Here is a 72089-nt window from a genome sequence, read left to right on the forward strand (position 1 = left end):
ATGATGCTCCAAACAACTGAGCTACTCAGCCAGAGCGAGGTCTTTTCTTAATATTATGACAGGAACCCCTATTAGGAAGTTAAATGAACTGCCACTGACCATGGTGCTACGATGCATTCTAAGAACACTGGGTGGTCATGACTGGGTCAGGGGGTACTTCCTAAGCAGCCGTGGAACACAGAACTGACCCCTAGTCCCAACTTGGTGCTAGGCGTGTGCTGCAGCACAGCTCTCTGAGAGCCAGGTGCACCTAGCTCTCAGAGTGTCCTGGAAGGGACCCATGGCATAGACCTTGGAGAGCCCTTCCAGGTCCTGGAATCTAGTCTCCATAAGATGTTTTCTTCAACAAGATACCTTTATACTAATAATTTGCATTTGACACCTAGACAAATTTCTCAAGTGAAAAATCTGCATAAAACTCTTTGATTTTTCATCCTTAGTTCTAAAAAGTGACTTCTAAAAGATCACAGTTAATATTTCCATCAAAATGTCACTTAAAAACTCTACTTCTCCAGCCCCTTGTGTATTTTCTGCCAATCATCTACTTTGAAATGTCTACGAGACACGGAGAAATACCTAAAGCAATCAGCTATCTTTCCTGTGACCCAGGTACAGTTTTACACAAAGATCAGTGTTCAGTCAGTTAAAGCAAACTGCATAAACTTGAACATCAGAGAAACAAATTCCCTATGACCCATTTCCTCTGGGACACCAGGTTTCATTCCTCCTCAGTTTCCTCTAAATGTGGGCCTGTTCGAAGGCCCTCGTTTTTGAAGATTATGGCTCACCCACAGTGGAAACTGTGTGACATATTTAGGTTGTGTTTTCTTCATGGCCATATGGCTCATTTGCCAAATTTAGCTATCGTTATTTACTCAGTTTGATTTTATATCTCTTTAAGACATACATATTTAATATTTAAAATATTGCATTTCAAATTCCATCAGCCAATGTTTCTCAAATGCCCATTTCAAAAGAAACACAATAGAAGACAAATTCTCTCTGGTAAAATATCATATGTGCTGTTAAGGAAGGCAGAGCACACTCAGATGAATAAGGAATTCAGTTTTTGGAAGCAATAAATTGACAAATGCAAAGGAATAATTTTCAAAAATGAAAAATGCCCTGGCTGGTGCAGCCCAGTGGATTGAGCACCGGCCTGCGAACCACACAATCTCGGTTCGATTCCCAGTCAGGGCACATGCCTGGGTTGCAGGCCAGTTCCCAGCAGGGGACTCACAAGAGGCAACCATACATTGATATTTCTCTCCTTCTCTCCTTCCCTTCCTCTCTAAAGATAAATAAATAAAAATCTTAAAAATGTTTAAAAAAATGAAAAATGTTCAAGGGACACTAGAAAATTGAACAAAAAGACTTCTGGGAGGCGCCAAAACTTATTTGTGGTTTTGATAAGGACAATTTTGGATTAAAGAAGAGTTGTGAGGGGATATGCTAGACAAAGGGGAAAACTGACCTTTGTTCAGAGAAAGAAAAACAGACTTGAATGCAGATAGTTGGAGAACCATTAACACAACTAGCTCATTTTTTAAAATACTACTAAGATTTAAGATAACAGAAAAATGTATTTAAAAATTTTATTATATCTATCCCTACTAGAAGTAAACTCCTTTCTTCTAGTTTACTGAAAATCAAACCTACCTTTCCTTAATATAGGTTAGTCCCAAAATGTTCTAATATTGATTGTTTAAAAAATCCAGCCCCCTAAATTTTACTTGCTAAATAATTTTTCACCTAATTCATTTATATAATTTTTGCCTTTCTTTTTAAAAATGATACTACATAATTGTATGCCAGGCAAAATTTGGATATGAACTGACTCCCTCTCCATCATCTACTGTCGTTTGGGTTTTTGTTTTTTTTTTTCCTCTTAAGTGGAACAAACTTTCTTCTGAAGAATTTTACTGCAGGCCCACTTGCCGTTTATGGTCATGTTAGAGATAAAACCTCATCATCTCACGTCAGCACTAACATTTCCTAAGTGCCGTGAGGTCAGGGCTGAGGAATGGAAACTGGCATCTCAGCGTGCACTCTGAAACGGGGCCAGCGGGGGTGGGGGTGGGGGGCATCTTTTACTGCTTGTCATTGAGAAATGGATGCAGTAAAGCAGCGGAATATTTCAATGATGTAGAAGAGCAAAGGTGACTTCCTGTTTTGTTTTAGGGGTTGTTTCCTTCTCCTCTCAACGAGGGCTGTGTTTTCTGACATTCTGTAATCCTTCTGCTCAGTGGTTTCCCACTGAAAGGGCAGGGTGCGAGGGCCTCCGCAGGTCATGCCATTTACAATTGGACCTGAAAGCGGGGGAGGGAGAGGTGGCTCATTAGCGGCAGGAATCAGACCAGGAGGGGATCTGTTTTCTATTTTCTTCTCTGGACTGAACTCATTTGGATGGAAAGGGTTTTATTGGCATCATCATCATCGTTATTATGTGTGGTGTACTTTTCCTACGCGTTTCTCTCAAGCGTTAGGTGAAAATGTCGGTGAGGAGAGTCAAATAATAAGTGCCATTTTATTTCAGTGAGTAAAATCAAGAAAAAAACGTCCAAGTACTTTAAAGCAGTTGGCTTTCCTTCTTAAGCTTCAAAAGCAAAACTCAAAAGTTCTGTCTGCAGGGCAAAGAAAAAAAATTAAAAGAAAAACCATTTCCTTGCTTTTGGTCTTCTGGTGGCCTATTTGCAATTATGTACAGCATTTCTTCTTCCTTTTTTTTTTTAAGTGAAAGGCAATTTCCCTCCATTAAGTTACTCAAAATGCAGACTTCTGCAGTTAGGAGCTCTGGGTGAAGGCCTCACCATTGCCACAAGGGTCCACGTTTTCTGCAACTTGGACGTTTAAAGTGGCTTGGTTCAAGTCTCTTCCTCCCCCTTCCCCCTTGTCTGATTCTGCAGAGCTCGGGTGATCATGGAGATAAAGCTGTAGTTTGCTCTCCCAGGGAGAGAGGGGCTGCGGGGGTTCCTAAGTGGGGAAAAGGGGAGAATCCTCCGTGGAAAACTTGGGAGGGCCCTTGAGTAAGGGGTTGGAGGCTCTTCCCCGGAGCCTGCCGGAGCGGCTCCGCACTGTGGGGGTGGGGAGGGGCGCAGGTCTCAAGTCCACCGAGCTGTCTTGGGTTATCGCGTCCTCAACCACTTCTCAAGGATTCCCTCCCCTCCGACTCCAACCAGAGACCACCTCTCCCCAGATCCCTTACTTCCTGGGAAGGGGGTCAAGCATTGCAGGGCTCGGTCTGCACCGGGGGTGGGAGCTGCCTCTCCGGCCGGGAGGTAGGAAAGTGAAGACCCGTGAGTCCCTGGCGCAGACCTCCCGCCCGCCCCTCCGGCCAACCGGGTCGCTGCAGCCGCCGCAGCCACCGCGGCTACCAGCAAAAACGGGATCTTTGGGCTCAGCTCTTACTGCACCTCTTCCCCCATTAGGAGACTTTCCCTCTGGTTTCCTTTCCTTCCTTTCCTTCCTCTCCCCCTATATTCCCTCCGCTCCGTCCTCACTTTGGGGAATTTCATGCTTCTTTTCGCACCTTCTTGTAATCCTGGGGATGTGACGCCCCAGAACCACAACTACCTCACTTGAATTCCACTTTTGTTTTGATTTCTCCCTCGCTTCCTCCTGTTCCCCTCTCATCCAATTCATCTGCGAAGTCTGATGTTTCCGCCAGAGGGGACGAGAAATAAATAGATGATGCTGCCCCAGAAGGTTTAGATCTCGGGACAGGGCAGTCGGAGCGGCAGGAGCAGCAGGGGCGGCGGCTGGGGCTCGCGGAGCTCGTGGGACCCCATTGGGGGAATTTGATCCTCGGAAGCCGTGAGAGTGCCGGGGGAGGAGAAGCTCCCAGATCATTGTGTCCAGCTCCAGTGGGGAGGAGGAGACGGCGGCGCGGGCCTCTCGGCGTGCTTGGCACCGCTGCACCCTGCCCCATCCTGCCGGGATCATGGTCTGCGGCAGCCCGGGAGGGATGCTGCTGCTGCAGCGGGCCGGGCTGCTCGCCCTGGCTGCCGTCTGTCTGCTCCGCGTGCCCGGAGCCCGGGCTGCAGCCTGTGAGCCCGTCCGCATCCCCCTGTGCAAGTCCCTGCCCTGGAACATGACCAAGATGCCCAACCACCTGCACCACAGCACCCAGGCCAACGCAATCCTGGCCATCGAGCAGTTCGAAGGTCTGCTGGGCACCCACTGCAGCCCCGACCTGCTCTTCTTCCTCTGTGCCATGTACGCGCCCATCTGCACCATTGACTTCCAGCACGAACCCATCAAGCCCTGCAAGTCTGTGTGCGAGAGGGCCCGGCAGGGCTGTGAGCCCATCCTCATCAAGTACCGCCACTCGTGGCCCGAGAGCCTGGCCTGCGAGGAGCTGCCGGTGTACGACCGCGGCGTGTGCATCTCTCCCGAAGCCATCGTCACCGCAGATGGAGCGGGTGAGTGACCCTGCCCGGCCTCTCCCCCGTTTCACCGCTTGCTTACTTCTTGGAGTCCTTCCCACAAACCTTTATTCTCTAAGCCTGTCATTTCAGATCGCTTCTCTGAATCTTTCCTTTTTTTTTTTTTTCCTCTTTCGCCTCATCAGTCTTCCCATGGGATGCACTCTCTTCCGATAGGTGATGTGTTTCTCTAAAAGTTTATTTCACTCCCGTCACACTTCTGCTCAACACTGACCCTTCACTTTGCACTCTTTGCATGGGGAAGTGCGGTGATGCTCTTTTCTTACTTTGTTTGTTTACAATCACTGAGCTTTTTGTCTGACCCTCTTGCTTTCTCGATCATCCGTTTTCCATATCTGTAAAGTTTTAGATGCTTGTCAAGACTGTATGGTGAAAACACCATTTTCTTCTAGTCATTAAAAATGCCAAGATAATTTCAGTAACCTTACTGTGACCCACAGATGTTAGTGGTATGTGTTTGCTAAAAATCCAATTTGAGCAATTACCTTCACCTTAAATTTCCCTCTCCTTTCAATGAGATAAATTGTTCTTCCATTCCAGACTGAAACAGCTGTGAGACATTGCTATGCACTGCTAATTAGCTTCTGTGACTTGCTCCAGCCACAGAGCTGGCAGAGTGAAATTGCTGGGTGCATTTCACATTCCCACATGCCTTCAAGTCATTTTGTAAATGACATATGGATGAAAGGAGTTATATTTAAGGCATGTTATCATCACACACTCATGTAATGTTATTTTAATCTCACCTCTTATCCCACTCTTATACTCTGCAAATAATTTGTGTTTAGTACCTTATTTCATGCTCTTTCTCTATGTGTACTTCAATCTCACATCCACACATTCGTTTCAGTCTTTCCCTACCATAAAACTTTATTACAATTCTACGTTTAATGGAACTCACCACAAGTTGTTTTCTTGCTAGTGTTTGGTCTCATTATGACAGTCCTAACTCTTAAGACCCCAGCGAAACCTGGTTCATTATGGTTCATTTAATTCTAACTCAGTATCATACCTAGCAACTGATCCAAACTCAAATTTCACCCTTAATATACTTTAGAAATAAACCAGGTCTTTTATGATTGGTCTTCTTTTATACCCTTCCCAGATCAGCTCTGTTCTTGAATGTGAGGACTTGACTGCCTCTGTCTCTGTTCATTTCTTGAGCATTTCAGTGTGCTCAGCCTGAGGTCATGTCCTCAGCCCATATCTAGCTCATAGTTCTTGGTTGTCAGGGAACTGATTTGAAAAATTGCTTTTAGTACATATTACTCACTTAATATAAAGAGGGGGAGGGGAGTACTTGTGCAAGTAGCTGCAAAAGTAAAACTGAACAGAAACATTTCAAGAGCTTTCTGTTGGTCACCTCACCTCACTTTGAATATTCATACTGTCATCTTGATTTTAATCAAGAACCCGAGAACTGGTCAAATGAAATAATCAGAAAGAAATGAACTTGTTATTAATCTTTGAACTGAAAGAACGCTCTTGGGACTTTGAACTCACTAGTGTCACAGGCTGTGCAGACTCGGGAAGAGATGAGTTGCTGCCCTGGGGTGCCAGGTACTTAGAATCAGTTAAATGCTGGCGTTCATCTCAGGCCAGGGTCTAGGAATGAGGTGCTTATGGTCCACACTGAAATGCATTCCTCCCCTTAAAGGGAAAGACTTGCTCCGAAACCTCTCATAATTGGCCCCCAAATGAGAGAGGTTTGGCAAGGCTAATGGCTCTCAAAAGCCATAGTCAATATGGATGGGAAGCAGTTGCCTTAAGTGTCCCTGAGTTACCTATCATTGTGGACCAAACACAGAACAATTGCCTCATTGAAGCACTCAAATAAATAGGACATGCATGGAAACAATTTGTCAGTCCATGGGACCTGATTTCTGAGTTTCTTTAAAATGCCATAATATCTGCTTTGCTGACAGCATCCTTGCTAGTAGGATAAGCAGGGGTAAGAGGCAGTTGGAACCACATTTTAGTCATGTTTTTCCTTCCCCCCCTGCCTTTAACTTCAGTGCGAATCGGACTGTTGTAGCAGGAGGGAGCTGAAGAGGTTTTGGGGATGGGGAATGGAGGGGTGGATTCTAGCCTAAAGGGTCCCCTTGGCTTCCAAGGCCAGCTTTCTGAAAATTACATTCCCTGTCCTGGGTCAAACTCTCAGGCACCTGGAATTGCTTAGAAACTACTACATGTGGCCAGTTTAATTTACGATGCAAATATACTCCTTGGTTCAGTGGACTATGATAGTTCATGAGGCTGGGTTTTCCCCACCCCCTTCCTCCAGGTATGAACAGAGTCCCTATGTCTTCTGACTAGAATCCAGCTGACTTTGAAAATAAGGTCTTCCTGAATAAAACGAGACCACCTTTCACATTACTTCAATGCCAAGAAGATTTTTAAAAATCCCATCATTCATGTGGGGCTGTTTCCTTCTAGAGCAGTATGACTCCACAAACAAGTTTAGTACATTTTACAAAGCAAGTCTCACTGCAATAGAGTATTGCTTCAAACTGCTTTTTGCTTTTGAAATACTAAGAGCATGTCATATATTTATAAAGATCACATCCTGACCACTGCTAATAAATTCACATGTAATTTATTGTTTTTCCACATTTTACATTTACCATATGGTTATGGCTAGATGCAGGACTGTTTTGTCTGAGAATTTTATCAGTCCAACTTAGTCATTCAGCCAGTGAATTAAGACTCTTAGGCAAATCTTTATATAGTATGGTGAGTAAAGAGTATGGGCAGACCAATGGTTGACTCCTGATTCTATTTTATGTCAACTGTTACCATAGAGAAAGTATATAACTTTTCTGATTCAGAGTTTTCTGACCACTACCATGGGGGTAATACTGTCTACATCTGATGGGCATGGCGAAGGTGAAATTAAATAGCATGTATATTACCTGGTTCTTGGCCCTTAACAAACTGCTGTTGCTGCTGTAGCAGTTTTAGTATGATTATCATCATTACAGCAAATGGCCATCTTTTTCGTTCATGTGTTTTGCTTTTTTTTTAATGGCACATTGGTCATTGTAGATAGAACTTTAGTCAATTCAGCCCTAGAAAACAAGCGGCACAGCAGGACCTAACTGGAAAAGCAGGTCTTCTTCTGAAACACAAGTTTAATATTTCTTTCTATACCATTCGACCTGGACCTCGGGCTCTCGAACAGATTCCTTTGGGAGGAACAGGAAAAAGGAATGAGTCTGATGGATGTCTGCTGGTTACAAATAGTTTATCTCAGAAACTTAGAAATCGTGTATTTAAGAAAATTTATGGTATGATATTTAACAGCTGTTTATACAACACCCATGGCTTCCCATGCCAAGGGCTCTATAATCGCTCCTCAGTCACTGCTGGTCTCCGTGGCAGCGTTAACTTGTCACCCCAGCTCTTACTCAACACGTCTCTGCAGGCCCCGTCTCGCCTGGCAGAGCTGGGCCAACTTTCACATGCATGGGCCGCTGTTTAATCACTTCTCCACTCGCTCAGGAACAGGCAGCCTTTTCTTCAGCCCTGGTCTACAAATATTTGAGGGGCCAAACGCTAAGAAGGAAGACTTATTTGGTGTGATAGGAGGAAAATGGAATGGAAAGGAGAAATGGAAATTTTAGATTAAAACTGGAGAGAAAACATGATTTTAAGGATCCTTCATCATGTAAAATATTGAGAGGTGCCCTGGATGGAAAAGGGAAGAATATCTCAGAGTGTTATTTAATTTACAGCTAATCCAATGATCAATGGCCACCAAACCTTATCTTAATAATTCATTTTTTTATCTTGTTCCCAACAGACTTCCAAATAGTTGTTGCTATAAATAGCAAAACTGACTGTTATATTTGGCTGTTTTCTTCCTACTAGATGGATAACAAGAGGATATCATGAGCCACCATATAAACATTTAGAGTAATTAAGAAGTGGCTGTTTTTCTCTATTTGAAGAAAATCACAGCTCAAGAGTTATAGATCCTTAGTTGGAATTCCAGATTTGCCATTAATGTTGTACTTTGAGCAAATCATTTGACACTGACATTGAGGATTGTGAAGAACAAAAGAAATACTCATGCAAAGTGATTGATAAACAGTAAAGCACAATAAAATGTTTATCAATGGCATGATAGGGGAGAGGACATATCATCCTCAGGATAGGTATCATTAGCAGCAACAGAGTAAGAACTAATAACACTTCACATGTTCTAGGTGCTGTTTCAAGTGCATTTGCATATTAATTAATTTATCATAATAACTACATGGTGGGTACTACTATTTCCATTTTGCAGAAATGAAAGCTGAAGCAAACAGAGAAGTTAAGTGACTTGTCCAAGTTCATAAAGCTAAGGAAAAGAAGATTCAAACCAGAACCCATGCTACATTATACTTGTTCTCTTATGAAGAAAGAGGTGATTCCTCACTTTAGAGAGAATCTGTCTTTTGATCATCAGATTGAAGTTAATGGGGTGTTTTTTAAAAATTAAAAAAATGTTTAGATTTTATTTATTTATTTTTAGGAAGAGGGGAAATGAGGGAGAAAGAGAGAGAGAGAAACACTGATGTGTGAGAAATACTGGTTGCCTCTCGCATGCCCCCAACTAGGGATCTGGTCCACAACCCAGGCATGTGCCCTGACTGGGAATTGAACCAGCGCCCTTTTGTTTGCAGGCTGGCACTCAATCCACTGAACCACACCAGTCAGGGTTAATGGGGTATTTTTATCATTGTATTTTGAAAGCCCATTTATATAGAGATGTTCCTTGATTTATGATTGGGTTATAATCTGATATACCTATAGTAAGTTGAAAATATTATAAGTCGACAATGCACTTAATGCATTTAACATAGTGACCATCATCACCTAGGCTAGCCTACTTTAAACGCATTCCGGGCACACTGTCCAAAAAGCACTGGCCACGGAGTGCGCTGCAGAGTATCAGTTGTTCACCCTCATGATTCCCAACTGGGTGCTGTGGCTCAGTGCTGCCCAGCATCACAGGAGAGGAACGTCCTGCATATTGCTAACCTGGAAAAAGACCAGAACTCAAAATTCGTACTTTAGTTTGTACTGCACAAGGGATTTCAAGAGATAAGATATAACTATCTCTTTTGAGTTATCAGAGAACATACTTTCCATGTTTTCCCATCTATCCCTCAGCCCTTCAATCTCAGCAGGCTCCAGAGTAAATTCATCATTCCTTTACCCTCACAGGCTGATTCTTCTCTAGTATTTTCTATATTGCTATGGGCACTACCACACTTCTACTCCAGGCCTGGGAGTCAGCCTAGATTCTACCCTCTTCTTCATCCCTTCCACTCAATAGTGCTAGTGAATCTACTCTTAACCCAATTTTTACCCTCCTTCTTTACTGCTACTTTCTTAGTTTGGAACTCACCGTTTGTCACAAGGAGTCTGGCCATAAGATGATAGTCGACTCACTTCCAGTGTTGCCCCTCTGTAACCCAACCAGGTGATCTTTCTGAAATGCAAATCCATTGCTAAAAATTCTTATCTGTCTCTATCCTTCATGGTCTCATCCCTTCTTAGCTCTCTAGCCTCATTTTGCTCAGCACACACCACTATTTTAGCCACACTGGAATGCTTGCAGGACCCTTGGTGAGCACGCACTGGGGTTTCTGACCCCCGTGCCTTTGCACATGCTGTATTCTCTACCTGGAGAAACCTTCCTGCCTTCCTCAGCTTCTTGAAAGACTCTGCTGGAAAGCTGTATGTCCCCGGCTAGAAATACCTGGGGCAGGAAACCAACTGATGATATATGCTGTTCCAGCTGAGGATGATTTTGTTAGAGTGTCTAAGTTTAACTTTCTGCAAACATTTTTGAGTTATTTATAATCAGGAAGTTTGCTTTTTTCTCTTTTGTAATTATAATTATTGACTTCTCAGCACTTAAAACTATAGAAACATTTTGCTGTAAATAATCATGAAAGAAGAAAATCACTTTCCTTGATTCAGCTATATCAAAGTCGTTTTCTTTTCCAAGAGAAGAATGTTGTTTTTCCTTTTTATTTCAACCTTTTAACACTGAACAATTATTTAAGATGTGGATTAATGTGATTTTTTTCATTTACAGAGAGATTATTTAAATCACATGCATATCATCACATAATTATTGGACTTAGTCAAGAATGGAAAAACCATTGGCACATTACTTTAATACCTGGATACATTTATTATGAATGATGTCCTTGAATAGAATAAAAGTCATTAAATTCATAGTATATGACTGAGTTGAACCAAATGTTTTAGAATCAAGTATTTGTTGCCTACTTATTTACTTATTTGGTGGTTTCCTTGGATATTGCTTTTTAGTTTTTTATTTTTATTTTTTAAAGGGTCTCTTTAAAGAAGATTTTATTTACTTATTTTTAGACAGGCAGGAAGGGAGGGAGAAAGAGAGGGAGAGAAACATTAATGTGTGGTTTCCTCTCATGCGCCCCACTACTGGAGACCTGGCCTGCAGCCCAGGCATGTGCCCTGCCTGGGAATCAAACCAGTAACTCTTTGGTTCATAGGCCCATGCTCAATCCACTGAGCTATACCAGCCAGGTCAGATATAGGTTTTTAAATACCAGCTAATGATTATTAAGCCTGGGAAAATAACTCATTAATTGTAATTTTGTGTGCCGTTGTCCTAAATTTGTATTAACCCCTCCTTGCTTAATTTATTCATGATAGGACCTATGAAGTAAAAGGACAGAGAGCCCTCACTGGGTGGCTCAGTGGATTGAGTGCCAGCCTGTGAAGCAAAGGATTGCTGGTTCAGTTCCCAGTCAGGGCACATGCCTGGGTTGTGGGCCATGTCCCCAGTTGGGGGCACATGAGAGGCAACCACACATTGCTGTTTCTCTTCCTCTCTTTCTCCCTCCCTTCCCCTCTCTCTAGAACTAAATAAATATTTTTTTAAAAAAAAGAAAAAGAAAAGTACTGAATTGAAGTGTCAATAAGCGTATAGAGGCACGTACAGCATCTCTCGGCATGGGGCTTTGTTGACTCACTCAGTGCTATTCATTAGAGGCTGCTTTCTTAATTAGATCGCAGAAATTTATATTATTACCACTTATCGTTACCATTTTCTGTAATTATGGGATTGTGAAGAGTAAATGCCAATTTCCAACTACTACATCTATTTGCACTGGTTTGAGTAATCCTTGGATGGAAGACTTCCTTTTTGCTCAAGAAGTGTTTAATCTATAGTTAGCAAAGAGCACAAGAATGCTTTCTGAATGGTTTTTCCTTAGGTGCTAAGCATTTAAATGTATTCCATTAAAGTGTGATACATCTATTTATTGAGGAGGTGTGTTTGGTTTTTTTAGGCATCGCAAGATGAGTGTTGGGCGAATGCCTAACGTGTTTAGTATGTTCATAATTCACAAACTTTATAAAATCCTGAAATTTTATCCACAGTTGATGAGGGTTCACTAAGACATATTATCTTTCAATCACAGGAAAGAATAAGTCTTGTCTTTATTTGACCTGTAGATGATAGAGTGCCGGCCTCTCGACACAAATAAGAATCTACTTTCTTGAGACATTTGCATTCTCATGTAAATAATACCTGTGAATTAGACTTTTATGTGAGAATTCTTAAAGTAACAATGAATTTGTCGCGATTCTTTGTTCTATCACCTTCTAGATTTTCCTATGGATTCTAGTAATGGAAACTGTAGAGGAGCCAGCAGTGGTGAGTACGTTACTGTCTTCCTGGTTTTCATTTGTAGTCAAATTAACCTTTGATATAACCTAGAAATTCAAGTCTTATTTGGGGACATTTGTGTCCTACATTTTAAAGTAAGCGTATGAAAATGATTTTTACTCAATTTTATTTTAAAATTTAAGATTTAATAAAATTGACCTTTGGTCATTAAAAATCCTATGAATTTTATGAATTCTATGAATTTTAGTGGATGTACAGACTTGTGTAAGCACTGTTACAGTCAGGATACAGGACAATTCCTTCACTCGATAGAAACTTCCTCAAGCTATCTGTTGATAACTACAAGCTTCTCTCACCGTGGTGATCAGCCATCTATTCTCCATTGCTATGGTTTTGTCTTTTTTGAGATTGTCATATAAATGAAATGATACAACATGTGCTCTTCTCTTTGGTATTGGCTTTTTTCTTAAACTCATTACATGCCTTTGAAATTCATCCAAGTTGTTGCATGTATCAATAGTCCATTCATTTTAATTGCTGAATATTTTATTTCTTAGATGTGTCACCATTTGTTTATCCATTCATGACTTTAAGGATATTTAGGTTGTTTCTAGCGTTTGTCAATTATAAATAGAAGTATGATAAACATTGGTGTCCAGATTTTTGTATGAAAATAAGTTTTCATTTCCTTAGAGTAAATATATAGGGATAGGATTACTGGGTTATATGGTGAGGGTATGTTTAGTTTTATAAAAAACTGCCAAACTATTTCCAAAATAGCTGGTCACTTTTACACTAGCCATGTGTAAGAGTTTTAGTTGCTCCGCATCCCTGTAGACACTTGGTATTGTCAATTTTTAAAAAGTTTTAGACATTTTTAATAGGTGTGTAGAGACGGCTCATCATGGTTTTTCTTTCTGTTTCCCTAATGGGTAATGATGTTGAACATCTTTTCATGGGCTTATTTGCTATTCGTGTATATCCTCTTGGAGAAGTGTGTGTTCAAGTCTTTTGCCCATTTTAAATTGGGTCATTTTCTTTCTATTGAGTTTTGCGTATTCTTCATATAGTCTGAATATATGACAACTTTTTGGGTGTTACTGTTCTTCAGTTTTCAGTTTCATTGATTTTTGTTCTTTAGTATTTTATTCTGCTTGCTTTGGATTTATTTTGTGGCTTCTTTTCCTCTTTGAGATAAAAGATTAGATTACGATTTGAGACTCTTCTTTTGTAAAATAATAATTTGATGCTATAAGTACCCCTCAGAGATGGCTTTAGTTGCATCCCACAAATTTGGATGTTTTACTTTTAGTTTTCTTCACAAATATTTTTTTGTTTCCCTTGATACTACCTCTTTGACTCATGCATTATTTAGGATTGTGCTGTTAACCCAGCTACTGTTTGGAGATTTTTGCTTGCTTATATTATCGATTTTTATTCTAGTTCCATAACAATCGGAACATATGTTGTATAATTCAGTTCTTTTGAATGTGTTAAGATTTAATCTGTGACCTGCACAATGATCTATCTTGGTGAGTGTTTTATGTGCACTGTGGTAAAATGTTTTCTGTAGTTGTTATATGGAATGTTCTTTATATGTCCGTTAGATTAGTTGATTGATACTGTTGTCTAGGTCTTTATATTCTTGCCCCCTTCTGTTTACTAGATCTATTGATTACTGAGAGAATGTTTAGTCGCCAAATACTGTGAAAATTTTTAATTTCTTTTTTTAGTTCTGTTGTTTTTGTTTCATGTATCTTGAAACTCTATAATTTTGGTGCTACACATTTAATAGTTTTATGCCTTATTGGTGAATTGACCCAGCATGACGTAATGTCCCTTTTTATCTCTTGTAACTTTCTCTGCTATAAAAGTTACTGTCTTTGATGTTCATATAGTCATCTCAGTGTTCGCAGGTATATCTTTTTCTATCCTTTTACTTTTAACCTATGTATTGTTACATTTAGAATAAATTTCTCATAGACGTCATACAGGTGGGTTTTTTGTTGGTGTTGCCTTTTTATCCATTTTTCAAATCTTTGTCTTTCGATTAGTGTGTTTTGACCATTTGTATCTAATGTAATTATTTGTATGTTTGTATTTAGACCTGCGATTTTATTGTTTTGTGTTTGTTTCCATTCTTTCTCATTCCTGTTTCCTACTTCTTGCTTTCTTTTGGATTATTTGCTCTCTCTCTCTCTCGACTGTGATACATATTCCCATGAGATAATATTATATATATTTTTCAACCATTAATGCTTCTTTCAAATATTAAATGTGTTTTAAACAATTCAGGAGGAGAAGAATAGCCTACTGTATTTACACGTGTGTTTATCATTTCTGTTGTTCTTTGTTCTTTCCTGATGTTCCTGGCCTTCCTTCTGGTCCCATTTCCCTTCTGTCTGAAGAACTTCCTTTAGCACTTCTTTTAGAGCAGTTCTAGTGGCAAAAAATTTTTGTTTTCCTTCTGAAAATGCCTTTATTTCACCTTTATTCTGAGAGATATTCTCACTGGATGTAGAATTCTGTGTTGGCAGTTCAGTCAATGTTTAAAAAAATGTTACTCCTCTCCTAGCTTCGGTGCTGCCCGTGGGAAATTGGTGGTCAATCCAATCAACGTTCCCCCTGTATATGACGCCTTTGAAATTCATCCAAGGATTCTTTTACTTTAGTTTTTAGCAATTTGATTTTGATATGTCTGGATATTGATTTCTTTTCTTTATCCTGTTTAGGATTAACTGAGCTTCTAGAACCTATAAATTTATACTTTTGTCAAATTTGGGAAGCTTTCAGCAACTGTTTCTTCACATGTTTATTCTTGCACCACTCCATCTTCTGTTTCTATAATGATACAGGTGTTAGAGGTTTTGGTATTGTCCCACAGGTCTCAGAGGCTCTGCGCATCCCCCACCCCATCTTTTCTTTTTCTTTAGATCAGACAACTTCTGTCGGTCTGCCTTCAAAGTCTTTGAGTCTTTTCTTGATTATCTCCATTCTGCTATTGAGCCCATACAGAGAATTTTTAATTTCAGTTATTGTAATTTTTGAAATTAAAATTTCCACTAGGTTATTTGTTATATCTTGTATTTATTTGTTAAAGCTTTCTATATTTCCATTCATCTCAAGGGTGTTCACCACAACTTTTTGGAGAATATTTATAAAAGTTGCCTTAAAGCTATTGTTGGATAACTTCAACATTTGTGTCATTTAATTGTTTTTCCTCAAACAAATTGAGATTTCCTGGTTCTTCATATGAAAAGTAATTTTTATTTCATTCTGGACATTTTAAATATTAGGTTCTAAGAATTTGGGTCTTATTTAAAGAACAAATGCTTTTGTTTTAGCAGGAGTTGATTTAGTTGGGTTTACGCTGATTAGTCTTCTGTGAATCATGATTTCAATATCAGTTCCATTTCCAAAGCCTCTTCAGTGTCTCTCAGATCTATCCAATGTGTACACTACTCAGTGGCCAGTGTGAAATCAAAGCAGTGATCTATCCCACAGTTTAATTTTCAAAGTCTGTAGTGTAGTGTTTAGTGCCAGGTTCACACACAACCAGGGATGAGCTCAGCAGTTCATAAACAATTAAATGGGATTTTGCCCAAGCTTCTCTTTCTTTGTGATCTCCTGAGTACTTTTCAGTCTCTTATGGTCCTTTGGCCAGAAAGCTGAGGTCCAAGCTCATCCCACTTCCTGTTACTCCTCCTACATCTGAGACCAAAGGGTGGGAGGACAAAGCCATGTGGGCTTGCCCCAATCTCCATCAATAAGGAAGGTTCCCTATGTCAATATTTTAGCATTTTCAGGGCCTCCCTTCTGAAGTGTTGCTGCCACCAGTGTCCCAGGATTGCATGGGGAATAGGGTACAAAACGATGGAGTGTTAGAAGATCCCTTTCCTACTTCTTGAGTCAGATTCAGAGGGGTTCTCCAGAGCACTCCCGGCATCGTGCCCACTTCCTGGTTATGGGTGGTGTTGGCACTTAGCTGGGAAATACCAGAGGGGTCAAAATGTTGAGCCCATTACCAATTTGATAGCACTGATCTTCTTCCCCAGTCTTCCTGCTACTTTTTACTTTTCAGAGTCCTTAAGTAGGGGCTGTATGCATCCTGTTTAGGTTTTATAACTGTATTCAGTGGGAAAGACATGATGAAGTCTACTCCACATTATAAAATAAACTTGCACATGAAGTGTGACATATGCACAGAGAGATCGCAAATCATGAAAGCATGCAGCTCAGTGACTTTTCACCAAGTCCCTCTAAACACTCTTATGTAACTGCACACAGATCGATGCAGACCATTACTGGTACCCAGAGCCTCCCGGTGCCTGTTCCATCATTCCGTCCATGCTTCTTCCCAAAGACAACTACCAGCAGGAATTCTAACAGCATGTACTAATTTTGCCCAATTCTGAACTTTTATGAATGGCATCCTACAGTATACATGTATTTTTGTGTGTGAATGTGTGTGTGTGGCTTCCTTTGCTCTTTATTGTGCTGTGTGTAGCAGTACTTTTAAACTTTCATAGTGTTCTATCATATGAATATATGGCATTTTTTTCATTCTAATGTTCCTAGATATTTGGGTTGTTTCTAGTTTCATTTCTATGAGCAGTGTGGCATTTGTTTCTTTAAGAACATTGTAATTACAATTAGTTATTATATAATACTTCTATTCACTTTCCTCTAGTAATTAATTTGTCCTGATTTAAGTCTGTAGGTCCTGCCTTGCAGGATGAAAGCAGAAAATGAAATAAGATTTATAAAATTCATAAACATTAGAAATTAAAATTAATTTACCGAGTTTGTAAATGAGTTTGAAACATCTATTTTCATTAGGTTGGAACAGTTTTCACTGTTGGTTTCCACCAACTCTTACTGGAGTGGTACGTGTGTGAGCTGAAGCAATGTCTGCCGAAGGCACCCCAAAAAACACTTATCTTTTCAAATTTCCCTAGTGCTGAGCAATAGCTCCATTTTAAGGATCACTCTGACTATTACATTTGGTCAAAATAAAGCAAGAAACTCATTTGTGTACTATTAGTAAATTTGGTAAATCAAAGTTTCTAGCCAAGGGCATGTATGTGCTATCAATTTGCTCCGAGTTTATGGCTAGAATGATTTAGCACATCAGCGTGTGAAACAGAGAAGATGTCAGCAACACTATAAATAACACACAAAGTAGTTCGATGTATAAGACTGCTTAGAGTGAGTATAGTGTTCTTGGGTTCAGTGTTTACTGCTCTTCTGATATAAATGTTTTCCTGTTCTCTAGTATAATGGGAGTGATGGAAAACAAACTAAAAAGCAAAACCAAGCTTATCCTGCTTGTGAAAATATAGTCACACGTTCTGAAAAAAAATATAATGTTCACAGTCAAAATTCTATAGTTTGGAGTAATATAACAGCTGAGGCTGATTATGGTAAAACAGGAAATGAGAAAGACATAAAAACATTTTAACTCATGTAACCCCTCTTTCAAAAGTGTCAAGCTGTTTCTGTCTGGAATTTGGAAAAGAGATTCTTTCACTCCAGTTAATTTATCCTGTGCCTCAAAGCTTAACAATTTACTTTTTTTGGAAATAATAATTTTGTCTGTGCAGTTTCCAACTTGTGAGCATGTGTGACTGTTGTAACCCACTATCATAATAAGGAATGCATCCTCTCTAGTTTCTGTAACTTGGAATATGGAGAAAAACAATTTTCATTCTGTTCCACTGAGTCACTGGGGCTGTCAAAACAACACAGAAAATTAAAGCAGGTAATCAAATGGTGCAATGAAAAGATATAATTGTATTAAAATAATCCCGGAAAAGAATCCCCATGGTTTTCTACTATGTGATGGCAACCAATTTATGAGCTTTTATACTTGAAAAACACAAATTTTTCCAGAGAGGAAATATAGTTGGTAAATTGTAACACTAATTAATTATATGACCAGATTACATCATTGAATTGACCTCTAGGTTCCCTTGTGCTGTACAGGTGGGCAAGAGTAGGTCTACAGTTGTGAGAACTCGGCAGAGTTTATCCTTGTATTATTATTTACTAATCGTCATATCATCTATGCAATCAACTATAAATTTATCCTTGCCCACTCCTGTATTTTCAAATTAGAGAAGCATCAGCAGTGTCCCCTAGTGTAAGTTGAGCACTTTCCCAGTGTTTTCACTCCTGTCTTCTCAACCCTATTTCAAACGTACTTCAGAGAATCTCCTCTGGGCAGCCTAGTGGCAGCTGCGGAGCATCTACCGAGTCTGCCCCAGCCACCCCCTCTGGTGCGATGGCCTGTGCCTACCCAGCTTGGGTAGCAAAACTCATTCTCTCTTTCCTTCCCCAAACTTTTTTCCTGCCCCTTGGACTTCCTACTAATTTTGGGAAGGAATCCAGGTCACTTTTCCTCTGTGGTAGAAATGTATACTGACTATAGAGGCTGAAATGACTTGGGAAAACATCTATCCTTTACTGCAGAGAAAATTATAATAGATAAAAAATAGTTTTTATAATTGTACAGTGGCATATATATAACTATATTTATATATATATATATATTTGTTATGCAGTATTTGATACTTTTGACCAATTCTTATTCATGAGCATTCTCCTCTCTGAGCTATTACCCACATTGTCCCGGTTCTCCTCCTGGCTGTGGTCATCCCCCAAGTTTCTGTGCTTGGCCTCTGCTCCCCACTCCTAAACAGTGCTTTCTTCCCATTGGAGTTCATCCAGCTACAGAGGCCAAATCATGACAGTCAGAGGCCACCCCGTGACTCTTGTTCTGATCACTATCTCAGGTGGAAGACCACGCTTCTCCTCCATAAGCACTTAAACCTCGGTAGCTGATTGGTACTCCAAACGACACATATTTAACTAAAAAGTTATCTTTTCATTACACATTTTCTCCTTGCAACTTCCTTTTCTGAGTGCGTGACACCATTATTTTCCTAGGTCCCCAGCACTGCAACTTCATCCACCTTACTATTCATCAATAATTTAATGACCACCTCCTCATTCCAGGCATCGTTTATGCCAAGCACGCGGGACGGAAGAGTGAGCAGTGGATGGCACTTCCCTTCTCTTCCCCCTGTTTTCCATGTGCTTGGGATTGAGGAGAAACATCGTATTCTAAAAGACTGTGAACGCCACTTTATCTTTTTGTCAATTGGCATCTGTACAGTACACCACAAAACATCACACTTCAGATTTCACAAGTGAAAATGGGCAAATTGCGTTTACTTTTTATATTTTGTATATCTCGAGTGACTTTTGGATCCAGGCATTTTGTGCCAGGCAGTTTTACTTAATATTTTCCAAAGACATGAATCCTAAAGGAGCAAAGTAAATTTTCTTTTTCTTATTAATGTAATTTTCCTTTTCTTATTAATAGTCCTCTTGATCTTAAGCAATTCCCCTTTACAAAATATAAATGACTATGAGTCGAGACCTTTATTACAATATCTGAGATTTGTTTTTAGCTAAATTGAACAAATGTTAGTTTTGCTTTTTAAAACCTTTTTATACTATCCAGTTTCACCAACCAACGTCATTGTATTTCCACATACTGCTCTAATTTAAAGTAAGATCTGATTTGATATTCTTTGCCCAGGTCTATGTTTAGGGAATAAATAATATTATTTAAACACATAATGAACAGCTGGCAAGTTGTGACACACTTCAATTTATGGAAAAAATGAAAGTAATATCCTATATGTATTTTATATTAATGATACTTTACTGAGGTATAATTTACTTATGGTAAAATGCATTAAATTTGGACAAATGAATATATCCGTATAACTATCACCCAGATCTAGATGAAGCATACTTCCATCACCCTTGAGAATCCCCTTCTGCCCAATCAGCCCCATTTTGTGAAGCAACCACAGCTCTGATCTTTATTACTGTAGATCAGTGATTTTCAACCAGTGACCACGGCCCACTAGTGGGCCATGAGAATTTTTAGAACAGACAATACCTGACTATTTAGTCAGGGGAACTGACCTTTTTTCACTTAGATTGTTGAATAAAAAAATGACAACAGGCAACACAACAATAACCATCTGGTGTGAAAAAATCAAAATGATACCTATTTTTGTCCTATGGCAAAAAACATATTTTGGTGTGCTGTAGAATTTTCGTCATCAGTTTATGGGTGCCGTAGGATGGAAAAGGCCGAACATTGCTTCTGTAGGCAGGTCAATGGTGCCTGTTTTCAGACACATGTAAAGGGAATATGCAGTACTTATTCTGGCTGTTTTTGTTTTTGCTTAATGTTTTTCAGATTTATTTGTTTAGTTCTGTATATCACTTTACTCTTTTTTTATTGTGTAATAGTACTCCCTTGTGTGAGCATAATACCAATATAATTTCTAAATTCTATCCTTTATAAGATAGTTTCCCCCCCAAACTAAATGTTATGTAAATAAGTTAAAAGTTCCTATCTCTAGGAAAAAATTCAGCAAAGTTTTATTTTCAAGCTTATAGATTATTTTTTGTTAGAAAATTATTGCTTTGAATTTGCATAAATTATCTTCAGGTCTTTTTGGTTTATTTGTATATTACTACTAATAATAGCTAACATTCAGTTCGGTGAATCATTACTCAGTACTATTCTCCAGCACTATAATATCATTAGAATGGTCACATGTATGGTCATTTGGGTTTGCTAAACTTGACCTTCCAAATTTTGGATATGTACACGATAGTTCAAATGGACTTTCTATATCAGGACAGAAACTAGCATGCTCTACCTGAATCAAAATAGCAGAATCAGGCACTATGGAGAAAATCTGATTGTTTTGCTTACTTTTGGCAGGTGCCATAGTTCTGTAGGTGGCAAGGAGCCTGGGAAAATATTACTGCTCTTACTCATTAGATAATATTTATAAATAATGGATTAGGAATCTGAATAAATACTGTGCATAATGAGGTCTGACATTTATGAGGCATGGCATGCCAGGCACTGTGGTAAGTATTTTATGTATATTATCTCATTTAATTCTTCCAGTGACTTTACATGATGCCACTTTTTAGATATTAAAGGTCACATAAATAGTAAGAGGTGGATCCTAGACTCAAACCCAGCTGTGACTGACAATAAAAGTCAGCCCTTTTAACCGTGGTGCTTTCTGGACCCTTCTGTAGTAGTATACTTAAGTAGTATATCAGGTCTGTCTGGAAAAAGTCAAGCCACTGTTAATATAACAAGACCAGTTTGTGTGACCTTGATGTGACCTGGCAGCCAAGGAGGTGGACTGGAATGTGCATACTGGAATGATAACTTCACCGTACTCCTCAGTGGGGACAGTAGATGCCATTGAGTGAGCCTGTGTACTGTGTGGCCATCACATTTAAAAATGACTGAACAAGTAGAGCAATGAATCTGCATCAGATTTTGTGTTAAGCTTGAACATTCCTCCATGGAAACTATTTGGATGATTCAGAAGGCCACAGCTGTGGGCAACTGGTGATTGGCAGCTTCATCACAGCAATGTGCCTGCTCATGCATCATGTCTTGTGCAGAGTTTTTTTGGCAAAACTTCAAATCTCCCATGTAACTCAGCCTCCCTACAGCTGAGATTTGGTGCCCTGAGACTTCTGGCTTTTCCCAAAACTAAAATCACCTTTGAGATGGAAAAGATTTCAGATCATTGATGAGATTCAGGAAAATATGACAGGGCAGCTGATGGTGATTGAAACTGTGTGCAGGGTGCCTACTTTAAAAGGATCTGAGGTGTCATTGTCCTGTGTACAATGTTTCCTGTATCTTGTATCTTCTTCAGTGAATGTCATTAGTTTTCATATTGCATGGCTGGATACCTTCTGGACAGGCCTCGTGCAGTTGCTTTGTAGTATAGATAGATCCACTAGGTTTCCATTTCTGCAGGAGATGCATTGTTGTTCATTAGAACTTCTTTTGTCATTAGGATTAGAACACCAGGGTTCCATGTTCTACTTTATGCCTTAGGAATGAGATCTCCTGTATTTCAATAAAGTGTTCATTCCATGACTGCAATTTTGATAAGAGGGAAGGTGGTGTTAGGGGTGAAATCTAGGCATATTTTACAATCTCTGGTTCTAGAAGAGTAGTGGAACGGAGCTTCTGGAAGGCCAATTGTGGTATTGCCCATATTCCATTAAGAGCTTTTGGAATGAATTCCATGATGGCACTCATGTCTGTTGCTGTTCTGTTGATGTTGATGATAAAGTAGATCTATGTGTTCACACCATCTATGTGTTGATTTCACTTCGTGAACCTGTCTCTTCAGCTCAGCCATCCATGTCCATGGGCACGTCCGGGACTTCCCCATCCAGCGGCAGTGCCCTGTGATGGGCATTTCANCTTTATGCCTTAGGAATGAGATCTCCTGTATTTCAATAAAGTGTTCATTCCATGACTGCAATTTTGATAAGAGGGAAGGTGGTGTTAGGGGTGAAATCTAGGCATATTTTACAATCTCTGGTTCTAGAAGAGTAGTGGAACGGAGCTTCTGGAAGGCCAATTGTGGTATTACCCATATTCCATTAAGAGCTTTTGGAACGAATTCCATGATGGCACTCATGTCTGTTGCTGTTCTGTTGATGTTGATGATAAAGTAGATCTATGTGTTCACACCATCTATGTGTTGACTTCACTTCATGAACCTGTCTCTTCAGCTCAGCCATCCATGTCCATGGGCACGTCCGGGACTTCGCCATCCAGCAGCAGTGCCAGCCCTGTGATGGGCATTTCAAGTATCCCATTCTCTGCCTGCCATTTCTTCTCATTCCAGCAGATTTGCTCAAAATCTTTGAGACTGCCTACTTACCTGTTTAGCACTAAGTTCCTTGTCTGTCTGAGGTTTCGTGGTGCACTGTAATAATCATTCTCTCGAAAATACCCTCAAGCCCCTTGCTTTTTCTTTTTTTCCCCCTCCATATTCACCTGGCAAAGTCCCAGCTCTGGTTGTCAGAGAAAATAACTCAATTGGGGTGGCTGGTTTCACTTTAGGTTCAAGATAAAATTAAAACACAGTACGAATACTGCCCATCCCTCCTACTTATTCTCTAAAAATGTTTATCTTTCTACGTAATGCAATAACTTTTTTGTACCGTCTCTCTTACACTTACCTCCATCCCTGGTCTTTCCTTGGCCCTTCATTCCTCACAGCTGCTGATGATGTCACTCCGTCCCTCAGTGGGGACGGAAACGCCATCAGGAGAAATCTCATCATCTCACCAACAGATGTATGAGCTTGTCAGTGTCTGGCCCTCTCTCTCCTTTCTTTTCCTGTAGAGTGGGTGAAGTGGCCTTCTGACTTTCAAAGTCCTTGTCTGCCCATTTTTCAGAGTCCTCTCCGCTCCTTGCTGATTAAATTTAATGGACACTTTTCTCTCTTAACTCCGTCGAGCTCAGAGGGTCTTTTGACACACAGGACTGCTTTCCCCTTCTCTTGCAACACCTTCTTCGTTCAGCCTTTTCACTCTCTGTCCCTGGACACCCCCTCTCAGCTCCTTTATGAACTTCTTCGCTACCTTACATATTAAGGTGTCGTTCCTGCCTAGATAATTACAAGTCATCTTTCAGGTTTAAAGCTTAAATGTTATTTCCTCAGAAGACTTTGCAGTAGTTTAGATCATCAAGTTACATATCCTGTTTGCACATTGTTCTTTTCTTTAATAGCATTCATCGCATACAAAAATAAGTGACCTTAGGTGTAATTATTTGTTTAATATCTCATTCTACATTGTCTATCAGGTGTCTTTCTTACATGCCCAGCACAGAGCTTGGCATAGAGCAGATGCTCCACAAATATTTGTAGGATGAATGTACATGTAAGTGTTTGGAAGGGCTCAACCAGTGTTAGTTCTTTTTCCTTTCCCCTTTTTATGTTTAGGGAAACATGGACATCCCCAGGTTGTAGCATCAGAAGAGACTCTCGCCATAGGGGAAAGACAAGTTCATGGTGTGCTGAAAATTGACATGTGTTTAGTCAATTTAGAAAATTGACATGTGTTTAGTGAAAATTGACATGAGGGCATGCTGTGGGCACCTCTTACAGGCAGTTAATCTGTAGACCTGGATCTCAGTAAAGAAGTCATAGGTAAGGATATCGAGTTTTGAACATAACAAGTTTATCTGTTTTAAAACGTGTGGTCGGCCCCATTGTGTCTTAAAATGGAGGCAGAGAGGTCAAGGGGCCTCCTATGGTCAAATGCCAGGATATAAAACATATAGTGAGCATATTTGGTACGAATTAAAATTATTTAACTTCTGATCAGAGTAGAGTTAGTCTTAAGAGAATTTTTAAGAGAATTTTTAAAGAGAATTACATTGGGAATTATAACATAAATAGAATTGTATTTTCTCCTCCCCCACACCCTACTTTTAGACAATAAATCCTGAGCACAGATCTAAGGTCCTTTCCTTAAAAAGCAGAAAACCATTGATTCGTGGATAGTAATATTCTGAAGTCCTGGTACACAAAAGGTTATAGGAGTTGTGAAATCTCAGAAAGTTAATTATAGCCTTACGGCTCTGATGACACCCAAGAGAAATCAGCTGCAAACCAAGGTCAGGCTTAGTTTGAAAGTCATGTCACACTTCAGCTTGAATTCAGACAAGGTCGCATTAAACAGTGAAGGTCCGGTGAGAATCAAATTTTATTATTGTTTTGGGTACTTATAATTCTTTAGAGCTTGTAAAACCATATGACCCCTTAAAACAATATTATCTTTATGTGTTTCCAAGAAATGAGCTGATTTTTATGAGCAGAAAACTAAATAAAGGATGTGACCACTTTCCTCTCGGGCATCTCACCTGCAGTGCAGACCAAGGTCTGTGGAGCTCTGGGCATGTTAGTTTTGCAAACTCGTATTTGTGCCGGGGGATAAGCCCATTCTTGTAGTAGGATGAAAAACAGTCAACTTCAGTAGCAGAGAAGCAGGAGATCACTTATTTCAGGGAAGTGTCCAAAAGGACGTGAGGGAGAGCTGCTGAACACAGGTTCCTGGTGGTGGCCCATGGGTGCCTGTGGGTGCCTGCAGGGTGTAGAAGGGCAGACTGTCCTACAGTTTGAGTGTTCTAGTGAATGCTAGACTCTGAGGTGAATGAGTTGCTAATATTAAAACCCTCCCCACATTTGAAGAACTCTTTGGCACTTCATATTTTGTTGCTCAGCCAGCTCCTTTCTCATATTTTCCCCTTAGATAAAAACAGGAAAGCAATTTCTTCACAAGCTTTTCTTCTCAACAGTGAAATGCAAGCAAATCAATAGGTTTCATTTTGCCACCAAAAAATTTAAAAGCTGGAGAGGGAGACTATTACTAAAGTTATTGGTGAAATAAAGTAGAAATGATGATAATACTGATGGCCCCATAAAAAGCCAGGGAAATCAACTGTTGGTAGGGGAAAAAAAGAAGCTGCTACAATCTGATTTAGAGTTTGAGGTACAAAAAATGTAATAAATATGCAGTGTATAAATGTAATAAATATATATCCCTCTATGGTTCTTGGCAATTTCCCGGTTCTTGGGCTCTTGGGGAATATATGTATGTGTGTAAACCTTAGAAGAGGGATAGTCCTCTGGATCCATTGGTCTGGGGTACACTTTTCATGAATATGTTTGGGTTAGCTAGCATAAATAAGTGAAAGGAAGTTCTTCCATATTTGAACCTTGTAGTCATAAAATTCCACTCCTCCTCATTACCCTGTTATTTCATTGAGCTACTGGTTACTTCAACTAGACAGATCACTGCTTATAGCAAGAGCTACCGATTGGAGCCTGGGAGGAGCCGCATCTGTGTTCTGGCATTGCCACTTCGAAGACCAGCAGAAGAAAGTGCACTGAGGATGGACAAAATTTTGTCCCAAGAATATAATTGCTTAGCTCATTAGCTATTAGGAAATAGTCTAGCTGTGTATATGTAGTTGTATATATGTAGGTATGTAAATACCTACTTAAAAATCTTCCTAAGTCACTTTATGATCATATTTTTGAAAACTCTCTGCTCGGGAAGTTTTATATAACCCATTTGTTTATGCTTTATGCAAAATTATATGATAATGACATCATATTAGACTCAGTCCAGTGATGGTATATTTTTGCCAAGGGTTTTTTTATTAGAGCATGTGCAAATTTCTGAAGAATCACAAATGTATAGTAATTGATCTACACGCATTATTTTTGAGAAATAGATATCTGTTTTTATTTTTTTATTTTTAAGATTTTATTTATTTACCTTTGAGGGGAAAGGAAGGAGGGAAGGAGAGAAGGAGAGAAATATCAATGTATGGTTGCCTCTCGTGAGTCCCCCACTGGGAACTGGCCTGCAACCCAGGCATGTGCCCTGACTGGGAATCGAACTGCGTTCCTTTGGTTTACAGGCCCGTGCTCAATCCACTGAGCTACACCAGCCAGGGCAGATATCTGTTTTTAAATGGCAGAAAAGCACAAGTTCTTTCTATAGATGTGTGAGGACTTACAAATCTTCAGAAATAGTTTTATCTCAAGAATATCTCCCCCTAAAAATGTGTAATGTTTCTGTACAAAATAAAACTGTACAGTAGAACTAGGTAACTTTCCATTTTCTTTTCAATAGGGACACAAATGTTTTGCTAAGAAAGTTATTATTGAAGGAACCTTCTTTAAAATGGCAGTCAGCTTTGATATTACCCATTATTTATTGGCTTGAAATATTTACTCTGCAGAGATTGTGTGTGAAAACGTATCTGCAGGACAGAGAAATGCTCTGTGTAGCAATGAGAAGACTCTCGCCTCCCCCGTGGGTGAGAACAGCGGCTGCTGCCACCACCTTGCAGAGCAGCACCTGTGCCCAGAGGAGGTGCTTATTTCTAGGACTTCACAGTTGATAGTACGGGTGCTGTTCTCCTCGGGACTGCTGCTTTAAAGCCTGCTGTCTATAAGTGACTGAAGTTAAAACTCATTTTGATTTGAAAACATAGTATCATGTGGTCCACAAAAGTGTCTGCCTTTAATTGGTTTCTATGCTAATATTTTTATTGGCTTTCCTTCTGTGATTCATGTGTTCTTTTTTCCTCTTTCTGTGTCAAAGTAGAAGAGATATATACCATTTCATTTTTAATAAAGTTTTGTCAGGGACACTATTTGAAAGAAATCTTTACACAAACTACAATATTTTCTAAGATAATTGTGTATTATTTCCAGTTATTACATTGACTTTAATGACTAACAACCTACTATGGTTATGATGCAAATATGACATATAGTTCTTTAGCTAAGTTATTCTATAAACAATATAGTAATCCACTTTCCAGGATGTTAAATGATTTGCCCTATATATAAAACATTTTGAGATAATTAGAACTTCTATGACATATACCTGTATTACATGTAAATGTGTTCTGGTCACTACTCACCAGTCATTTAAAAAACATGAAGCTTCTCATTTCAAAATATGCATATAGTGATTTACTTCATTAAACATAAAAATACCATTGAATAAAATAGCAGTCATTCAGACTATGAAGGGGCTAATGGCCTTTCTTTTCAAAAACTTCACTGAGTTCATTAGGTTGTAGTAGTGCCTGCTTATCTCACTGCATTGCTTTTACATCCAGGAACTAATATTTGGAGGAACGCTGTGTAGTATGTAAAGTGTGTATGATGCAGGTGGTATTCTGAGGAGTAAACCAGTCACCTGAGCATAAGTAGAAAGTTGCCTGTGCCTAGGCATTGGTTCTACCTCCATACGCACTTAAGCATCCTCTTTCAGGATTCAGGGGTCATGCTCTCCTCATGGTGGTGAAGAGTATTTCCTCAGGATTTGGGTGGTTTGTTAGAAAGTAGGAACCTTGAGCCTACTGATATTGAAAAAAGTCTATGTAGACAGAATAAATATGAATGTAATTCTTGAAAAAGGTCTACTACATAGAGTCGGTAATAACCTTCTCAACATCAAATTGGACTTAACCAAAAAGTGTGAATAAATGAATGAACTTATTTATTTTTAAATTTTGTTTTTATGTAAAATGTTCTATTTTTCAGAACGCTGTAAATGTAAGCCTATTAGAGCTACACAGAAGACCTATTTCCGAAACAATTACAACTATGGTAAGGATAACTTCATGGTTGAACTATAAAGTTCTGTGTTAAGAAAGGGGTGTGTGTGTGTGTGTGTGTAAGTTAGTAGAACAGTTCAAGAATAAGACTTAATAATACATAAACACCCTGGCTGGTGTGGCTCAGTGGATTGAGTGCCAGCCTGCAAACTTAAGGGGCACCTGTTCAATTCCCAGTCAGGGCACATATCTGAATTGTGGACCAGGTCTCCAGTAGGGGGTGCGAATGAGAGGCAACCACACACTGGTGTTTCTCTTCCTCGCTTTCTCCTTCCCTTCCCTTATCTCTAAAAATAAATAAATAAAATCTTAAAAAACCAAACAAATAAACAAGGGCAACTTTTAAGAGCATACCTGTTCCAAATAATTAAAATGTCTGATATGCACAAAATTCTTAACAAAACATTGATTTTGAAGCATCTCAGACAGCAGTGCTGGCTGTCATAGAACCATGTAATTAAGCGCACATAGATACATTGAAAAGAATGGAAAACTCCTTTAGTTAGGTGGGAGGGCCTGCCCCTCCCCAGAGCCTGAGGAGGATGTGAGTGGAGGCGTGAGTGGAGGCGTGAGTGGAGGCGTGAGTGGAGCTTTAGGTTCAGCTTCACTCTGGTAAACGGAGGAGCGTTTTGATGCCTAAGGGGTGGATAGTAGGGTTAAATTTGGTTTCCTCAATCACTGTCTCATGGAAAAGATTGACCGAGTTGGAAATATTAACACTTATAAAAGTCGTTAATATTCAATTAAAGAAATGTTTTGTTATCTAGCTGGGCCTAGAAATGTGATTTTCTGATAAAATATTAATTAAAGAGCTATCAGTCCGAATGTGGCCAACACACTTAACTGAAGGAGCCGAGGCCTGCTGCGTCTGAGCCAGGTGCTGTGCAAAGAGGTTCCGTACGTGATATAATTGCTCTCCTGGCCTGTGAGGTGGAGTCTTAGTCTTATTTTACTAGTGATTACTAAACCGAAGTGACCCTTTCGTCGATCGTTCAGAATGTACTTTAGGTACTAATATGCTTCAGAGTCATGAATTTCAATGACCCATTATTTAGAAGGGTTAATTAATACAGTTTTCCAGTTGATAAAATGAGGGACAAGTTAATATTTGCTGTATTCTGTCTGTATTTTATTGTCATTTTTTCCTAGCATCTGTGAGATCAATAAAGTTATGTTACTATCTCTGTAGAATACTGTTGATGCTGAGTCAATGAAAAAATGTGGCAATTCAATAGATTTTTGAAGGGAACTTTATTATTAAAATAAAAATTTTGCTGTTGAACTTGTGTGCCCTGTTTTAGAGGCATTAGGACATATACAGCAGATTTATTTCTACTTTTATACTTCTGGGAATTGGAAGGAGATAAATGAGTCAAACTCAGTAAGAATGATCTTTGATGTTTTTGAAAATACTGTGCAGTAAAAAATATAAAGTAGAAAATTCTTGAAGTAGGTACATGTCTTTAAAGTAAATGAAAATGATTTCCCATATGTTTATCCAACAGATTAATTTTTTTTAGCTTACTACTCATTTTAAGAGGAATCTAGTTTCTCTTAGCCAACGGTAGACACACTTCTCAAGGTTGAAAGGTCAGATACAAAAAATCACAGGAAGAGGTAGGTTTTAGTTTTTAGGAGATCAAAAAATGATATACAAACTTTTAAATGGAATTATACTAAAAAAAGCCATAATAAAAATGTTGTATCAGGGAAATTTACTTGAGTTTGTACTTATTTTACTTACGTTTTACTTTGTCCAACTTAGTGCTGCAGTGGCTGGTGCTGTTATTTTTGTTAAAAGTCAAAATACTCATGATTACAAGTCATGGAAAAAGGATAAAATGGGATATGGATCACAATTAATAAAAAGAAGAAAATTTCTTTCTCACAGCCAAACAATAATAACTAGGTGACTTACATAAGGATTTTTATTTGTCCAGGGCTTACTTAGAGATTCTTTGGGGAAGACAGGCACTCCAGTGAGTACATAAAAGAAAAAAACTCTGCAAGAAATTTTAAATTCCAATATATGTTGATTTTTACCTTTCTTAAATATCTTCGTGTTTATTATGAAAATGAAGTGGTGGTGAGAGCAACTGATAACTCAGACAAAACCTCTACTTCGTTCAGAATTAATCCAGGCAAAATCTCCTGAGCTATAACAAAATTACTTGAATAATAAAGTAAGTCTTGTGGAGAGATATTTATTTTGGAGTGCGTACATGTGCTAAAAATTTCTAATGAAAATAGTAGCCATACTGGGTAAATAAATCATTAGTCTGAGAACATTTGCACAGTTCACTAATCTCCGATAGTTGGTGGATGCCGTGAAGCGCATTCACATAAACCAGGACACAAAGAAATGTCTGCTGGCTGGGGTGGTGAGTTTACCGTCTGATTCTCCCAAATGGCATTTCAAAAAGGGACTTCTTATCTTTGGATAAAAAACAGGATACAGGGAACACTGATAGGGATTCCTTGGCTCATCTGTCAGACCAAGCAGGGACCGTTGTATTTTGTTTGCTGTAAGTTCTCATATTTGAGACACCTAATTTTCTGAAAATCAAAATACCTATGAAGCAAAAATGAAGCTTTCACTTTAGAGTTTTTAGAATTAGTAACTTAGTCTCTACTGTATGTGTGTTATGCTGGTAGAATGTTATTAAGTTTCTGTATGGAGTTGGGGCATTGATGGAGCTTACTAGCTGGCTTTGCATTTTCCTGGATTACTTTTTTCCATTCTTTTAGAGTCCAAAAAGCCTAAAATATGTGGGAAGGGACTCAGGTGAAGGTGGTTTGCTGATATGTGCCTAAGAGGCTTTCAAAAAGTGGATTCATTTGGGGACATCGTGTTTATCTCTGGATACCCATGGGTGCTACCCAGAACGATGAGGGTGCCTGGGAAAAAAGCCAGTGATTTCTTACAAATTGACATTTTTTTTTACTTCATAGGCTTTTTCAAGCTCCCCCTTAAAAAAAGAGCTTGTATACCAGAAATAGGAATTTAAGGAATTGGGCCCCTCCAAAGAAGAGAAATACAGAAAAGAAGCAGAACTGTACTTGCTAAATTATGAGTTAAAAACTTCAATTTTGTAACGGAATTGATTATTTTTAAAGCCATTTGTCTTTATATCAAGAAGTGAAGCCAACACTTGTAAGATCACCTGGGTGTCGGTATGTCCATTGAGAGAGGCTGGGTGTGCAACTGACATGTCAGACTGTGTTCCATAGCACGTGAGGGGAAGGAAGGCTGGTGTCTGACTTCAAAGCAGGTGGAAGAAACAAGGTCTAGTGGGGGCCGTTTATACTCAGAAAGAAAATGTAGAATACCCACAGGAGAGTATAAAAGAAAATCTGTACTGAACCAGGGAGAAAAGTGCTGATGTCCAAACAGTGAGCTAAAATGAGGAAGGTGAAAAGATCTCAGAACCGGTTTGGCAACAGTAAAACAGAATCAGTTTATAACACTGAAGGAACTGCCAACTCTTTAGAAAATTTATTCATAGACCCGATAAAACAAAGCAGAGTTAAGTACTAGATCTTACATATAGGGGGATCGATAACGTTTAAATTCCTGTTGGATTTCTCTCAATGGAATACATACACACATATGTGCACATGCAAATACATGCGTACCCAAACTGGAAGGGGATCGGAGCTGAACGTTAAGGGGACAGTGTGTCACTCATTACCATCTCAGGCAAGAATATCTGGCTGACTTTTCCTCTTCATTCTTGAGCATCAAGTGGAGAAGAATTGACTAGCAAGAAGCCTACTTTTCTGTTTTGAGTGTGGCGCCTATTTTGTATCGCATAACCATATCAGCTTTATTGTCTTTTATCCAGTCATTCGGGCTAAAATTAAAGAGGTAAAGACCAAGTGCCATGATGTGACTGCAGTTGTCGAGGTGAAGGAGATTCTAAAGTCCTCTCTCGTGAACATTCCAAGGGACACCGTTAACCTTTATACCAGCTCTGGCTGCCTGTGTCCTCCACTTAATGTTAATGAGGAGTACATCATCATGGGTTATGAAGACGAGGAACGCTCCAGGTAATTCACTCCTTAAGGGTTCGGGATAATTTCTAGGCCTATCCTGTTCTTACTGCACTTCTCCCAAGATCTTACTCTGTGGTTCTTACTCGGGATCTGTCTACCTTCTAGGTGACCCTCAACTTCATGTATTAGATAGAAAGTGCACATGCGTGTACAACTTGTAGATGTGCATTTTTCTGAGGGGAGGGGTCTTAACTTCATTTGTTCTTAGAAGGGTCTGTGACCCCCCAATAGTTAAGAAATAGTGTTCTAGGAGTTAGTTATTCTATTGTAGAATAAACAGGTAAGTCTTCTTTGCCATGATTCTTTGTATTTTTAGTAATATGTTTTAATGTTTCAAAAATGCTTGCTTCTTAAAAATGCAGATTACTGTTGGTGGAAGGTTCTATTGCTGAAAAATGGAAGGATCGACTTGGTAAAAAAGTTAAGGTAAGCCTTTATTTTGTGTTTAAAATGATATATAGAAATAAAAGTAGAAAACCAGTTGTCATGTAAACAAAATAGCTGCCCTCAACTACATGAGAAATATTAAAACCTGAGAGAGAGATATATGTGTATATATATGTATATATATATTTATATATATATACATATATATATTTAAAATTCCAATGACTGAGTTTGTTTTTAATATTGATTTCATTTAAGAAGTATTCTGTATGTGTATTAGAGATCTATCGTGGTTGCCTAACTTCTCACAATGAGAATTCTAATTGTGGTTTTTAAGCCAGTCTTGGTAGGGTGACTCCACCTTATTCTTAGAGCTGACTGCCATTTTGAAGGGTATTGCTTCCATCCTCATGCTCACCTGGAGGTCACAGGATGGGTGCCCCACCTCCAGCATTACACCTGCTCTTTAGGGAGAAAGAAAGGAGAGATAAAAAGGAGTTTTCAAGTGCCCCATCTAACAATGTTTACATATGACTTGGTGTCATGTCCATCTTGAACTGCAAGAGAGGCTGGAAGTATAATTTTTAGCTGGGCATATTGCTTCCTTGAACAAATTGCAGTTCTGTGAGTCACAGAAGAAAAGAAAAAAGAATGAGTAGGAAACGACCAATCCTGTTCCAATGCACAGACATCAGTTCCTATGTACAAGGTGCAGTCATGGTCATCTGTATACAAGCTCCTTAGAGCAGTGTTTTATTTTTAAGTCAATGACTCTTAGATTCTGGAAGTGATGCATTTTTTAAAAAATCACTGTAAATTACCTTTTTATTAGAAGGCTCTATTTCTTCTTACTATATTAGACAAATCAGTTTCAAAGAAAGGAATTGGGGAGAATATGCATAGAAGAGCTAAGACTCAAAAAGGGGGTGTGTGTCGTGGCGGGGAGGGGGGAGTGGAAGTTATAACAGACATAATACATCCTCTTCCTTCTGTGAGTTTGAAGGGTTGGGAAACCTCCCCTGGGCTGTTTATCCTAAACATAGAGGGCGTTATTTTGCAGGGAGAAACTGCCCTCCAGCAAGCTCTTCACCTCTGGTCCCCCAGGATACTTGCCAACAGTGAGGTGTATTTCAGGTTTAGGCTTGTGAGAGTTTCCTATTTGGATCTCTTCAGTTTGTTTGGTGTTTATTAAAAAGTGGCTCTTCTTTAGAATTTGGAGTTTCTTACTGTCCTTTTAATTTGGTTTTCTGCTTGCTAATGCAGAACAGGAATGTGTCCTAAATTCCTGTACCAGTTGGAAGAGTTTTCAATGTCTCTGCTGCAAAGCGTGTAACAAGGCTTCTCTTTTGGTGCCAAAACAATTCTTATCATTATCACCCAGAACACATGGCTTGGCTCTCCTCTTTCTTAGGAAGGCAGACGTATTTTCTATTGCTTTCTGTAGGGACTCACAAAAAGTTATTATTGTTGCGCAATTATTTATATTCTTAGTTTAGACTTAAACATGCTAAAAGAAGAATTAAACCCATAATTTGAACAGTTTTCAATTCATATGCAGATACTTAGGACTAAAGACCTTGGGGAGAAATCTCTTTTGATTAGAATTATTGAGATCTTTAGTTTTCTAGACAATTTGAGGATGGAAAATACAGTTTTATGGAGGACACTTTTTTTAAAAAAATGAATTGTCCTTTAAACTTATTTTGTTTTTTTTAGCTTTCAGTGGGTGGATCAAGAATGAAATAAAGGCATTTTTATGGTTATGCCATGCAAATGGTTGTTTATTTAGTTCTCTGTTATGGTAGGTTGTTAAAACTGAGGTAATTGGCTTGCCTTGGGGAGTTGAGAATAAGACTTTTTTAAACAGGAAAAACAATAAGATTTGTGGAGTAAAGCATTCTCAAAGAAAGATACTTTTGGTAATTGAAAATGATAATTTACTATGTACTAAGCACTTTATTCATTTCTCATCAGTTAATCTTTAGAACGGTCTTATAAGCAGATTCTCTTACTGATTTCAATGTGTTAATGATGGAAACGATGTGTAGTACTGATGGGGTTAGAATTTGAACTTGGGCAATCTGGTGTTAACTCCATGCTGCTCAAAGCGCGGTCTTGGACCGGCAACATCACATCACCTGGGAGTCAGTTAGATCTGAGAGTCTCGGGCCCTGTTCCAGTCCCACTGAATGAGAGTCTGCAATTTAACAGGATCTATAGGTTATTTCTGTATTCACTGAAATTCGAGAAGTACTGCCACAGTTTTTCTTCTGATTCACTACTTATAATATCCATAATGTAACTCCCTATAATTCATTATATTACATGAAAACACTATTGGCACTGTTAATATGAAATCTTAGTAAACTTGATTGTGGTAAGCAGACCTTGGTAATGTCTGCTTAGTAAAACTTAGAAGGAGGGCAGAAACTGTCTGTTGTGTTCATTGACCTTGGGAGATATTACTTAGAAAACTATTTTTAAGAGAGCCTATTTCAACCCAAATTTTCATTTTTTTCATTGCTCAAATCACATAGATTTAAAAAGGCTGTGTTCTGGCCCTGGGTGGTGTAGCTCATTGGATTGATTGTGGGCCTGGGAACCAAAGAGTCACCTGTTAGACTCCCAGTCAGGGCACATGCCTGGGTTGCAGGCCAGGTTCCCAGTAGGGGGCTCAAGAGAGGCAGCCACACACTGATGTTTCTCTCCTTCTCTCTCCTTCCGTTCCCTCTCTCTAAAAATAAATAAATAAGACATGTTTTTTAAAAGTCTATGGTATTACATGTTGTAAGAGAGGAAGATGAAAAATAGCTCTTCCTTCAAACTCTGCATGGTTTCCATTTGTTGGCCATGTGTGGAGTGCCAGACTTGTGTTTGTTATCCCAGGAAATACTCTCAGGTAATGATAGATATTTGTGTCACTGTGGAAATTTTAAGTCTAAGGTTTGATATGGAAGTGTTATTGATATAGGTGGCCAGTTTTGTGCTTTTAAAAATCTGACAATTCTGCTCCTATAACATCAATTTCATCAGCACCCTGGGATCCAGAGTTTATACTTTTGGAAAGTAATAGAATGCCTCTGAGATCTGACGTGGCAGTCTCACTCAATGGTTAGAATAATCAAAATGATGACCCTGGTGATACGTGCATGTGACCATTTCCTGTTTTAAATTTCACAGCGCTGGGACATGAAGCTACGTCACCTTGGACTGAATAAAAGTGATTCTAGCCATAGTGATTCCACGCAGAGTCAGAAGTCTGGCAGGAACTCTAACTCCCGGCAGGCGCGCAACTGAATCCTGAGATGCAGACAGGACATTAGCGGACTTCCTGTTAAGACTTGCGTTGCTGGACCTAGCAAAGGAAAATTGCACTATTGCACGTCATATTCTATTTTTTACCACAAAACTCACGTGGTAACTGATACGGTTTCTATTTTCTCTTTTGTGTTCTGCTTTTCTCTTTCCTCCCCCATCCTCTTTTTTTGTGGTCTGGGTGCAGATCCTTAAATATGTTATATGTATTCTGTTTCACTAATCACGGGAAAACTGTTCTTTGCAATAATAATAAATTAAACATGTTGATACCAGGGCCTCTTTGCTGGAGTAAATGTTAATTGGCTGCTGTGCGTTCAGGTTGGGAATGGATATTGGATAACAAGAGAGAAAGCTAAATAAGCTGTACAATATACTCTGCTGATCTAATTACAGCCTCATTTTCACATGCCTTTTGGGCATTCTCCTCACACTCAGAAAGTCCTACATGTTTATAAAGGTAGAATAGCAGTTTGAAATCAAATGCCACATGGGCAAAGCAATCAAGCACCAGGAAGCATTTATGAGCAAAAGACACACAAGATGAATGATTTGCAAGATTGGCAGGAAGCAAAATAAATAGTGTGAGAAGGAAGGGAAAGAACATTTTGCCTGATTGAGAAGCACAACGGAAACCGGTAGCTGCTGGGGTGTTAACAGCAGCATTTATCTTTTGGCAATATCTTTGATTTGTTTATGAATACATATATTAGTCAGCATTAGGGAAGTAAATCTCAACTAGACAGCTGCTATTATCCACATAGCTCTGTTTAATTTTAAAGAAACCCCTTGGCGTGAGTCTTTTTTCTCTTTGTTTAAAAGTGACGTGCTGCATTGGCCAAGAAAAGAAAGAGTGTATGTACGTACACCAGGGTGTTGTTTTAAAAAGGTATGTAGCTCTGGAAAAGCTGTAGTTTGCAGGACGGTAAAATGTGCGTGGTTTGTGTGTGTGTGCCTGTATTTGTGTGTGAGCACTCACACTCAGCCTATGCACCAGCCTGTCCTTTGTCATTTGGATTTGTGCTGTTTAATGCTCAGTAAAACACATCTAATAAAAGGAATTATGGTTGTCAGGAGAGAGGCTACTCTGACTTTTGAACCAAACATGTTTTCTCATTGCCCCAGTGCGATCCCCGAGGACCACGGGGAACAAACGATGCTATCCCCTCCTCCAGAGGGACTCCTTAGAGCCTGTGCCAATCACCGGAAAGTCTCATTCTCTTCCATTGTAATGTTTGATAGTCGTAGAACCAAATTTCTAAGCAATGATACGCTGAAAATAAAACACTTATCAAGCAAAATTGTGCTGTTTTCTTTTACAAGGACAATCACGCAAGAATGAAATTTATTCCTCAGCATGTTTGCTAGAGTGGTAAATAACAATTCATCTAAATTCTGCTTTGGATGTAAGAGAATATCCTTGTCTTCTGAGCGACCCCAACCCCCAACAATTTCCTTAATCTTAGAAAAAAAGTTCCCACATTTGCCTCCGGGACGAGGACTACAGTGTGTCGTGCTGCCCTGCGGTTGCTTTCAGATAACCTGCCCTCTGCTCTTCGGCCTTTAACCTCAGATGGCTAAGGAAGGGGCGTCTCTCTCCAGATGCTGTCATAGCCTTGGAAGGTGAGCTTGTAACGGTACGAAGTGCCACGTGGAAATAGTAACTGTACCCCAGGATCCCTCATCAGGAGATTTATGTCCAACTTGAGCTTCAGGGACCGAGGACTGGGAGGTGGTGCTTCTGCATTGTCCTGTTTTTCTCATGCCTTCAAAATGTTAACTCTGGAAAGAAGGGCAAAAAGGAATTGGTTTCTCAAATCCACAAAAGGTCATCAACTCTCATCTGAAGTGTAGTGTGGTGAATTTTATGTGATTAAGTATTTTGATGTACAATGAAAACCACAGATGTTTCCAGCCCCTGTAGTTTCTTTTGGGGGGAGGGGAGGGGAAGGATATAATTTTTGCATAGACATTTGTCACAATTTATGCTTAATACATATATAATTAGCATATTTATAAGCAAAAGAGGACCAGATCCTTAGATTTAGCACTGTGTTCTTTTTGTTTGTTTATTCTTTGCCACCTTCCATTTTAACAATATATATACAGGCAATGCTTGATTTTGCTCATCTACATGAGACTGTAGATGATTCAATTATGTTAAAGCCTATAAGGTCCACAAATAAAGTTCATTTGATTTTACCATTTGATAGTTGCAGTATCTTTATTAATAAATCATGTGCAGGATCTTTGGGGGGATGATATGATTTTTATCATGATGGTCACATTTCTAATCAGACTGCAAAGTCATTTCTACTCCGTAATTGCAGTAATATAAATACATCTCATTGGTGCTTCATTACAGACTTTTTTGGCAGGTACTATCTTTCAAAGCTGCTAAAATTTCAACATACATGCATCCTGGTCAGTAACCTTGAGATCTATAGAGTTATAATTTCTTTGTAAAATTATGTTCACCTTCAGGATCTTAATCTTCCTGGCTAAACAACAACACAATTTTAGATGTGTGTCGAATAAACTAGTAAATTAAACTAGCAGCAAACTTGAATTCTCTTTGTGAACGTGTAACTATTTTACTGTGTCATATAGACTGTAATCTGATTTGATTCCGTGTGTTGTGTGGAGCATGTGGGGGTGGGGTGGGGAGCATGTGGGGGTGGGGTGGGGAGCATGTGGGGGTGGGGTGGGGAGCATGTGGGGGTGGGGTGGGGAGCATGTGGGTGTGTGGAGGGGCAGATCCATTTCTTTCCACATCTGTTATGTATTAAGAAGGCAAATACAAAAATTACAATCACTGTGAGTAAATAGTACTACTTATTGCCTTCTGCAAAAAATTATTTGCTATTATTTTTTGACAAAGAAAATGACTCAAAATAAGTATTTCAAGATTGGTGTTTATTTAGACTGTGAATTTTAATATTTAAATAATACAGGCATTCAAGAACATGGTCAAGATGAGGTAAAGCAGATATTTCTAATACTATTACTGGATTCCAACTGATAGGATTTAAAAATATTATTACCAGATGTATTAATATGAATGAAAACAGCATAGTCACACCTTTGATAATAGTCAACATAGTCAACATCCAGCATAGTCACACCTGTCTTTGGGGGTAAAAGCATCGACAGCAGCTAGAACTCTATAGGAAATGCTCACATGTGTATTACCTCACATAATCCTTGAAAATGCAAAGTAGGTATTGCTATTTTCATTTTATAGATGACAAAATCAAGGATCTAGAACTTCAGAGTTATGTTAAATAGCAGACCCTCTTATTCTTACTTCCTGTTATGTTTCCACCATTGCAATTGCTATAAAAAGATAAATGCATCCTGACATTGTGAAAAAGCATAGTGTCAGGCTTGTAGCAGCAGCTAATATGCTTTTTCTTAAGCTGAGGTCTACCAACTGTATGTCAGAAAGCCTAAATCTCAACTCTGACCCCCAAACAGTGTCACTTCCACTCTTCAGCTGTCCCCACCTGTGAAGTCAAAATTACAACAGCATCTCACACAAGATGAGGTGGATGAACAATGAAAGCAATGTTTTGGCTTTAATAGTTTAAAGATATGTGATTCTCAGTAGAAAGAGATGGTTATTTTCACCTGTAAGTTTCTGTTTTCCTTTGAATTTGGAGAAAGTATGGCAATAATTTAAACAACCTTGTTTAAATTCAACAAATTTGAAATTAAAAGTTGATTGCTACCACAAATAAAACCAGAAAGGCTACTTTCAACTGGAAGTCTCATTTCTTGCTCTTAGATTATTCCTTGTCCGTTCCACCCACCAGAATCTTCCATAGTCCAGAAAAAAACCCTCTTCTATGTGACCTAAAGTCCCCTGCTTTTCATTCATTAACTATTTTCATTATGTCAGGGATTTAACACATTGAAAGACAACTAAAGTTGTTTTTCTTTGGATAAAATGCAGACATCATGCATTGTTCCTACTTTGAATAGTGGGCATTGAGAGCTCAAGGAGCTACGAAGAAGAAAAGGATGTGCCCGTGGAAGCTTGTCCCGGACAAAAGGAAAGGTTTTATGCACTGGTGAGGAGGATGACTCAGAAATGAAAGGAAATGCCGGAAAGACCTTCCCACTAACCACAGGGATGTGGAGAGGGAAGGCACCTTCTGTTATACAGTAGTGCTGGGCCCGCCCTTCCACGCAGCCACCACCCTGTGCACTCATGCCTAACACCGCCAAACAGGGCTGAGGTTACGATTTTTGGGTTGGGACTTAGGAAACTCTGGGGTATCAATAAAGGTGGGTCAGGGCGTGTCTGACATTTAGAATAGTTCTGAGATGATAAATAGTTTATAAAACAGGGGACAAAGAATTGCTTATTTGCATTGGATGGTAAGTAATGCTAATAAATAGAATTGATCAGGTTCACTTGAACGCCTTTAGTTCCACATTGTTTTGGTGACTCAGGGAACCAGGTCTTCCCAGAGATGGGATCCATGTACCCACATTGACAAACAGAATTTGAAGTAAGTAGTTATGACTTGATTAGGCAAAAGACTAGATCTGGACAAAATTCCTACTGAGAGACTCTTCCCCTATGACTTATAACTTGAGTGATAGAGCAAACCTCTGAAAAGAACCATGAAGCTCGGAAATATCATGTCTACAAAGGCATTGTTGTCCCGTCCCCACACTACCTCCCTTTCCCTCTCAGCCATTCTTACTTATTCTGCTTTTCTTCATATGCTTGGCTCATTGAATCAGACACAAGCCTGCAGCAAGCACATTCAGAACTCTAGAAAATCAAGCAGTAGGCACACAAAAGGGAACGGTCTGATATTCTTCAGATCCACTGATCAATATCCATGCAGAACAAGTGGATTTCCTTCAGATTGCCACTCAGGTAGTCTTGTTCTGAGCTCTGCACACACAGCACCATCAGCCTGGGACCTTTTCCCTTAGAGACAGACAGCACGTTGAGCCATTCAGTCACTCAGAGTGGCCCCTTCCTCACACCTGGAAGTGAGCGTTGAAGTTAGGGCACCTGAATCCCAATTCTCCCTCTGCAACTTCCTGGCTGTGTGACTCTCAGTTTTAAGACCCGGTGTGCTGAGCTGGGCAGAGCCTGTTGAGCAGCGCCTGGAGCGTGATGGCACTTAGTCAGTGTCAGAAGTACTCCACCTTCACTCTGTGGTGACCACAGGTGTCAAACACGGCTCCAGTGAGTGCTTTCCCATTCAAGAGGGAAAATGGCTTCTGCGAGATCTCTTCTGAGAGATGCAACAACTCCCCGAGTTGTTCTTTCTTCTTCATCTGTAAGATGACAGGCTCAAAAAATTCCCTCAAACCATCCTCAAGTTGCAAATCAAGACTTTTTTCCTTTTCTTCCTTTAGGGAGGCAGATGTGCTTAGAAAGAAATATGATCAGAGGACCCAATGAACACTCATATGATGTTTAAAAAGGTAAGATTCTGGAAAAACTACATACTAATTCTACAAAATGCATATTACTGTTACAAATTTATGTTTTATTCCAAATATTATTATTTATATTTATTCAACCACCTTTAAATATGAAAGATGATAAACCTATAGAAAGCTTAATACCTTTATGCTGGTTAGTTCCATGGAAGTGTCAACTTCTAGATTAATTCACTTAATAACCTTTGAACTTTTCAGTGGAATTGGGCTTCTATGTTACTATTACCCATTGTAAGCAGTAGGTTATTTCACATAAAGGAGCAAAACAAGTGTAGCAATTTTCTTTTAATATTATGAGTAAAGGTTTGGCTCCCAGAAAGGAGAGACCACTTGCAAAGCTATGTGTTCTTGTCCTGAGCTAAATTTGTCAGAGGAGCTTCTTGGTGTTTTTGTTTCCTAGGGAGTTCCAGAAGTACTAAAATTATATTGAGACAAAGTGTTTATGTTTTAAAAGTGCAAGCTCTGCATTCCAGGCTACACACTGAGGGTTCTCTAAACAGAGGCAGCTTTTACTGAAACTTGGGAAATGAGAATAGCTCATAATAGAAATAGAAGATAACCAAAGAGACTACCAGAAAAAGGGAACGACCTAGTCCTGTGAAGGGTTGCATAGTAACTAACTATTTAAGGATTTATGGGGGCCATGCAGCCTGGTACAAGTTCTGCCACTGAGGCTCAAAAGCAAACATTGGCACTGCATACATGCGTGAGCATGGTGGTATTCCAATAAAGCTTTATTTACAAAAACAGAGGTGGTCTGGATTGTCCCTCAGGCTGTAGTTTGCTTGCTTTTGTGGATCTAATCAAATGCTCAATAACAAGTTAGAATTATTTTATCATGTGTTGGACTTAATGAAACAGATGGTTTTGGTGGCTTAGAGACTTAATTACTAAGGAAGATTAGACCTGTGGTTAAATAGAACTTTGCCTGGAATTTTACATTAGAAATTTAATCTTTCAGGTCAGACATTGTTCTATTTAGGAATCCGCTTAAAATGCAAGGGCTCAGGAAATATATCGAGTCACCCTTTCCTCAATAGAAACTGAGCAACTAGCACAAGAGTACACAGTGCCTAGAAGAGAGGAGATGCAAGGGGAGGACCATGGAAGGGAGGTGATGGTCTCCCCCATTTAGTCACTTATTCACAGAATCCATTTGGCCACCCAATAATATCTTTCTTTGTTGTTCCTACAAAGACACAGTCTTTAGGAATAAAGTCCTGCACAAATGAGTGTTCAAATATCCAGACAGACAGTGCCACTTCGTTCTTTCACACATACTCAACAAACTCCTATATTGCCACCAGGCTTAGTACTAGGAATTGAAGATAAGAAGTAGAATAGACTAATCCAGCAGGGGAAATACACACATAACACAAGGTGATAGAATCTACAAAAACATCAAGAACAAAGGGTAAGTCTTTAAAAAAAAGTCCCTGCAATTGCTGGTCTCAATTTTCTCTTGCCTTCCTCATTCATTCTGGTTTGGTGTACTGAAATGTGTTCTTCGTGCTGCTTATCCCTTATTTTCAAAGCTGGCGTGGTGGTAATAGCAAAAATCTACAGATATAATTGGTAATTGTCCTTTTTAAAACCTTACACACGCTTTGCTATTCCCTTAACATTTTCCTTTGAGTTGCTTAAAAAAAAAAGGTACTAGGAAGTGTTGCTCATGCCCTGAGACCCCCTTGTGTGTTTAACCCGTTCACCATACACTTGATTTACAGCGGCCTTCCCCGTGTGATGAATCCCACACGCCCCGTAATTTAAACATCTTAATACGCCTCTCACTGGAGTGCCTTTTTATTTGAATGTAAATTGATTCTGAAATGGCTCCCGGTCAGAAGTTTGTGGGTGATATACTGTAGCTTCGAGTTGCAAGTGATCACACTAAGGTTCAGGCCGAAGGTGTAGAATTGAGGTTCGATTGCCATCAGAATTAACCTAGCTCAGGTTACTATAACCATAAAATACACCCTCCAGCTGACTGTATAACCTGTCACAAATAAATGAATGGCGTCTCTCCTGAGCCACTCAACTATGGAATGCAGTTTGTTCGTGTATATACAAAAGAACCTTAAGTTCATTTCTGAATTGGTAAGGCTTGTTCTTTTTTGAGAACTTTGAGGGGTTTTTCAGTGGAACACAGACAAGATTTTTGTCTCATTCTAGGCCTGAAAGCAACCCCTGTAACTCTTATCTAGGCTGAGTCAAACCACATATAAACTGTCAGACAGGAAGAATGGGTTGTCATCTGTCCCCCTGAAAAAGGATATGCTGGAAGGCATCTAAGGATCTCCATGTGCAGTTTTCTCGAGAATTTAATCATCATTCCTGCTATTGGTAAGTTACACTGCCGACTTTAGTGCAAGAAAATGTTAAATTATGTGAAATATTTAGGTGCACTTATAAAAGTTATGCTTTTTTTTCTTCCAAGGACTGTTCAACACTTTACAACTGCAAAGTATTTCAGATGAGGTTGAATATCATCTCAGCAAGTCAGTACAACTTCAAGTCCTAGTTTTTTCCTCCAAGCACAGGGTATGTGTTAGCTCCAAATGTGTCTGGGTTTAGGGGTTGGCTCTCCTTAGAGACGAATTCCAGGTCCTTTCCCCTACCCCCATCTGAGAGCCAGAGTCTGGGGAGAAATGTCTCTCAGTGCTGAGGATGGGCTGCCTAACAAAAACGTGAATAAATGAGGCAGCAGGTACACAGAGAGAGGATGTGTCCAGAGAGGTCAGGCCTGAGCTCAGAACCAGTTGGGGCACCACAGAGGTGGCTGGGTCCCTGACCCCTGTCTAATGTCACCTTAGTCAGAAGCCACACAGAAGCTCTATTCCCAAACACAGAGGAGGAGGATTTTGACCCAAGTATCCAAGCCCAACCCTCTTGGACAACTGCTTTTTTGTCTCTGAAATTAGGCTGTGGCCTTAAAAATTCCTGAGGCTTGGAGTAGATAGAGAGGGCATTACAATTCTTTCCTCCACACCTGAACTGTGCCATGCCATAAGCTTCTTACCGTGGGAGAAAGGGGAGAAAAACAAGCCTGCTTTAATAACGTGCACACTTAAACTGTGAAGTGGTTCTTTACATTTACCTGGCACTATGATTCTCAAAGGACTGTTCATCTCTCCCTGGCAAGTCTCTGCTGAGCACCACTGTGCCAGATGCGACGTTTGGCAGCGTGCTCTTGCCTGGAACCTGGTCTGCTGAAATGTACAATCTGATGCAGGAGGCAGACAGACAAGACAAGCAACAAATTGTGAGAAGTGCTAAGAAGGATAAATAGGGTGCAACAGTAGTGGCTAGCCCAGTGCAGGTGGAGGCGGAGAGGGCCTGCTGAAAAGGCTAGCCACTGAGGTGGAATCAGTGGGCAGCCGATAAAGCTGAGCTTCAGGCTCCTGGTTCCAACCATTTCTTCCAAGGCCCTAAGGAGTGCCATGATCGTGTACCTCTGTAAAATTCACAAATGTAAGATTCAAAAAAATATTTTTTCAATGAAAATTTTTCTCAAAGTGTACACACGTCAGGGCCCCCCCAAACTGGATTCATGCTTGGCGGTTAGGGAAGATTTGGCTGCGGAAGAGACGTTTTGGTTGATTCCAGGAGGACAAGGAGGAACCTGCCCTGCTCGATGTGGGAGAGTGGTCCAGGTAGGCGTCCGAAAATCCTGAGGCTGGAAACCGCCTGGCCAATTGAAGGACCCAGGGAGGGTGCAGAATGGGGAATGGGGGAGAGGAGAAGATAAACCTGGAGAAATTAGCAGGGGCAAACCTGTAGAGCCCGGTAGCCTACAGTGGAATTTGGTTTGTATCAAAGTAAGGCGTAAAGCCATGGGAAGCAGGAGAATGACATCCACTTGATCACATTTAGGTTTTTAAAGGATTACTCAGGCTCTATAAGAACAAGCAATAAGGTGTTGGGGCACAATTAGAGAAAGGAGGCTGTCGCCGTATTCCAGGAGAGTGATGACTGCTGGGGCTTTGGATGAGAGTGATGGCAGTGGTCATGGGGCGAAGTGGACCGTGGGGCGACGATTCAAGATGCATATTAGGTTTTGAAATCATGAGAGCAGCGGATGAGTTGGATTCAGGGAGCTGGAAGCGTATAAAGTCAAAGTTGACCTAAGTAATTTTTTGATTGGATTGATGGTAGTGCTACTGGCTAAGGTGGGGAAAGGCCTAGGAAAGGGAAAAATTGGGTGGATGATTGTGGGGCAATGAAGAGCTCCAATTTGGCGGTATTAAGTGTGAGACACTTATTCGTTATGCAACAGTACAGGTTCAATGGGTAGTCAGATCTACGAGTCTGGAACTGAGAAGAGAGCTATTGGCAAAAAATTGAGAGTCACTAAATATACTTGGTAAATGTAACATATCTGCAAACTATGTAAGGTTCCTATTTCTGTTCTTTCTACCAGTTCTTTATTCAGTAATTTAGTAACTGAGACGGGACAGCTTCTAAACCGGATTAAGTAGAAATCCTCAACTGAGGAGTTACTGTCGTGTGGAACTACAGGATTCTTAATAAAAAGATATTGGGGGTTGGGCAGAGGTACTGCCAGAAGGCTGCAATCACCACAAAAAGTTGTCTTAGGAGTATCCAGGAAGTTATTTATTAATGTATAATGGCTATGACTTCATACGTGTGAATATGTCAACTCTGACATCCCTTTGAAGGTGATGTCAAAGCAGGATCACTGAGGTAGATGCGATTCCCTATCATTTAATCCCGCTCCAGAGTGCCGAGATGAATTAGGTATGTGAACGATGCACACCAACTCAATAAATCAAACTTTAACTCCACTATCAGTTAGTTTACATTCCTCAGTGGGCTGTGAGAAACAATTACGCCGCCACCACCAAATCCTTCCAATCAGTAATGGGCCCAGCTTGGAAAGCAGATGTGGAATGGAGTTTACCTTGCGTTTGCTTGTGGATTAAGACCTCGACCTTAGGAGGCTTCAGTTTGAAGATGTTTTCCCAGAATTAAATAAATATATACATATATATTTTTCACAAATAAGCGAGGAAGACAAGAATTGGCTAATTTCTTTAGCCAAATTTCTTGCAAGTGTGACAGAAAGTTCTAAGTGCTATGATTAAACACCTGAGGGTGTAGGACCCTGACAAACCCACATTGGTGTGTTGTGTCTGTTACAGCAGAGACGGTTTCACAGAGCTATGGAGTGGAGACAGTGGGCTAAAAGGGAAGTCATTTGTTAAACAGGACTTCCACAAAAAAATCTTACCTTTTCCCTAGGGAATATAGATTAGTTTACACATCAGTACTTGCAAATCCAGTACAAGTTGCCTATTCTTAAACAATTTCATTTGTAGGTTAGGGTTTTAGAAAATGCCTGGGTACTGAAATAACTTTGGATTTCAGGTAGGAGGGCTTGAGACTGCAAAGTAAGTTTCCTAGGGAATGACGTCTGTAACTATGCACCTGGAGAATGCCAGCGTCAGCTTGGTATTCAACCCTACATAAAATCGTCCATGAACAAATTTTGTGTGAATTAGTTTCTATCTTATTTCAGAATGCCGTTCTTCATGTTTTCTCTGTATTTTGATGAGAGGTGGTGATCTAGGAGTTTTCATCTTATCTTTATGGGACTTCTGTTCTCCACTACCCTCATACACACCACCCTCAACTACTTATTTTGAAGTGTGCTGCTTGACCAGAAGTCTAATTTAAGAGGGAAAAAGGTAGGCACAAAGAAGGCAGCAGGAAATGATCAATACAACAGGCAAGCCACCATAAGCACTTTAGGAATGGAAATAGTAGTTTGGGGGTTACTTGACATCAGACTGTTAAACCCCAAAGTACAAGTTAATGGTAAGAGAAAACATTTCAGAAAAGTAGAAAAGAAGGCAAAGGCCGCGATAGGATTATCATGGAATGGTTCGGGAGACTGTGCTAGCCGTCTAGCCAGTGATGGTGCTAGCCAGAAAAGTAATAGTTTCGATTTCTGCCCATTTTAAAAGAATCTTTGGTTCATAAACTAAATAGGTCAGGAAGAACAGCCACCCCCAGCTGTTTCCTTGTGAGGTTACAGCCTTTATCATCTCTGCCTCCTGCTCAGGCTTTCTGCAGCCATCGGCCAATAGTGATGTCCAAAGTCAAACCTAGGCCATTGAGAGTTAGCAATGCAGAGGTGAACTCTGAAAAGTGACCCATCCCTCCTTCTGGTTGGGCTATGCCAAGGGGCCAACAGCATACACACTGTTGTAGCCAATCTCGTGGATGAACTGGACACAGTTGTCAACTTGGAGCTCTCGCAAGCACTTCAGGGGCAGGTGCCCCGTGACTCCAGAGAGCTAGCTGGTGCTGCACCAGCAGAATGTGGGGTGTCTGCCTGGAACTGCCCCTGGATCCTGCTTAGGAGGCAAGACTCCACCCCCAGAGCTTCTCCTGTTCTGCCCTCTGGCCTCCTCGGCTAACCTACATTGTGTACTCTCTGGATCGTCTCTCACCAGTTTCATTTCACCTATAGTGAGCGACTGAACAATTCAGTACGCTTGTGGCTATCCCAAACATTCTTGTTGACTGCATGATCAACAAGGCTATTGCAATCAGTAAATTATATATCATGTCACACTTGATCAATTTTTACACAGAAATGACCCTTAGGAAAAGACCCTGACTTGATACTTTGTTTGCCTCTCTTTGGTTAGAAAATATCACTTTTTATTAATAAGAAAACTTTGAATGAATATGAGGTCTTTACCTCATTGTTGCCAAGTATGGCTTTTGTGAAAGCTTGAAGAGGGAGAAAATGGATAACTTTTAATCAGCCACTAATGGAAATAAAAATAGCTTTCCATAAGATTAATATAACTTTGGGGAAACTAGCTAGAGATTTCCATCTCTGTAGTATTCTTTAGTAAATGCACACGATAAGTGTATCACAGCTAATTTTGCCCTTTCTTCGTATGTTAATAAAATTTGTTGTATGTAAAGTTTGGTTGACCCTGCCTTCTACAGGCGCAGCTGCGTTGGCATGCTAATTGAATTGTCAACAATAAACACAGGAAAGGGGGTGCTTTAAGCTACCATTTCAGGCCACAAAACCTTTGCTTAAAGGCTGCCTGCTGTTTCTCCCAACTATGCATGAAAAGCAATTAAGAAAAATCTTGTATAACTGTAGTCTGCTAAATCGAGGATAAGCTGTATGTTGGAACTAACAAAAGACACACAAAACACTTGCAAATCTTCTCAGGACCAAACTGAGTGTGCTGGTGCTTGTAAGAATGTGTGGCCCAATTAACGGAAAAACACTTAACTGAAAGTTAAATTGCTCTGTTGCCTTTTTGCCCCATAAACTGGTGTCTAGCCTTAGCATGAGAACCTTAGCTGAATGCTTATTTTACCAAGGCAGAAACGCAATGCACCAGATATGAACCAGTCTAATAACTTTACCAGTCTTGGGCCAACTATTACTGCTGGGAATTTATACTGAGTGAATACATACCTCTTTGTTACCTCTAATTGTAGTAGTGAAAAGGTTACTAAATTCCCACCCGTGATGGTACAAAAAAGACACTGTGGCAACACAACAGCTCCATTTGACACCGGTGAAAAGAAGGGGCCGCAGACATGTAGGCTGAGTTAAAAGAAATAAAGGTTGCATTTGCTGGCATGGTAACATAAACTTAAGTTACCAGTTTTTAGAATTGAGTGATGCTATTCTTTGGTTACTAATAGGTTACATTTTTGACATATATTTACCACTTAAGATTATTCATAAACTGTTCTAAGCTCCAAATGACACCTGGGTTTGAGATGTTGCTGAAATAATCCCTAGGATAAAATACCTGGGGGATTTACTTTGCCCCTGAAGCTGTCCTCTGCTGCTGTAGTGGGCGTCACAGCTATGTCCACAGTGACCCAGCAGAGGCCACAGAGAATGGCCCATAGCGTCTGGAAGCGTGTTTACAGTTGTCAGTCACCATTTTCAAAAAGTGAGATTTTGAAAATACTGAAAATAAAAGCTTGAAACCTGCCAAACTAGAATCGTCTAACTTAGAGAATTGTCACGAGAACAGACATTGTAAGCCTACATTTTAAAATCGAAAGTAAATCACTTATATTCTTATGTTGACATGCACATACTAAAAGTATACACAAGTTTTAAATTGCTAATTTATCAAAGTTTTACAATTAACACTATCTTATAGAATGCTAGGATTTGTGTGTATACTGTATAAATAAAATATGTATATGGCCACTTATGAGAAGTGAAAATATTTTCATCAGCTGATTCCAGGTGATCCTTAATTATGTGTTTGAGGTTAGGGTGTGCCATCGTGTAGTAATTCAATGTTTTAAGGACATTTGTGTTACTTCAAGTGTGGACGGTAAGTGCCTGTACTGGGTAGATAGCAGAATTCTTTCTTCTGCCACGTAAAACGCAGCTGTAATGAGACTGGACTCTTGGCTTCTGTCTCTCTGCTTAGTGAATCCAAGATACGTCCTAAAAAATGTTTCCTATGACCCTTTTTTTCTTACATTGGCCAATGAACACTAATCATCTTCAAGAAAATTAAAATATAAGTCATCCAGCAAGTTGATTAAAATTCTGTGGATTTTGTGGGTAGAGTGGATTTGACATTTCTTTCTAATCAGACAATTGTGACTACGTATGAACATTCCCACCAAGTGGATAAACATAATAAAGCTGCATCACACACACACTCGGGACACTTCTGTGTTCAATCATTTGATTTAAGTAATACGTGGTGAGTAGCAGGAGGGGGTTGTAAACCCAAGTGGTAGGAAAATGTTTTAATTTTAGTTTTTTTGCTCTTCTCATTTTTCTTCCCTCTTATAAAAATTCTGTGGCAAGAATTGCTGGTATTCAAAACACATCCTCTGACGTTGCTGTCCTTGTTTAATGACTCGAAGAAGCTATAAAAGTTAAAGGGATCAAATGAGCTTCCAATTTCCATAGACATTTAGAGGTGACTAGGATATTAATATAACCTACGTGATCAGGGAGTTGTTTTGCATTCTTGGAATAAAGCTTGTCGGGCTCCCGGGTTCTCCTTGAGCCCCACTGAGGACTACATAACTCCTGTGTGTACTTTTGAACAAATTCAGACACCAAGTGAAAGGTTAGCGAGGGAGAGAAAGTCAGCCAGCCCAGGACGTCGCCCCTAAAAGTTGGCAGTCAGTTCAAGTGCTGGTCAAGGTTAGGCTGGCATTCCTCCAGCTGCCGTGTTCCATGTAGAGTACTGCCAGCTGTGGTCAATTATTTGATTTCCCCGTGAAACTTGAGAAATGTGTAATCACTGATAATATGGTAAAAATTGATCAAGTGTGACATGATATATAATTTACTGATTGCAATAGCCTTTTAGGTACCAACTCGGAGAGCAGTACCCACTGATTAGTTACTAGATCTCCAGAGCTAAAGTAAGGGTTCGATTAACTTTTATACTTCAAATTTAGCTTGATGTCAATGATGGAGGACTGGTTAAGAGACCTATGATTTATATCCACGAGAGAGAATAGTATCAACCATTAAAATGTTTTTGTAAGAGTGTTGAATAATGCAAATTGTCATGATGCAATTTAAGTGGATAGAGCAGGACTCAAAGTTGTACATATAATTATTTCAGGTGCCTATAGAAATCTGAGGTCTAAAAATGCTAGAACATCAAAACATCTTTTTTTCTGGTTCCCATTTCTGTTAAGCTAAAATGTATTGATTCAAAAAGTACAGTTGGCAGTCTGCATATGGTTTGGGGAAAATGCAGAGGAAAAATAGTGTATTAAAAATCATAGAGAAACAAAACTGAAAAAGCAATCCAGTGATCTGAGGGATCTGAGAGCCTACTCGTACAACTTGTACACAGACATTGTCCTACAAATGTTTTGGCGAGAAATCTGGGGATCCTAACACAGCTGGATCTTTGGAGGAGGTAATAACAACGAAGCCGTATAATCACGTATAATCAAGGTTAGGAGCTGGGCTCAGAAGCCGGTCTTAAACTTGGGGGCAAGTTTGTCAGGTTTCAGCTCTCGTCTGTAGAGGGGAACAATAGCATTACATATTGTGGGGGAAACAGACTCAGCCAAGCTTCTTCGCCTGGGTGCCTGGGTGACTAGGAGAAACAGCATTCCTATAACCTTGAGTGGGCGCACATGCGCAGAAGCACGCTTTGTTATACCATATCTTGGCACCCGGCTGGCTTTGTCTGCATTTAGTATACAAGGGAGTTGGGACTCCCTGCCGGCAACAAGCGGTTTGAGGCATGCGTGGATCGCCCCAGACCGGAGTAAAGGCGTGTCAGACATCCCAGCGGCTCCGTGAATTTTCCTCCATCTGTCTGAATCCCGGAACCTGGCTGGCCTCGAATGATCGCAACACACCTCCCTAGCGGGACTAGCAATCAAGTGAGCAGGTGAAGAACACAGGGAAGGTGCGGCCTGGCCACTGGTAGAAGTTCTGTAATTGCTACCTATTTCTGTGAGTCTGAGCATCTGTATTTATGTTTTTCAAGTTATCAACTCCAGTTGGCAGGCTTTATTTTTATGACACAATGTATAATCAACATGTAAAAGTCTGTGTGTGTGTGTGTGTGGACACAAACTATTTTTAGTGCTCTCTGATGAAGATCCAGGGTAGCGGTCTTTTCTCCACCCTCTGTGCCCAGCGGCCCTGCCCTTTGTCAGCCTGATTATTTTGCACCTGTCTTTGAAGACTTACTCCAACATTATGTCCTCTGTATTCTGCTTTTTGCCCTCAAATTCTACCAAAATTTACCTATTCATTTTGCCGTATTCCACAATGATGCAATTTTGAAGCAGAAAAAGTCCAGTTTTACATTTGGTTCAATCTAATACTACTCAGAGAACAGCTAAGGGCTGAGGCTGAAGTTCATGCTTCATTTTCTGAGGGTGACAGTGTCATCTACCCTCAGTGGAGGCTCTTAAAAAGTCCTTCATGTTTTAAATTCTTATTTTCACTCTTTTGTAGCTCCTTAGAGTTATAATTTTATTAGCAATAATGACTCAAAAGGGGAGTAGTGGGCACAAAGTCTCTGAGTTTCTTGAGTACCTGTGTCCCATTTTATGAAGTCAAACAAAACGTCTCCTGCAGAGTTTGAAGGCCCCAGACGACAGCTCAGAAGCGTGGCTGGGCCACTGCGTTGCTGTGGCTGCTCCGACAGGTCTGACGCCAATCCCTGCCGTGGTGTTGCCTCAGTGAAGAGGGCCCCTCACAAAGGTTACAACCCTAGGGCAGGCAGGTCAGGGGTTGGGGTCTGCTAGCGCCATGCTCTAGAAATTCTGTCTCTTCATCTGGTCTCTCTGCCACAGTGTGTATTTTTACTTCCTGCCACTGGGCCTTTGGTCGAGTTCTGCTTGGTCTTCTGACAGGTGCCAGTCACATGGAAGCTCAGAAGGTGTTGAAATGGTCTCATGCAAATCTGCCCACTTCTTTTCCAGCTACTTCCAGGCTCTACACATCAATAGTTGTGGGGGAGAAGTTCAAGTTCCACCTCCCTGAACCCTCCACAGCACGTCTAAGGCCACTGTCAACTTAGTCACACTTTTTAAGACGCAATAGTATGTGTCTGACAGGGACCAGTGTTCAAACTACCTTGGTAGTGTTTTCTTCAACTTTTATTCCCCTTGAGTTCTGCAGATAACTTCAAAGATGAGACTCAAGACTTTATGGAATTCTCGGCAGGCGGTTTCTGCAGCGAGTATCTATTCCCAGCACTGGGTAGAATATCATGGGTAAAAAACTGATGGGCTTTCATTGGGAGGATAACCACAGTGTCCCTGTCATGTGTTACGTTTATACCATGTAGCCTACTACAGGCACGAAAGAGATGTTAACAAAATTTTATTGTTGTTGGGCATAGAGTTATGCTGGCACTCAAGTTTCTCATAGAAGCCACGTGATTTTTGGTGATTTTTCCCTGAACTGCAGATTGGTAATTGTTCCTGGAGTAATGAGATAACACTGTGGATTTTTGGCTAATTGTATTGTTAGGAGAAAATCAAGGTAATTCATGCAGCCAAGATGAAAATACTGAAACTTGAATATATTGGTCAGCCCCTAATTTTCGAAAATCAAGAAGGTTATATCCTACTTCTAAGTACATTCCATATGATTACTTACATTGAAAGAAAATCCCTGAATCAAATGAGATGCCGGCAATGGAAGCGGTTAAGCTGAAAAGGTAGAGATTTGTATGATTGTGTGTTATTTTATCTAAACAAAAACTTTACTAATGAACCCCAAAGCAGTGTCTCATTTCCACATGGAAAATTGCAATTGGAGTTTTTCCCATTGTCTATTTTGGTTCTTATGAAAAAAAAAGTGGAAAAATGGCCTGATGAGGTGGCATAATGCTTAAACCCACACCCGGTCTATAGCTTTTCTCCCCACAGGGTTCAGTCTACAAAGTCTCTAACACTTGCTGCTATTAATAAAAGCTGAATAAAATGATGCCTTTGTCTGAGGACATGAGCAGAATTGTAGTTGTGTTCCAAAGGACTGGAGTCCGGGAGAGTGTGAGAAGGCCAGTTGCCCAGGGCACCCACTGAGAGGGCTGCTAAATTAAGGGGAAGGCACCCAGCCAGCCATCAATGAACCACAAGTGCCCTGTGGCCAGCCCAGCTGCCCACGATGCTTGGAATAGTTCTGCTTACTGTAAGCAGTTCTACCACATGTGCTCAGAAATATTAAAGACCATTTATATACTTTATTGAAGCAGATTTTTAAAAACTGGACATGCAGTGTTGCTCTGTACTAATAATTACATTAAAGGAAAGGTCATAGAGCTGGCAGGTGTGGATCAGTTGGCTGGGTGTTGTACCCCAAAGCCAAAGGTCCCAGGTCGATCCCAGTCAGGGCACAAGCCTGGATTGTGGGTTCTGTGTCCAGGATGCATAAGAGAGGCAACTGATCAACGTTTCTCTCCCTCCCCCTCTCTCTAAAAACAAATAAATGCAGCCTTTAAAATGTTTTTATTGTATTTTTTCTATCACCATTTATCCTCCTTACACCCTCATCCGCCTCCACCAACGCCCCTTGCCCCTGCAGACACCACATTGTTGTCCATGTCCACGGGTCCTTTTTTATCTTAAAAAATACTTGAACACTTCAAACTTAAATTAATAACACCTTCCCTTAAATCAGCACTCTCCCTTCTCTCCTTCATACCCCAAACCCACCACAATAGAAAAAGTTGTTTTCCCATTTAGTGTATATCTGTGGATACCACAATGTGTCAGCACCCTGGACGAACAGTGAAATCACCTGGAAACTCTGGGACCTACCGCAACCCCCCGGAAGCTGACCTCTGAGGGTAGGTCCCAGGAATCTATGAGCCTGAGTTACTCCCAGGTGATTCGGATGTACAGCGTGGATTGGTTGAATGAGAACCACATGGCCATGGTTACCAGCATACACACAACATTAGCTCACATCAGGAACACCTAGAGGGCTTGTGGAAGCAGATCGCTGGGCCCTGCTCCCGGAGATTCTAATTGAGTGGGTCCAGTGGGTCCTGAGAATTTCCATTTTCATCAAGTTCCAGCTCTCGTGGGCGCTGCTCCGGGGACTGGGCCCTGAGGATCCCCGCTGTAACATGAACCCTGACGTATCCTGCGTAGCTTCAGGTATGTTTACTACTAGAAAACTTCCGCAAGTGCCGCTGTGCTTTATGGTGGAGAACTGGAGGAGCCTGGAGTCCATGTCCAAAGGGCAGAAAGTAGAGGGAAGCAACTTTTAAAAACGTTATGGTCAGAATGTTATTGAAAATGGAGAGGGGAAGTTTTGAATTTTAAAGGCACAGGCTGGGCAGAGATATTTTACCCGAGAAATTTGAATGGAGAAGACTAGGGGAAACTGTAATGGATGTAAGGGGATTTGAAGGCAATTTTGAAGAAGTACTGTCAGAGTTTTTATTTCTCCCTCAATGGGCCAAGATGTGTAAGTGAAGGGTGTTTTCGGTTGTGTCGTCCGTCATCAGTGTAGCTCCCCTCTGGGGTGAATGCGGCGTGTTGTGCTCTTAGAGAAGTGTTACAATTCTGCAATATTTTCTTTCTTTATTCTCCTCTCTTGGAGAATCACAACAATCTAAGTTCAATGACTTTCTAAAGAAACAAGAACTAGAGGGAATGTGGTTTCAAAGGCTCAAATAACGGAATTATTGGCGTTTGAGGAAAAGGGGGTTTGCTTGAGTCCAGGAGAGACTGTTCAGGGCCATGATGGGGTGGAGTGAGAAGTGGAGAAATTTATCCAATGGCTCTGGTCATCCTTCGTTCAGAAGAAGTCCTGGAGTGTAAAGCCCCCTGAGTTTCAGGTGTGTCTGTAAATATTTGGGAGTCAGGGTGGGAGTGGAGAGACAGGGCTCCCACAGAGGCAGGGAACCTCGGGTGAAGGTCAGCACCCAAGGCACTGGCAGGCACACCTGGGGCGTGGTCCGAGTCCACACAGAGCCCAGACAAGGTACATCAGGGCGCGGAGAGGCTCTGGGGGAGCAGAAGAGGCCTGTGACCCACAGTGCCAACCACAGACTCTCGGCTGCCCCTGTGTGACAGGAGCGTACACATAAAACAAACCCAGCCACAAAAACCTAGTAAGTCATTTGTTTCAAAGTTCTCTCTAGATATACTAACTCTGCACACTCATAGACCAAGGCCAACCTCACTGCAGGGGACATGAACCAGCAATACAAAACCCCAAGGCAAAATGGGCATGTGGACTCTGCTTATCAATAAATAAGGTAACTGTCTTCTGAATTAGTGAAAGTGTGAATGGTTAAAATAGAGATAAAATGGAATTCAAAAATATTTTTTAGAAGGATCAGACGGAATTCACCGTTTCTTGGTCACATAGTTAATCATCTAGTCACGTATACACATTTGTAAACACTTTAAAAGGACACCCCATGGATTGTGGGAAATGAGTTCATTCCCATCTCAGAATCAGAAAACTTGATTTCTACTCCTAGTTCTGTTGATAACTGATGACACATAATCAAATTACTCTAACTTTCTGAGTCTCACTGGCTTCTTATGAAAGAATGATCTCTACGGTCAGCCCAGACAAATACGCTGTGAAACAGAGATGATGAATTTGATGTTAGGCTATAGTTAGGCACCTGGTGTTGCCTGTTTTCAACTGAGATACAAATTAAATAAAGCTCAGATTTGTTTCTTTGGGTTTCGGGGCAAGGCCAAAATTAGGTTTTAGAGATGCGCAAAGAAATCAGTAGAGCCTTGTCTTCTCTGTAGAAATGGACAGGACACGTGTTGTGACAGCTCAGTTTCGGTAAACAAGACATTTGGCCACATTAGCTCCACACTGGCGTAGAGTTTAGTAACTATTCAGTTTCTTTCTTTTTTTCTGGAGGTGGGGAGAAGTTCACATTCCAAAAAGGACATGACCTAAAATAGATGAGACTTAGACTGGAATCTTTTTTTTATAACAAACAACAAACCCTATTTCTGTTTTTTTTTCTCTCTTGCCCTCTATTTGTTCTGATAGTGGCAAACAGAACAGTTTTTTTAAAAATAGGATTAATTTTGAAAAGATTTATTTATTATTTATTTATGTATTTAAAAAAATTTTAAAGATTTTATTTATTTATCTTTAGAGAGGTAGGGAAGGAGAGAAGGACAGAAATATCAATGTATGGTTGCCTCTCATGATTCCCCTACTGGGAACTGGCCTGCAACCCAGGCATGTGCCCTGACTGGGAATCGAACCACGATCATGTGGTTCGAGGCCTGTGCTCAATCCACTGAGCTACTCCAGCCAGGGCTCAAAAATTTATTTTTTTACACACTGATCCCTTCACCTTTTTTTCCTCCTTGCCCCAACTGTGGTTTTCTTCTTTAGAATGCACGTATAAGAGAGATCATATGTTATTTGTCTTTCTCTCTCTGACGTATTTCACTTAGTATAATGTCCTCGAGGTCCATCAGTGTTGTCTCAAGTGGCAAGATTTAACTTTTTGTGGCTGAATAATATTCCATTGTACCTATATGTCACAATTTCTTTATCCATTCATCCATTGATAGGCTTAGGTTATTTTCATATCTTGGCTATTGTAAATAAGGTACAAATATCTTTTTGAGTTAGTGTTGTTACTGTCTTTTACAGATAAATACACAGAAATGGAGTTGCTAGTTCATATGGTAATTCTATTTTTAATTTTTTGAGGAAACTACACACTGTTTTCCATGGTGGCTTCAACAACGAACCTCCCACCAACAGTGAACAAGGGCTCTCTTTTCTTTATATTCTCACCAACACAACTGTTGTCTGTTTGATGACAGCCATTCTGACAGGTGTGATCTCATTACGGTTTTGATTTGTGTTTCCCTGGTGATTAGTGATGTTGAGCACCTTTTCATGTACCCCTTGGCCATTTGTATGTCTTCTCTGGCAAAATGTCTATACAAGTTTTTTGCCCATTTTTTAAAAGATTTTATTTATTTATTTATTTTTAGAGGGGAAAGGAAGGAGAGAGAGAGAAATATCAATGTATGGTTGCCTCTGGTGTGTTCCCTGCCGGGAACTGGCCTGCAACCCAGGCATGTGCCCTGACTGGGAATTGAACCGCGATCGTGTGGTTCTCAGGCCCACGCTCAATCCACTGAGCTACACTAGCCAGGGCTTTTTTGCCCATTTTTAATCAGATTTTTTTCTTTTGCTACTGAGTTGTATGAGTTCCTTTATATTTTGGATATTAGCCACTTATCATTACGTTGGTTTCCTTTGCAGTGTATAAGTTTTTTAGTATTGTGTAGTACCACTTACTTATTTTTTGCTTTTGGTGTCATTTAAAAATTATCACCAAGACTTATATAAAGAAGTTTGTTCCCTCTGTTTTCTTTTAGAAATTTCATGATTTCAGGTTTTATTTTCAAGTCATTATTCCATTCTGATTTAATTTTTGTGTATGGTATAAAATAGTGGTTGAGTTTCATACTTTTGCATGTGTCTGTCAGTTTTCCTAACCCATTTATTGAAGAGATTCTCCTTTCTCCATTGTACATGCTTGGTTCCTTTGTCATAAAATTGCTCATAGATGTGTGGGTTTATTCCTGGGATCCTTATTCTGTTCCATTGATCTATGTGTCTATTTTATGCCAATACCGTACTGTTCTGATTACTCTAGCATTGTAATAAGTTTTAAAATTACAGTGTGTAATGCCTCTAGCTTTGTTCTTTTTCAAGATTGCTTTGGTTATTTGAGGGATTTTTTTGTGTGTGTGATTCTATAAAAATTTTGGAATTGTTCTATTTCTTTGAAAAATGCCATGGGAATTTTGATAGGGATTGCCTTGAATCTGTACATTGCTCTGGGTAGTGTGGACATTTTAATAATATTGATTATTTAGATCATATCCACCTATTTATTTGTGTCTTCTTTAATTTTTTCATTAGTCTCTTGTAGTTTTCAAAATGCAGGTCTTTCACATCCTTGCTTAAATTTATTCTCAGACATTTTACACTTTTTGGAGCAATTATAAATAAGATTGTTTGTTTTCTTTCTGATAACTTGTTTCTCCATTTCTTTGTCCTCTTTGCTCCTTACTGCCCCTCCCCAATTCCTCATTCTCCCTTCTCCTTCCCTGACCCCTCCTCTTTATTTTGAGTTCTGGAAAACAGGAATATCCTGGAAAGAATGGGTTCTGCCCCTGGGGGGATTACAGTCTGGTGAAGAAGACAAACATTTGATAAATACTTGACTGTCATCATCTCCAACTTTTTATTTCCAACCCATTGCAGTTGGGCTTGGTGATCTAGCCCAGCCCATCATCACTTCTCAATTCCGAGAGAATAAGTGCTTTAGCAGTTTTTCTACACTTTTAATTTCTTAATGGAGTTTGTCACTTCATTGTTTTGAAAACTTCTTTCTCCTTTGCTCTGTGTCCTCCTTCTTTATTGATTTTTTTCACTATTTTTTATCACAGGCCCTTTTGATAATTTTTGCTACACTCATCAGTGAAATGGATGGCATTTCATAGTGCTCTACCATGAGTCCTTGTATAATCTGTCTTTTCTTTTCTCATTTCCTGAGGCAAACCTATGTATTCCCATGCATTCGGCTGCACCTCTGCCCTGGTAACTACCTATTGGACTATATAGCCTTCCTGGGGACCAGTTCCCCCTATCCTCTTGATACCTATCCTGGTAATGTTCTATCTCAAACTCAAGAGGTTCTAAATTGATTTCAATTTCTTAAAACTGGATCCTTTTCATGTATTTCCTGTCTTACTTTAGACAACCACCATACATCCAATTATCTACACTAGGCTGTTAAATATAAGACCCACAAGATTTTGAAGAACTGGGTTTTATAGCAAAGATTCAAATAGAGATTTAGACGACAAGAAGAGCCAATCATATACTATCTGGGGGAAAGAATATTCTAGGCAAAGGAAACAGAAAGTAAAATGGCCCAATGGTAGATTGTGATTTTGAGGAGTTCACAGAACAGAAATAAGAGTGGGATGTCTGGAGGAAGGAGGTGAGAGGCAGAGCAGTGCCAGATGAGCTTGAGAAGTTAGCAGGGCTTCTAATCACTGAGGTGGCTGCAGGCCATGGAAACATTTTAATTTTATTGTGAGTGAAAGAGGATGCCATTGAGGGATTCTTCAGTCAGAGTGACATTTAATTTACATTCTGTAAAGATTACTTCTTCTATTCATGAATAACAATTGTGGAAGAGCAACAGTGCAAATACAGTTTTCAGCTAGGAAGCTTTTTAGTAACACTGGCAACAGATGCCACAAGTTCAGAGTAGGATGATACCAGGGGAGCTGGAGGGAGGAAAAGTCAGGATACGTTTTGGAAACAGCATCAGCAGGACTTGCTAATAACTGAATGTAGAGGGAGAGACAAACCAAGGCACCAAAGAATACTCCTAGGTTGGCACAAGCAACTGTGGAGCCATTTCATTGGGGTAAAGAGGACTGGAGGAGGAACCGAGATTTTGAAGGAGAGGGCAGATGGAAAGTTTTATATTCATTGTTATGTTGGAAAGGTCTTTATGATCCTCAAAAGGTAATGTCAATAGGCAGCTGGTTAATGAATCTGGAGCTGGCTGAGAAGTCAAAGCTGGAGACCTGAATGCCAAAGTCATTTACAGTATTTCCAGTGCTGTGGATGGATACGATTGTCCAAGAAGTGAGTGCAGGTAGAAGAGTGGAGGACAACAGGGCTGAGCATTGAGTCACAGGTTACACTGATGTTCACAGGTCAAGTAGGAGGGAGCAAGAAGACTGCAGGGACAGTGAGAAAGGGGAAGAGCAGGAGAAAAGCTCGCTTTACCAGGGAGTGATCAGTGCTGCTGAGAGGTCAGGCAAGTGGAGGATAGAACAGGGACCCCAGACAGAGGTTGTCAACGACCTTAAGAACAGTTTCGGAGTAGAGGTGGTGCTGCCTCTGAGAGTGAGTGTTTCAATGCATCCTGATGTACTTTGCTTCTTGTGTTATTAGTCATTAAGCACACAAATGAATGTACTAACATTGTAGTAGTCCTTTATAAAAGCCAGTCATAGTTATCATTATTGAAAGCTTGTTAGAGAGGATAGTGTGTTCAAGAGCATGGGGACATAAAAAATGGCATGACTTTTCAAAAACTGGCATTCGTTGACTATGACTAGAGAGTATAGTGTGTGGGAGAGCATGAAGGGGGAAGAAGGTCCAAACAAATGAAAATAGAATGAGTAGACAGTACCAATGTAAGAGTGAAGTTTTGTACTTTTTCACAGTTTTGTTCTTTTCGTCAAATTTATCTCGTATATATTTTATTAGGTTTATACCTAAGTATTTTATTTTGGAAAGTGCTGATGTAAGTAGTAGTAATTTTTTATTTTAAATTCCTTTTGTTCATTGATAGTATGAGGCAGCGATCAGCTTTTGTAATCTTCTTTCCTGTTACCTTGCTATAATTGTGCATAGAATTCCTATATGGAATTTTTCTCTTGTTGTTGATTCTTTAGGATTTTATACATTGACAATCATGTCATCTGCAAATGGGTTTTTATTTCTCTTTCTTATTGCATTAGCTAAGACTTACATTACAACATTGAGGAGCAGGGGTGAGAAGTGACATTCTTGTCTTTTCCTGGTCATAGTAGGAAAGGCTCAGATTTTTCCCAGTTGAGGATAATGTTAGCCACAGGTTTTTGTATATTTTGATTCTTTTATCAAGTTGAGGAAGTTTCTCTGTATTCCTGGCTTACTGAGAATTTTTATCATGAATGACTATTAAATTATTTTACATGCTTTTTTTCCTGTATCTATTTGTATGATCATGTGATTTTTCTTCTTTGGTCTATAGAGCTGTCATATTGCTTTTACCTTTCACTTTGCTTTTACTTTTCACTTTGCTTTTACTTTTCACTTTGCTTTTACTTTTCACTTTGCTTTTACCTTTCACTTTGCTTTTTCCTTTCACTTTGCTTTTACCTTTCACTTTGCTTTTACTTTTCATTTTGCTTTTACTTTTCATTTTGCTTTTACTTTTCACTTTGCTTTTACCTTTCACTTTGCTTTTACTTTTCACTTTGCTTTTACTTTTTACCATACTTTAAGTTTTTATTATACTTTTATTTTCCTTTTAATCTTTATGCATTACTTTTAATTTTTACTTTCATTTTCCTCTTTTACTTTTAATTTTACTTTAAATTTTGAACGTCAAATGAGCCTGCTTGGAATGAATTACACTTGGCTGTGGTGTGTGATTCTTTTTATGTGTTACTGGATTTAACATTGTATTGAGTGTTTTTGTATTTATAGTCCTGAGAAATGTTGGTCTGTAGCTTTTTTCCCCTATGTCTTTGTCTGGTTTTGGTATTATGGTGTTGCTGGCCCCATAGAATGAGTGAAGTATTACCTCTTCTGTCAGCTGAAACAGTATAGAGAATTGGTAGAATTTCTTCCTTAAATGTTTGGTAGACTTTACTAGTGACCCCGGCACTTTCTGTTTCACGAGGGTGTGAATTATTGATTCAATTTCTTTAATCCATACAGACCTATTCACGTTGTCTGTTTCATCTTGTACGAGTGTTGGCAGACTGTGCCTCTCCGGGAATGAGCCACGTGGTCTAGGTTCTCAATGTGTGGCCGCAGAGGTGTTCCTGGCACCCCTTCACTATCTCTGTAATGTCTAGAGGACCTACATTGATGTTTCCTCTTTGATTCCTGATATGATTAATTTTCATCTTCTCTTTCTTCTAACTTGAGGAACCTTTTTTCTTACCTATTTAAAAGTGCTTCACTTTCATATTTTAGGTAAATATTCTAGGAAAATCATATTGCTGGAACTCTTATGTTTTGCAAACTCTGAAAAGTATAATTGCTGTTATGTCAGGATCTCAGCCACACTACAAATGGGCATTCACTAAACAGACATTAAGCAACTAAATACTGTTGTTAGAGTGGTGCCCATAGAATACACAAGAGGGAAATGTAAAAGCAAACGGCAGGCACAGTGCCTGGTTAGCTGACAGCTGCTCAAGAGTGTGAGGAATTAAAGATTACTTTCCTAATAACATTATTTTTGTTATACTGACATGAAATCTTGCCCTTAAAGACATAATAGAAAATTTTTAAAAACATGCTATAATATTTTTGAAATTACTATCATATTTGAGATGGAGTACTATATAATTCCTGCTATAACTTTTTCTTTAACAAACTTTAATCTCATCTGATATTAATGCATGCAGTGGCACTTAAATGCTTGAGTTAATAAATAATATTAAATTCTCATTTCTGACATTTTTTTTGAAAGCACTTTTATTTTTTTAATATATTCTATTGATTGTACCATTACAGTTGTTCTATTCCCCCCTTCATTCCCCTCCACCCGCACACTCCCTCCCCCACCATTCTGCCCCCCTTAGTTTATAACCACGTGTCTCAAGTTCTTTAGATTCTATATTTCCCCCACTATTCTCACCCTCCCCCCTATCTATTTTCTACCTACCATCTATGCTATTTTCTGTGCCTTCTCCCCCCTTCTCCTCCTCCCACCCCCCTGTTTCTAACCCTCCATATGTTCTTCATTTCTATGGTTCCACTCCTGATCTGGCTGTCCTCTTGGTTTGCTTTTGTTTTAGGTGGGTTGTTAATAACTGTGAGTTTGTTGTCCTTTCACTGTTCATATTTTTCATCTTCTTTTTCTTAGATAAGTCCCTTTAGCATTTCACATAATAAGGGCTTGGTGATGATGAGCTCCTTGAACTTGACCTTATCTGAGAAGCACTTTATCTGTCCTTCCATTCTAAATGAAAGTTTTGCTGGATAAAGCAATCTTGGCTGTAGGTCTTTGGATTTCATGACTTGGAATACTTCTTTCCAGCCCCTTCTTGCCTGTAAGGTCTCTTTTGAGAAATCCGCTGACAGTCTGATGGGTACTCCTTTGTAGGTGACTGTCCCCTTATCCCTTGCTGCTTCTAGGATTCTCTCCTTCATTTTAGTCTTGGCTAATGTAATTATGATGTGCCTTGGTGTGTTCCTTCTTGGGTCCAACTTCTTTGGGACTCTCTGAGCTTCCTGGATTTCCTGGAAGTCTATTTCCTTTGCCAGACTGGGGAAGTTCTCCTTTATTATTTGTTCAAATACGTTTTCCACTCGTGGCTGTTTCTTTCCCCCTTCTGGTACCCCTATAATCCGGATGTTGGAACGTTTAAAGATGTCCTGGAGGTTCCTAAGCCTCTCCTCATTTTTTTGAATTCTCATTTCTTCATTCCTTTCTGGTGGGATGTTTTGTTCTTCCTTCTGGTCCATTCCATTGATTTGAGTCCCAGTTTCCTTTCCATCGCTATTGGTTTCCTGGACATCTCCCTTCATTTCAATCAGTTTAGCCTTCCTATGTTCCTCTAATTTGTGACTATAATCTACCAGTTCTGTGAGCATCCTGATGAATAGTGTCTTGAATTGTGCTTCTGAGAGGCTGGCAATTTCTCGGTCACTTAGAGTTATTTGCTCTGGGACTTTTAGTTCTTCTTGCGCCATCTTTTGGGCTGTTCGTGCCTGTTCCGTAGCAGGATCAGAGCCCTAAAGTATTCACTAGAGCAGGGCAACTAAGTCGCTGGGTTGTGACATTGTATGTAGAGGCGGGGTCAAAGAGGGACAATGGCTTCCCGTCTGCCGCCTGCCGCTGTGGCCCCCACCGGCGCCACAGCCGCCACCATCACCAGGCCCACGCATTTCGTTCCACTGCACGCGAGTGTGCCACCGCTGTCAGCCCTCCACCACTGGGTTCACCCCCTGGGGCCTGCGCGGTCTGTCTCACTGTGAGCAAATGTGCGACTGCGGTCAGTCTGCCCCACACCTCGACTGGTTCCGGGCTGCCTGTGCGTCTAGGTCGGGGGATCTGTCCTGCCCGACCCTGCTCTGCTGCTGGGTCTGCCTCTCTTACCATCCCCATTGAACGGTTCGTAGTTGTTGGACTTCTGTATAATTCCGTTTTCTGGTCTTTGGGTGTGCCCTAGTTCTCCAAACCTTTGTTGTATTCAAACTTGGTTGTGGGAGAAGGCACAGTGTTTCCACCTATGCCTCCATCTTGGCGGAAGTCCTCATTTCTGACATTTTTGAATTCATTTTGAATAAGTGTCATAAACACTAAGGTTATTTTAAAATATCCATTTTTATTGCTAATATGAAGTAAAAATAATATTGTTATTTCAACAAAAAGGAAGTCTTACCTAAAATACAGGTCACAGTGTGGTTGATTTTCATCATTTGGGGATTTGTATTTATGAATTTGCCTACTCATTAAAATGATTTCTACCCCCAGATCAGTCCTCATGATGTTTTTGGGGCCATCCACAGACGTGAGCAGAGCAGCACGTGATTTGGGCTGCCTGAGGCTCACGCTCCTAGCTGAGGCTGAGCCTGGTCGCCCTCTGCCTCCTTGTTTAAGTTCTAGTCCTGTAAACAAGCGTGCTGATGGTTTATTGAGTGCTGTGCTTTTCCACATTTTTCTTTATTTTGCTGTTTTAAATGGCCTCCAAGTGTAGTGCTGTGTGGTGTTCCTGAGCACAAGGAGGCTGTTAATTACTTGATGGAAAAATATGAGTTACCATGCTGTTGACTATAGGTTCAATGTGAATAAATCAACAATATGTTATACCACTGTCTTTAAACAGGAACACACAGAAAACAATGAGGGAAGTGTTGCGCAGTTGACAAAAATGTGACCAGAGGCTCACAAGGGGAAAACCTCGTATTTCCCATAAGAGCAATGGTTTAGTATTTGCTAATTCAGGCTTTGTGATGACTTGACAGAAAATAACCTCCCAGCCCTGACTCGTGTGGCTCGGTAGGTGGAGCATCATTCAGCAAACTGAAAGGTTATCTGTTCATTTCCCAGTCAGGGCACATGCCTGGGCGCTGGGCCAGGTCTCTGGCTGGGGTGTACAGGAAGCAGCCAATAGATGTTTCTCCCTCCCTTTCCCCCTCCCTTCTCTTCTCTCTAAAAATAAATAATTAAAAGGATATAACTGCCCAGAACAATTAGAACCAGCTCTATTTCCTGATGAAGTGACAAGATATCTGGGGTTTTCTTACAAACAGTTGAGGGAGGCACAGGGGGCTGGGTTGGGCCATAGATGAATCATATTGACAATGCCTTAAAAATTGCTGAAGTTACCTGATGGGTATCTGAGGGCTTCTTAAACTATTTTCTCTAGTTTTGTGTATGTTTGACATTTTCCATGATAAAAGGTTAATTTTTAAAATCCAATTTTAAGTATTTAAACACTTGAATCCCAATATTTTCATGAACTTTTGCTGCTCCCAATCAATTTCAGTACTTGGACTCAAAGTTTTCTTAATTTTTTCACCTTTGCTAGCCTCCTCTTTTCTTCAGGTTTATTCCATTCTATTGTTGTAGATAAAAGGAAATGGATGATAGAACACAATCTAAAAGTTTTAGAAAGACTGAATTGAATTGTACAGATACAGAAAAAGGAAATCATGTCTTGGAGGGTTCTAACCACCTCTCTAGAACAGTTGACACATGAAACACGTGTGCTGTTGTTAGGGCTTTTCTTCACACAGATCCTCCTCCTTCCAGGACTCAGCGAGAGATACCCTGTGCTCTCCTGCTCTTCTGTTCTTCTGAGAATCAGTTATCTGAGGGAGCTCTCCTGGCAAGGGTTAGTGCTCATACACCGAATTCAGAAGCGATTGACTGAGTTTGTTTGCCTTAAGGGCAAAACATTTTCCTTTTTAGTTTGTTGTTGTCCTTGACCCTGGAGCACAGAGGAAAATCTCAGGTCTGCCCTTGGTAGATAAAGAATGTATAAACTGACCTGTGAATTTGGCTCACAGGGATGAATAGGCCACCAGCTCTGTTTGTTTGTCTTAATAAAACCAAACATACCAAAAAAAACCCCCCAAAACAAACCAACCAGAACTGAAAGAAATAGGAGAAAGATACAGGGAAAACAACATCATTGTACCTTGTGCATTCCTAATATCTCATACATGTAAGGCTCCAATTATTCCCTAAACATTAACTCCAACATCAGTAGCTCCAAGACACAGACGGGGCAAACATTATCACCCTCATCTGAAAGATGAGGTTAAGCAGGGCAGGGAGGTCAGCAGAGCCAAGATTAGGTATTAGAACTTGATTGTCCTCAGTGATCAGGAAAGTTAACTGTAGGACCCCTCCTCTCCCTTAGCTCAGTGGCTTTTCTTCATCACTTGGGTTGTATTTCACCCCTTCACCACAGGCCCCTTTAGACCCCTTTCCTCTCAGTCTGAGGCCTGGCTCAACCACCCTCTCCAAGTACCAGCCATCTGTCCCCATCAGGCTCTCCCTTCCTCCAGTTTTATGATGCCCGCTGAGCCCAAAGTGTTGCTGAGCAAGTATTTGTTGACTAACTCCCTTCCTTTATTAAAAACTACTTCCAGTTAAAATCCGGTACAGTCTTCTTAAGGTGGTTGAAAAGGCTTAATAGAAGACAGATTCCGGGGGTACCTTTCATTATAATAGAGGAAACTGTACTGTGGTTTAGCCAAAGGAACGAGCTCTAATTTGTAGCAACTAATAATTTGAAGAAAGTACTTTTGCCCAGCAAGAGATCCTTTTGAAGACTTCTGACCTAAGTCCAAGACCAGACCTCATAACAGCTACCATCAGAGACAGAGAGGAGGAAAGTGGGAGAGAACAGGAGTGCTGTTTAAATGGTGGAGAAACAAACCACGGGATTTTATTTCAGCTGAGGTGTATCTACTATCAGGAGCAAAACCTTGCAGTGCTTTGACACAACATGCTTTTCTGTCTATGTCTTTCTTTATGCCGTGTATCTGACTTTTCTTTTACCTGTATAAATGCCTTCTACCACTCACAAGGGAAGGAGGCCTGCCTTGTTAGCAGAGCAATCATGAGGATACTTCTTTAGAGGTCCAGACCTTCATATAACCAAGAGTAATGCAGAGAAATCCCTTTCCTATGAGCTTGTCTATTGATCAAGAGATCCAGGTAGTTTTCCCAGAGGCCATCTTTGAACGTTTATGTGGTACAAAGGGTGAGCCTTTTCTCACAGACACCCATCGTCAAACAAATTGTAAGAATCAAATCAGGGCATGATCAGACTTCTAGTAGCTTCTGAAAGATACCAGATTAAATGCTATTTAGATGATAATCCCTACTGTGGTTATTGTATAAGTTTATTTTTTGTAAAAATTAGTATTTTCATATTGGTTACTCCTAATTTATTCTCAACTGCTGCATGCATTTTGGCATTTTTGTACTCATTTGCTCTTGTTTATACCTAGTTTTATTCCAGAAAACATTTCAGGTGGTATGTGTGTGTGTGTGTGTGTGTGTGTGTGTGTGTGTATATATATANCAGAAAACATTTCAGGTGGTATGTGTGTGTGTGTATATATATATATATATATATATATATATATATATATATAAAATATGTATGTGTATAATAAAAATGGATAGAAGAGGAAATCAATATAAAGGAAAAACAAAAGTAGAAAAGGTGAGATAAGAATAATAATGCCTAAACATAGAGACCATTTACTAGGTGGTAGGCACTGTTCTAAGCACTTCGCATATATGAATTTATTGAATTCTGACAACAACCCACAGAATCTGGACTGTTACTCTTTTCATTTTACAGTGGCATAGCTGACATCAGGAGAAGGGCTTGAGACAGTGTAAATAGCAAATGGGGTCCAGCTCTGGGGCTCAAACTGGGCACTCCGCCTCCATGACACTTTCCTGACTCAACAATGAAGCTAGAAATAAGGTTGATACACAAAGTGGAAATTGTGAGGTCCTGCAGTCCTGCTAGAGACCAACCTCAGGTTTACCTCCAAGATTTTTGGCAGACAAAACCGAGAAGGAAAAAACGATCAGTTCTATGATTCACAGTGTTCAGGAGATAAAAAAACAAGCTAGTTGCTCAAGAGCAGCATAATTATTGCTGGTTGGGAGACCAGGAAGAAAATTCTCGTGTAAATTCTCACAAAGAGGTCACTGTGTACTGAAGCGGACACTATTCTGCCGTCAGGCTGACAGATTTGCACAGGGCTCTTTCTTACAACATCCTTCACTGTGTCATAATGTATGACCGATACCAACGCCAAACTCAGTAAAAGGCAGTTCTGCCGGGGTGGGGACTTCAGAAGATGTGGTCAGGTCTGTGGATCTCTGCTGCCTGGCTTAATTTAGGAAAAACATTTTAGGCTATTTAGAGGGAAGAATGGACTTTAGATCCGGCAGTCACTGTCTGTAATTATTATTCCTCTCAGTTGAGCTTTGTGAAATGTTGAGGGGTAGTGAGTTGGAGGTTATTTCCTGACTGGGGTCTCAGGTGCCACCCCTTTGTGCTGGTGGCTAAGTGTGGAGTATCCGTGTTGGCAGCCTACTGAGCTGGGAGAAGGAAGGGTTTTCCTGTGAAAGCTGAGGAAATGCAAAGACACTGTGTGGACAGAGGGCCACCCACTCGGTGCAGAAACATATTCAATGGCTTTTGACCACGCCCAACACATTTGGAACCACAGTGACTCGGTAGAGATCAAAATGTTCCCCATAGAGAATTTCAATCTGGAATTCTTAAAGCAGGTGCAACCAAATACCTATTGGATGACTAAAAACATGGCAATAAAGGACTCCTAAAATTTTTAAACTTCCAAATAAAGCCAATATAATGCACACACTGATGTGATTTTAAAATAAAATAGTATAAAGAAGCTTAACCAGAAGGGTAATATCTTTGCACTAGACCTGTCCTTTCATGCACCAGAGGCCACAACATAACACTTCTTTCTGTTTTGACGTTTTATGCAGGTATGCCAATTCTCAATATTCTCTCACATTCGCTTTACCATTTTCTCACCCTATATGCACATGTAGATACGAACTGACACACATGTCACTTTTTGAGTCAATGGAGAACAGTTTGCTTACATCATGGATCTTTACCCTTAAATACTTCAAAATGCACTTCCTAAGTACAAGTTGAATATTCTTTTACTTAACCACAGTGCAACACTCCAATTCAGGAAACTTAACATCGTTCAACATTTTATATGATCTATGGTTCACATTCTAGTTTCATCAGTGGTGCCAATAATGTCTTTAAAGCATTTGCTCCCTTGTAGTGCAAGATCCAGGTCAGATGCAAGTACTGTATTTATTTGTCAATCTTTTAAATATCCTTTATTCTGGAAAAATTCCTTAGGTTTTCTCTTTCACCATCTTAACACATTTTTAAATTTTTAAACAAACTTTATTGATAAAACTGCCACACAATAAACTGCATAAGAATTTTACAATTTGATGTTTTGAAAACATATATATATATATAAATACATATTTCCACACATCCCTTTGTAATTTCTCTCTCCAGCCACCCCCTACCTCTGCAATCCTCACTGAACCCTAATCTGTTCTATTACCAGTTTAGTTTGTTTTTAGAGTTTTATATAAGCGGAATACTAAAGTGTGCACTACTTCTTTTCAGCATAATTATTTTGATGATTCATCCATGTCAATATTTTATTACTTTTTATTGAGAAGAATTTCTTGTATGTATATACTATAGATTCTTTACCAAATCACCTATTGATGGAGATTTGGGTTGTTTATAGTTTTCGGCAATTATGTGTGAAGCTGGGAACATTCATGTACAAGTCTTGTGCGGGCACATTTGTCTTCTAAGATAGTAACACTGCAGAGGACTATGTGGCTTTCGTGGTAGGGACATATTTGACTTGAGAAACTGCCAAACTTTTCCAAAGTGATTGTACTATTTTACATTCTGACTGTGCTATATGAGAGTTAAAGAGACTCCAGTTTCCAGCCAACACTTTTTAGTTCTAGTGCATTCTAGTCAGTGTGTAGAAGTAGTCTCTCTTGTGTTTGAAACATTTCCCTAATAATTTTGAGTAATTTTGTATGCTTATTTGTATATGTATATCTTCTTTGGTGGAGTTTTCTTTCAAAAAATTTTCTTGATATTGAAATTTTTTGAATGTTACTCAAGTTGAGTTTGTCTGAAGTTTCCTTTTGTTTCGATTTAGATTGTACATAAATGTTTTCTCCTTGGAACTAATAAGCTATCTGTGGAGAGAGACTTCGAGACCATGGGCAAGCTCCTGCTCCTCATCAAATTTCCCCTTGGACTTAGTACCCCTTGATGTTTACTTCCAGCACTAATCCTTACCAGTATCATCACACAGCACTGACTTTAAACCCTTCCTTCGACATTCATCAGTTTACATTCTAGTGTAAGGTAGAGCTTGACCACTTCCTCTCCCTCCCCATGTTTCTGCCCTTCTCTTTCTATCATCAGTATGAACCCACAAATATCTGTTTTATTTAATGGATTACAACTCACTGTATCCTTATATTGACGTTCCAGAGTTGGACAGTGGGTGATCCTTCATGCTACCAGATGTGTTCTTCTGACATGATCTCATCCTTTTTAGCAGGTCCTTATATTCTGCTGCCTTGTGTTTTTCCTGTTGCAGCCCTGAAATTAGTCATTTTTCTAACTGGAATGAAATTTAGAAACTAAGATCTGAGCATTATATGCACTTATTTCTACTGGACATAATTGCTTCTAGGCCTTTTAAGCAAATAAAGCTAGGAAATCTATGCATCTATTGATAGTCTAACCATGAACAGGAAATGTTTAACAACTAGCTGATGGGGGTGGCAGCCAAGATGGAAGTGTAGATAAACATTGCTCGTCTCCTTAAACAACCACAGAAAAAATTGCAACTAACCCACAAAACAACCGTCACTCAGAAACATCAGAAAATCACGCTTTTTGGAAGTCTGACAACCAAGGAATTAAAGAAGTCACATTCATTCAGATGAGCAGGAGACGTGGAGTGGGCAGTCCCACATCCACATGTAGTGGAATCAAAATCAGGAGGGATATCTCAGGAGTGAGGGATCCCAGCCCAGCATCAGGCCCCTCAGCCCAGAGTTCCACTGCCAGTACCATAAACCCCCATAACTTCTGGCTGCAAAAAGCAGAGAGGGTAGAGGTGGTGGGAGACTCTGCAAGACTCTCAGGCATCCCCTCTTGAAGGGTCGACAACAGATTTAGGACTTAGATGCACTCCCTCTGGGCTCTAGCATTGGGGCAGTGGCTTGAAGGGCACTGGTGGCATATGGGG

General features: G+C 40.0%; 1 protein-coding gene across 1 annotated transcript; it reads left to right on the forward strand.

Annotated features, from left to right (window-relative positions):
* Nucleotides 1-3120: 3120 nt before the first annotated feature.
* Nucleotides 3121-37751, forward strand: FRZB (frizzled related protein). Its single transcript, XM_037044335.1, has 6 exons — nt 3121-4421; nt 12100-12147; nt 28128-28193; nt 32047-32251; nt 32620-32683; nt 35825-37751. Exons 1-6 carry the CDS (start codon nt 3941-3943, stop codon nt 35939-35941), a joined length of 981 nt encoding a protein of 326 aa, XP_036900230.1. The 5' UTR covers nt 3121-3940; the 3' UTR covers nt 35942-37751.
* The last annotated feature ends 34338 nt before the right edge of the window (nt 37752-72089 follow it).

Source organism: Sturnira hondurensis, unplaced genomic scaffold (genome assembly GCF_014824575.4).
Source record: "Sturnira hondurensis isolate 20B ecotype Veracruz unplaced genomic scaffold, ASM1482457v3 Scaffold0004136, whole genome shotgun sequence".
NCBI lineage: Eukaryota > Metazoa > Chordata > Mammalia > Chiroptera > Phyllostomidae > Sturnira > Sturnira hondurensis.

Bases quoted from the DNA above. Each gene is read 5' to 3' on its own strand.
- FRZB (XM_037044335.1), top strand. From the start codon at position 3,941: ATGGTCTGCGGCAGCCCGGGAGGGATGCTGCTGCTGCAGCGGGCCGGG. The intron at 4,422-12,099 runs GTGAGTGACCCT...ATCACCTTCTAG, and splicing joins CGTCACCGCAGATGGAGCGG to ATTTTCCTATGGATTCTAGT. The intron at 12,148-28,127 runs GTGAGTACGTTA...TCTATTTTTCAG, and splicing joins CTGTAGAGGAGCCAGCAGTG to AACGCTGTAAATGTAAGCCT.